The 53,065-nt window shown below is 32.4% G+C and overlaps 3 protein-coding genes and 5 long non-coding RNA genes across 8 annotated transcripts; 6 read left to right on the forward strand and 2 right to left on the reverse strand.

Moving 5' to 3' along the window:
- Positions 1-280: 280 nt before the first annotated feature.
- Positions 281-1,240, reverse strand: LOC135648531 (uncharacterized). Its single transcript, XR_010500985.1, has 3 exons — positions 1,113-1,240; positions 750-968; positions 281-635 (listed from the first exon to the last, which is right to left on the reverse strand). It is a non-coding gene; the product is annotated as an uncharacterized LOC135648531 (long non-coding RNA).
- Positions 1,241-4,665: 3,425 nt separating this feature from the next.
- On the forward strand, positions 4,666-5,642 carry LOC135648587 (uncharacterized). Its single transcript, XR_010501009.1, has 2 exons — positions 4,666-4,761; positions 4,907-5,642. It is a non-coding gene; the product is annotated as an uncharacterized LOC135648587 (long non-coding RNA).
- Positions 5,643-14,179: 8,537 nt separating this feature from the next.
- Positions 14,180-14,783, forward strand: LOC135649101 (jacalin-related lectin 3-like). Its single transcript, XM_065167211.1, has 2 exons — positions 14,180-14,410; positions 14,538-14,783. The coding sequence occupies exons 1-2, from the start codon at positions 14,180-14,182 to the stop codon at positions 14,781-14,783; spliced, it is 477 nt and encodes a 158-aa protein (XP_065023283.1).
- Positions 14,784-23,049: 8,266 nt separating this feature from the next.
- On the forward strand, positions 23,050-23,656 carry LOC135649102 (jacalin-related lectin 3-like). Its single transcript, XM_065167212.1, has 2 exons — positions 23,050-23,280; positions 23,411-23,656. Exons 1-2 carry the CDS (start codon positions 23,050-23,052, stop codon positions 23,654-23,656), a joined length of 477 nt encoding a protein of 158 aa, XP_065023284.1.
- A 6,438-nt stretch (positions 23,657-30,094) lies between these two features.
- LOC135648818 (uncharacterized) lies at positions 30,095-31,035 on the forward strand. Its single transcript, XR_010501102.1, has 2 exons — positions 30,095-30,190; positions 30,336-31,035. It is a non-coding gene; the product is annotated as an uncharacterized LOC135648818 (long non-coding RNA).
- Positions 31,036-38,244: 7,209 nt separating this feature from the next.
- On the reverse strand, positions 38,245-39,204 carry LOC135648538 (uncharacterized). Its single transcript, XR_010500988.1, has 3 exons — positions 39,077-39,204; positions 38,714-38,932; positions 38,245-38,599 (listed from the first exon to the last, which is right to left on the reverse strand). It is a non-coding gene; the product is annotated as an uncharacterized LOC135648538 (long non-coding RNA).
- A 2,893-nt stretch (positions 39,205-42,097) lies between these two features.
- LOC135648691 (uncharacterized) lies at positions 42,098-43,053 on the forward strand. Its single transcript, XR_010501040.1, has 2 exons — positions 42,098-42,168; positions 42,314-43,053. It is a non-coding gene; the product is annotated as an uncharacterized LOC135648691 (long non-coding RNA).
- Positions 43,054-51,574: 8,521 nt separating this feature from the next.
- On the forward strand, positions 51,575-52,181 carry LOC135649103 (jacalin-related lectin 3-like). The gene is made up of 2 exons (XM_065167213.1): positions 51,575-51,805; positions 51,936-52,181. The coding sequence occupies exons 1-2, from the start codon at positions 51,575-51,577 to the stop codon at positions 52,179-52,181; spliced, it is 477 nt and encodes a 158-aa protein (XP_065023285.1).
- Positions 52,182-53,065: the final 884 nt, after the last annotated feature.

A 53,065-nucleotide genomic window follows, 5' to 3' on the forward strand; every position in this document is an offset into this window, starting at 1 on the left:
TTTTTTGATGATTTTTTAAGATACAAATTGTACAAGCTGTGAAGTGTCTTGTTTGGTTGGTTGGAAGCATAGGGGTCGAAACAATCTATTTGCTCTATTATGGCACATATTTGCAGATATTAGATCATATAAGTTGGTGAAGCACAAGAATTTCCCTCTTGTTTATAATAGGGTGACTTAGAAGTTGGCATGTAGAGTTAGACTTATTATTATCGGATGGGCCTACGATGTGTTCAAAAGTCGAAAATGTTATCAATGAGACGCATCACATTATTAGTAGTGACAGAAGATAGACTTTATTTCACACTACTAAAACACACACCTAACTCAAACATAGATGCCAGTAACAGACATTGGCATCCTTATTCATCATGGCACACAAGGGTTGGCTAAGCCAGCATCACGTAGACTCCAAATGCAGTGAGATACTCTTCAGTTGCATGGCCAAAGAAGCCCTTAATCTCGTCATATTCTACATTGACTTCGAAAAAGGTTCCACCCCCACCTCCATATGGACCGTATGTCTTTGCAAGATTGGTGGTAAACGTGAGTTGAGATACACATGGAAATTCAGAACAGTCGTGTTTGACATACCCAGAAACGGAGGTGAGGTATTCATCTTGCATCAGACTAAACTGCGAGGCAATTAGAGCGATGATAGATTTAGCGACTTATATATTTCATAGCAGGTATTAGAAGGAGGGAGGGGAAGGCAAAAGAATAGATGCATGGAGGTCGGAGAGGCATGCCTGGAATAGTTCACCGCCGGGGCCTCCATATCTGGGAGTTACGCGAGTGGTTCCGTCGATGTCGAAGGTTATCTTAATGGAGTTTACGCATGAAGCAGCGCCAATGCTGATGCCAGTGATTTTGTCTGCAGGTTCCATGGCCCAACGAGACTCGTTGCCGCATGGACATTTGGGGACGCCCCCTCGGGCATGCGCGGCCGTCTTGATCAGGTTGGAAGCCTGCAACACCATGCATCATCCATCAGAAACCACATAGAGTAGAATAGAAACTGCAGTACTACATAATAGATAGGCCTCCCTCTAAAGGAAGCAAAGCTATATTATTTCGGTGGAGGCAGAGTATCTATATAGCGTCTCTCTCACCATCAGCGAGCTTATGAATGAAGGAACTCCTCGCACACCGGATGATATGCAAACACACTCGACTCGATGGGGAGAGAGAGGATGGATGGGGGGGTATTTATAGAACCAAAAGGTGCATCAAGTTGTCCGATATTTATGTATGAATGGAACTTGTAACAACAATACAGAAAGAAAGAAGCAGTAAGGGGACCGCTTCCAAGTCAATGTTTTACTTCAAACCGAGAGGATTGAGTTCTTTGCTGTTTTCTTCTTTTTAGTTAGGTTTATGTGTGGATAACATCATCGATAACATAAAAATTAAAGCTTTGGATTCATAATGACCATTTATAGTTTAGTCTGTTGTGGATTACTTAGAATATGACTTCCAAGTCAATAGAAATATTATCACTCCATGCTGGTCTTCGATTAATCCAAATCTCTCTTTCTCTTATCACTGTGGTTTTCCATGGTTTTGAGGAGAGAGAACTGGAAAGAGTTTTCCATGGTTTTAAAAATTTAAGAACCAATGTGGATTTCACTATTAATTCAAGCTGATCAGAAGACTCCCGGGAGTCTTTTACTATTTTATTTTTTATTAAAGAACTAGTAAGAACAATACTCTTCTAGTCTTTCATTATGAATTTATGTTTGTCATATTTAATTAAAAGATCAGAAAAGCAATACTATGAGCTTAATCTTCCAAGCCAAACTAGTGAAATTTGACATCGTAGATGATCCATTCCCATTCACCACATTAGTATTGTATCTGAAAATAATGAATCCTTCAAATGATCATACTATTATTTCATACTTTTTTAGCATACTTACTGTTGGAGAGTTCAAGTTTCAGAGTAGTAATGTAAGTTGAATTTAAACCGATTGTTACCGATCCTCGATGGAGATACATGATTATGCCAATAGTTTTACTATATTTGAATCAAGATTTTAGTTTATATTTTTTTGTATCTTCTTAAATATCGCAAAAACAGTATGAGAACAACAAAGAAAGATTTAAAAAAAAAAGTTTTATTTTTTTACCTATTATTTTTATATTTTTATCAATAAAATTGACAACATTAGGATAAATTGACTTAGATGTTTTACTTTTATAATTATAGGAATTTTAATATAAAATTTTGAAATCTAGATACCATATAATAAGAAGGTCTAACTACAAAGGTAATATATAATTAGTTTAAAAAAAAATTGATAGTCAATATTTAATTTAAATATACATCTATGTTTGAATGGCATCTTAATCTAAAAAACATTCAAACTTTCATAATAACCATTTAAGTGTTTGGAAGAATTCAATGCTAATCCTCAAAGTCATTATTTAAGACTTCAGACAAGAATAATACTCTTCTAGTCTTTTGCATTTATGTTTGTCTTCCTGATATTTGGGCTTTGGTCATATTTAATTAAAAGACCAGCAAAGTAATAAATACTGTGAGTTTAATCTTCCAAGCCAAACTAGTGAAATTGGACATATTATATGATCCATTCCCATCCACCAAACTATTACATCTATCTTGCACCTGAAAATAATGTATCCTTCAAATTGGACTGTTGGAAAGTCCAAGTTTGAGTAGTAATAAAAGTTGAATTTAAACTAATTATTACCAATTTACATAGAGATACATGATTATACCAATAGTTTTTCTATATTTAAATCAATATTTTAGTTTATATTTTTTTATCTTGTTAAATATCACAACAACAGTATGAGAATAATATTTTTTTTTTTTACTTGTTTACCTATTATTTTTATATTTTCGTTAGTAAAATCGATGATGTTATGGTAAATGGACCTAGATCTTTCACTTTCGAGATTTTAATATTAATCTATAATTATTTTGAAAAAAATTGATAGTCAATATTTAATTTAAATCGAGTGGATATTCAATAGATACATGGATGATATCTTAATATAAAAACCAAACTTTCCTACTGGGGTTATTAAAATTAACCATTTACTTTGTTGAAAGAATTATGCATCAAAATTCCATTCTAATCCTGCTGAGGTTATTCAATAGATACATAAGATAAACCATTTACTTTTTTTGAAAGAATTTCATACTAATCGTGCTAGGGTTATTAAAATTAATATGACATCAAAGTCATTATTTAATTATGCATAAAAGAATAATACTCTTCTAGTCTTTCATTATGCATTTATGTTTGTCTCCTACACCATTGGGCTTCGTTCATATTTAATTAAAAGACAGCAAAACAATACTATGAGCTTAATCTTCGACATTGAAGATGATCCATTCCCATCTACCACACTATTACATCTATCTGGTATATGAAAATAATATATCCTTCATTGGAAAGTTCAAGTTTTACGGATGTTATCGTTTATGGATGAAAATATAAAAATAATAGATAAAAAGATAAAAATTAAAAAATCTTTCTTTGTTGGTCTCATACTGTTGTTGCGATATTTAATAAGATACAAAAAAATATAAACTAAAAATTATCTTAATGTTATCGTTTTACGGATGAAAATTTAAATCAATTATCTTAATGTTATCGTTTTACGGATGAAAATATAAAAATAATAGATAAAAAGATAAAAATTAAAAAATCTTTCTTTGTTGTTCTCATACTGTTGTTGCGATATTTAATAAGATACAAAAAAATATAAACTAAAATCTTGATTCAAATATAGTAAAACTATTGGCATAATCATGTATCTCCATCGGATCAGCAACAATTGGTTTAAATTCAACTTCTATTACTACTGGAAACTTAAAATTTTCAACAGTAAGTCTGTTAAAAAAGTATGAAATAATGGATTCATTGTTTTTAGATACAAGATAGATATACTAATGTGTGGTGAATGGGAATGGATCATCCTAAACGTCAAATTTCAATAGTTTGGCTTGGAGTCTGTTAAAAAAGTATGAAATAATAGATTCATTATTTACAGATACAAGATAGATATACTAATGTGTGGTGAATGGAAATGGATCATCTACAATGTCAAATTTCACTAGTTTGGCTTGGAAGATTAAGCCCACAGTATTGCTATTATGGTATTTTAATTAAATATGACCGAAGCCCATTGGTCTACGAGACAAACATAAATTCATAATGAAAGACTAGAAGAGTATTATTCGTAAAAGTTCTTTAATCAAAATAAAATAGTAAAATACTCCCGGGAGTCTTCTGATCAGCATGCAGTGGAAAATGATCAGCCCTATTTGTTTTGTCCAGTTTGAATTCAAAGGTAAGAAGGCGGTGTTAAGATATCGCACAGTCATGTTTGAACCGAAAAGGAAGGAAAGAAAAAAAAGAAAAGAGAGACTGCTTGATGTTAATACACGTAGAAGATAGGATCATTCGTATAAAGATTTAATGCAAACCATTCGTATTATAAACGAAGATGAGCATGGAGTGATAATATTTCTACCGACTTTGGATTGAGATTGACTACTTGGAAGTCATATTTTAAGTAATCCAACCTATAATTGGTCAATATGAATCCAATGCTTTAAGTAATACAAGTTCCATTCATACATAAATATTGGACAACTTGATGCACCTTTTGGTTCTATAAATACCCCCCCATCCATCCATCCTCTCTCCCCCCATCGAGTCGACTGTGTTTGCATATCATCCGGTGTGAGAGGAGTTCCTTCCTTCCTTCATAAGCTCGCTGATGGTGAGAGAGACGCTATATAGATACTCTGCCTCCACCGAAAGAATATAGCTTTGCTTCCTTTAGATGGAGGCCTATCTATTCTGTAGTACTGCAGTTTCTATTCTAACTCTATGTGGTTTGTGATGGATGATGCATGGTGGTGCAGGCTTCAAACCATATCAAGACGGCCGCGCATGCCCGAGGGGGCGTCCGCAAATGTCCATGCGACAACGAGTCTCGTTGGGCCATGGAACCTGCAGACAAAATCACTGGCATCAGCATTGGCGCTGCTTCATGCGTAAACTCCATTAAGATAACCTTCGACATCGACGGAACCACTCGCGTAACTCCCAGATATGGAGGCCCCGGCGGTGAACTATTCCAGGCATGCCTCTCCGACCTCCATCCATCCATCCATGCATCTATTATTTTGCCTTCCCCTCCCTCCTACTAATACCTGCTATCAAATATATAAATCGCTAAATGTATCATCGCTCTAATTGCCTTGCAGTTTACTCTCATGCAAGATGAATACCTCACCTCCGTTTCTGGGTATGTCAAATACGACTGTTCTGAATTTCCATGCGTCTCTCAGCTCACGTTTACCACCAATCTTGGAAAGACATACGGCCCATATGGAGGTGGGGGTGGAACCTTTTTTGAAGTCAACGTAGAATATGACGAGATTAAGGGCTTCTTCGGACAAGCAACTACAGAGTATCTCACTGCATTTGGAGTCTACGTGATGCTGGCTTAGCCAACCCTTGTGGAGGGTGTTGACTATCTATCTCTATCTCTGTGTGCCATGATGAATAAGGATGCCAATGTCTGTTACTGGCATCTATGTTTGAGTTGGGTGTGTGTTTGAGTAGTGTGAAATAAAGTCTATCTTATTAATGCTATGATGTGTCTCATCGGTGACGTTTGTGACTTTTCAACACATTGTTGGCCCATTCGGTAATAATAAGTCGAACTTACCATGCTCACTTCTAAGTCATCCTACTATAAATTCACTGACTTATATGGTGTAACATCTCCATAGTCGTACCTTAATTGAGTATCATAAACACTCAATTGAAGTCGCCATGAGATTGTCACAAAAGTAAATTTGATAAATCAAGTTTAATAGGATTAATTAAGTTTATAATAAAAAGAGTCCCTCCCATCAATATCATATCTTAAGAAATCATATCATAATAAAACAAAGATTATTTAAAAATAATTTTATTAATTAGATTCTAAATCTTTGAAAAAAATATTTTACACGTGCACATAAATTTTATAAAATAGGTAAATAAGTCTAATAAACATAATAATACCACATTAAGTCTAATTGCTAATGTGAGTCATACCGATCGTTTGTCATAAATTTAATACTTTCTTCTATATACCATAACGCTATTAGTCCTTTCTATTATACTAAAAAATGTCTCTTATAATTTATCTATTTATCAAAATCCTATTATGCACATTCAATCATAATATGTACATGCATGAATATAAATAAGATAGCAAAAATAAATCATTTTAATTACATAAATAAAAAGATCAATTATAATATCTACTTAAACATATATCACCATATCTTTTATGGGTTATTCAAAAACCCAATCATAATAATATATTCTTTACAACTGCTTTAGACTATAAGTTTTAAGTGAATGAATTAGAAATCAATTATAATAGAACTCATGTTTTTAATTGATATTAATTATTTCTAAATTCTTTTCTTTAACCACCAAGTATTTTTTACCATAATGCATAGAATTGCTAGAGTACTTGTTATTCTTATATAAAAAACTACTATGATATTTCACAAATTATCTTCAATGACTTGACAATTAAGTCTGATCATATCAAGTCCTGAGATAAAATTTTATAATCATAAAGTTTGATTAGTAACCTCAAAGCATACCATAAAATCAGCTTTTATTATTAAAAATATAATAATATATTACTTAATAATAAAATATAAAGTAGACTTCTTATTATCGAGGTAATTTATAAAATCAACATTTGAAAATACTATTATTCCAAGCTAATCTATTTTCATATATGTGAGCATATAATCCTTCGTCTCTTCTATATATCATATTATTTTCTTCGTAACAGATAACTCTAATATATATTCAGTATTCTGACTACAAAATTGATATATGGTTTGATACAAGCTTGAGCATAATAGAATTTCAATTGCGCATACATAATAAATATTTTTTCTTTATCAGATTTTTTTATGTTATTTTAAAAACACTTTGTTTGATCAAAATTTTTAATCTAATCATTTGTTGAATAAAGTTGTATATTAAATCACACTATGACTAGATTAATAGATATTTTTTAAGATAACCCTAGCAATCTTTAATATCGATCACTAAATATCTCAATACTAATTACGTAAGATGCCTCATTCATATCAATTATCTTAAAATTCATTGTGAAATTTGTTTTTGGTTTGGTAGAATGAACCATGATCCCTATTAGTAAGAAAAATATTATCTACATATAGACTAATATAATAAATTAGCTCTTACTAATTATCATATCTAAATATTGATCAATAGTATTTTTTAAAATATGAATAAAGTAATAGTATAAAAAACTTTATACATGATTATGTAGAAGTTTGTTTAATATCATAATGGATTTTCTAAATTTGCATACCAAATTTTATTTTTTTTTATTTTCAATACGAATCGTTTAAGTTATATATATAAATCTAGATTTTCATAAAAAAATTTTATTTTTACATTCAAATAATGTAACTCAAATCATAATAAGCTACTATTGTCATGACAATTCTTAACAAGTTTATTTAAAAAACTAAAGAAAATATCTCGTTTTGATCGATGCTTTCCTTATGAGTAAAAATTTTGACCAAATATCTGATTTTTATATCATTCGTTATTACTCTTTGAGTCATGTTTATATAACAGACTCTTTTATAGTTATTAGGTAATTCGATGAGTTCTCATTTACTATTCTGGTTTATTGATTTCAACTCTTTTTTTCTGCACTATATCAATTTTCAAAATCACTATTTTTCATCACTTATGAAAATAATGAAATATCCATTTGATTAATATGTCATAATATGATTCCTATAGATATACCACATAATAATAAAAAAATAACAGATCTTTTTTTCTTTTGAGATATTCTCAAAACTACCTATTGTGTTTGTTCTATAAGATCATTAGCGACGATACCAACATCATGTGCAAATTCGTCAATGTTATTTTATTATTCAATCTCTTCAATTCTTTAAGTGATTTGAGGAATAACATTCTCTTGAAAATAATAAAAGAGTACTATCATATGAATATAAAAAATTAAATTATAAGATTTTCACTTTTACTATAAAATATGATGAGATTAAAAGTTTCTTTAGTCATCCAACTACTGAATATCCCAATGCTTTTGGAGTTTACGTGATGCTGGCTTAGCCAACCCTTGTAGAGGGTGTTTAATTTCTATCTCTATGTGTGCCACTCTTGCAGTGAGTGTTTATTATCTATCTCTTTGTGTGCCATGATGAATAAGGATGAAACTATTTGTTATTGGCATCTATGTTTAAGTTGGGTGTTTGTTTGAGTTGTGTGAAATAAAATCTATTTTTAATTATATGCCACTACTAATAATATGACGTGTCTCTTTGTTAACATTTGTGACTTTCAAACACACCGTGGGCCTATCCGGTAATAATAATAAGTCAAACTCAATATATCAATTAAAAACAATAAAGAAATACTTGTACTTCACTAACTTATATGATATAACATCGTCATAGTCATACCTTAATAGAGAAATATCGTAGATACTCAATTGAAGTCATGATGACATCATCATAAAAGTAAATTCGATAAATAATGTTGGACATGATTATTTAAAGTCATAACAAGCCTTTTATAATCAACAAATTCTTCTAAGTGGATGACCATTACAAGGAGGGTAGATATATACATTTATATACTCTTTAAAAGAGATCGAAATTGTGAAAAGAAGCATAGCATCATAAATTTCAAGTGCTAATATGGTATAAATTATAGCATATAAATATACGATCATAAAAATTATAATTTTACTATTTATTTTATCTCATCCATTTTTGAAGTCAAAATCTAAACTACATTATATTTGTTATGGACCGTAGCCTTGAATAAAACTATCGTATTTTGCGCTAAATTTGAGATACATGTAGGTGTGTCACTCACTTGAGAAAACCTTATATTTGTATCAAGCCAAATGTCATGATGTTAATAGATTGATTCGATGCTTTTATTTTTATCGTTTTATTGTATTGTATACATCATTTTAGGCTTAAGATGAAACTACTAATATTTGAATATATTGTCATTCAAAATAAAAATCCGATAGTCATGATGAAATTTCAAATAATGCATTTGGACGGGCTCTCAAGTCATATTTGAAAAGAGGTGGAGCATAAATAATTATAATAACAATAAATTATTATTATTATTATTATTATTATTATTATTATTATTATTAACCCAATAAATAATGTTAGTTTGGCTTGGAAGATCAAAATCATACTTTTTGCGTGTGTTTTAATTAAAATATGACCAAATGAAGTCAATAGTCGTGCATACTTCGACATAATTGAAAGGCTAGAATATGATTTCTGATATGTTATGTGATATGAGATGCATACATGCCAATCTATGTATTATGGATTCTAATCTTGGTGCATTCAATATGTCCCATGTTGGTTATATAGAGAGGATAATCGAGTTGGTGTACATGGGTGGAAGGATCGACTAAAGAACGATCGTGAAGTTTTAAATAATGACTTTGATGTTATATTAATTTTAATGACCCCCGGTAGGAGAAGTATTGAATTCTTTCAAACACTTAAATGGTCACTATGAAAGTTTGAATGTTTTTTAAGATTAAGATGTCATCTATATATGAATGTATCCATCGAATATCTACTCAATTTAAATTAAATATTGACTATTAATTTTTTTTAAAATTAATTAAATATTGCTCAATTAAGGTACGACTATGGAGATGTTACATCATATAAGTTAGTGAATTTATAATAGGACTTATAGATACATGATTATGCCAATAGTTTTCTTATATTTGAATTAATATTTTAGTCGATATTTTCTTTATCTTCGTAAATATCATTACAACAACAGTATGAGAATAACAAAGAAAAATAAAAAAATAAATTCTTTTTTTTAATTTCCTCTCTTTCTCTCTTGTAAGAAGACCTGGACAAGTTATTAGTATATGACAATTATGGAGTTTTAGTGACAATGTCTAGAAGAATTTGATAGAAATAAAATACAAATGAAAAGAATACATTGAGTTGAAACAATACAATACTCCTTATTTATACATGTTAGAAAGAGTTTTTCTCGACAGAGAAGGATTTTCCTCAATAGATTTACGATATCTCTTCAACATAGTTGAGGAGATCTCAATTCGATAGTCCAACTACGGCTCCTTTCAAGATAAATTCTCATACCAGTATTCTTCATCATTCTGAAAAGGCATATGAACCTTTGACTCAATTAAAAAGGATACAGATGAAGAATATGATGCATTCACCAAAACTCACACTTGGGATCCGATATACTTACCTTCAAGAGAATCTATAGGTGTTGTAAATAAGATCCAATCTGATGATGAAAACTGTCTTGTTGCAAAGAGGTTTGTTTCCTCATGAATTTGACACTTATTATTGGAAATACAATCAATAAAATAAGAGAATGAAAATGAAATTGTAAAGGAAAAAAGAAAAGCATATTTCAGTTAGTATCACATAAAGTCTATTTATACACGATGAAAGAGAAGATTTCTTTAACTGAGCAGAGAGATTTCCTCATGCAATTGAGGAAATCTCATCTGCTATGCAGTTGAGAAAATCTCTCTGTTATCATGCCCCCGGCAAAATCGAGCTCCCGTCAAGGAAAGATCGAGCTCCCGTCAAGGATATCGATCTTGGACCGATGCAACAAAAATAGTTTGCGGGCTTCGTGAGTGAGTCTGCTAGTTGAAAGTCGATGGTAATGTGTTTCATGCTTGAGTGAAACACTAGATTGACACATAAGTAGGTAGCTCCAACATTGTCATAATATATTATAAGAGTATGGGTAGAGCTGACTTTGAGTTCCTTGAGGAGAATTGTGACCCAATTGAGTTTAGCGACAGTGGTAGCAATAGCATGATAATCAGCTTCAGTTGTAGACCAGGCCACTATCTTTTGCTTCTTAGAACTTCAACTTATTGAATTAGATCCAAGAAAGATGACATACCCTGACGTGGAGGTTCTATCATCAAAGTTTCTCGCCCAATCATCATCAGCAAAGGTATGGAGATAAAGTGGAGTGGTTTTATAGAAAAAGAGACCATGATTAAGGGTGGCTTTAAGATACCACAAAATTCATTTAACCGCAGGCCAACGCATAGTAGAAGAAGGCTGGTGCATGTATTGAGATAATTTATTGACTGCAAATGAGATATCTGAACGGGTGAGAGCCAAGTACTGTAAGGAGCCAAGTACTTGTCAGTATTGAGTTGAGTCCGTGGTAGGGCTATTATCACATAATTTGAGTGATTCACTAGTAGAGAGAGGAGTAGCAACTTCTTTCGTATCCTGCATATTTGTCTTTTATAATAAGTTTTGAATATACTTTCTTTGTGAGAGAAGGAGACCTGAGGATGTAAATGTTGCTTCCATTCCCAAAAAGTAGCTCAAGGGTCTTTGAGAGAGAATCGATCAGCCAATTGCTTTAAAAATGTCTGAATCTCCAAGGGATCATTGCCTATAACAGTAATATCATCTATATATACTAGAAGATATATTGTATTTCCATGTTGTTATCGTAGGAATAAAGAGGTATCATACTTGGAGTTGATGAAGCCAGTTGATATTAGAAACGATCCAAGTTCAGTATACCAAGCTCTTGGAGCTTGACGGAGTCCATAAATGACTTTTTATAATTTACAGACATGTCTCGGATACTAGTGATGAACAAAGCCAGGGGGTTGCTACATAAAGATATCTTCAGTTAGAGTCCCCTATAAAAAGGCATTGTTAATATACAGTTGTCGTAAATGCCAGCCTTTGGAGATAGCCAAACTTAGAATAAGGCGAATTGTTGTGGGTTTAACTATAGGACTAAAAGTCTTTGTGAAGTCAACTCCAGATCATTGATGAAACCCTTTGACTACTAATCGTGCTTTATATCGAGCAATGGACCTGTTGGGGTTTCGTTTAATTCGGAAGACCCATTTACACCCGATAATGTTTTGTGTAGAATGAAAAGGTACAAGAGTCCATGTGGAGTTATGGAGTAGAGCATCATATTCTTCACACATGGCTTTACGCTAGTGAGGAGATTTTTGGACTTAAGTAATTGTGGTGGGTTCATTGGTCTCGGGAGAGGATTTGGTGATAGCATGCAGGTCGAGAACCTAACGTGGTTTAAAGATACCATATTTTGAGCATAGTGTCATTAGATGTCTAGGAACTGTAAGTTGTGTTATTGGTATGGGTGGTGGAGAGGCGTCAACAGGGGTCGAGATAGGCTGAAGTATATCAGTGGCAATAGATAAAGAAGTTTATTGTATTTCTGAGGATATTACTTCAGTAGTAGGGGAGGCTTGTTAAAAAGGAAGAGAAGGAATGAAGGGAGTGGGGAGCTGTTGAACCGGGAGAATAAAAGAGTGTGGATCTTGAAGAAAAGGACTGGATGGTGTGGGAAGAAGTTTGTTTGAGGGGATCGATATAATACTCCAGTGATGTATAGTTGTTAGAGTGGCCTGTATAGGAGAAGACTCATGGTTTTGAAATAGAAAGGCAGACTCCACAAAAACACCATAACGTGAAATAAAGACTTTTTGAGTTTTTGGTTCATAGCACCAAAATGTATTATGTTCAAGAGAATATCCTATGAAGATGCAAGGTTTATATCTTGGCACTATCTTGTGTGGGGCATAGGGACGTAGCCCACGAATAACATATTTAATTAAAAGACAACAAAGCAATAGTATGAGCTTAATCTTCGACATTGAGGATGATCCATTCGCATCTACCACACTATTACATCTATCTGGTATATGAAAATAATGTATCCTTCATTGGAAAGTTCAAGTTTCGAGTAATGGAAGTTCAATTTAAATCAATTATCTTAATGTTATCGATTTTACGGATGAAAATATAAAAATAATAGATAAAAAGATAAAAGTTAAAAAATCTTTCTTTGTTGTTCTCATACTGTTGTTGCGATATTTAATAAGATACAAAAAAATATAAACTAAAATCTTGATTCAAATATAGTAAAACTATTGGCATAATCATGTATCTCCATCGGATCAGCAACAATTGGTTTAAATTCAACTTCTATTACTACTGGAAACTTAAAATTTTCAACAGTAAGTCTGTTAAAAAAGTATGAAATAATGGATTCATTGTTTTTAGATACAAGATAGATATACTAATGTGTGGTGAATGGGAATGGATCATCCTAAACGTCAAATTTCAATAGTTTGGCTTGGAGTCTGTTAAAAAAGTATGAAATAATAGATTCATTATTTACAGATACAAGATAGATATACTAATGTGTGGTGAATGGAAATGGATCATCTACAATGTCAAATTTCACTAGTTTGGCTTGGAAGATTAAGCCCACAGTATTGCTATTATGGTATTTTAATTAAATATGACCGAAGCCCATTGGTCTACGAGACAAACATAAATTCATAATGAAAGACTAGAAGAGTATTATTCGTAAAAGTTCTTTAATCAAAATAAAATAGTAAAATACTCCCGGGAGTCTTCTGATCAGCATGCAGTGGAAAATGATCAGCCCTATTTGTTTTGTCCAGTTTGAATTCAAAGGTAAGAAGGCGGTGTTAAGATATCGCACAGTCATGTTTGAACCGAAAAGGAAGGAAAGAAAAAAAAGAAAACAGAGACTGCTTGATGTTAATACACGTAGAAGATAGGATCATTCGTATAAAGATTTAATGCAAACCATTCGTATTATAAACGAAGATGAGCATGGAGTGATAATAGTTCTACCGACTTTGGATTGAGATTGACTACTTGGAAGTCATATTTTAAGTAATCCAACCTATAATTGGTCAATATGAATCCAATGCTTTAAGTAATACAAGTTCCATTCATACATAAATATTGGACAACTTGATGCACCTTTTGGTTCTATAAATACCCCCCCATCCATCCATCCTCTCTCCCCCCATCGAGTCGACTGTGTTTGCATATCATCCGGTGTGAGAGGAGTTCCTTCCTTCATAAGCTCGCTGATGGTGAGAGAGACGCTATATAGATACTCTGCCTCCACCGAAAGAATATAGCTTTGCTTCCTTTAGATGGAGGCCTATCTATTCTGTAGTACTGCAGTTTCTATTCTAACTCTTTGTGGTTTGTGATGGATGATGCATGGTGGTGCAGGCTTCAAACCATATCAAGACGGCCGCGCATGCCCGAGGGGGCGTCCGCAAATGTCCATGCGACAACGAGTCTCGTTGGGCCATGGAACCTGCAGACAAAATCACTGGCATCAGCATTGGCGCTGCTTCATGCGTAAACTCCATTAAGATAACCTTCGACATCGACGGAACCACTCGCGTAACTCCCAGATATGGAGGCCCCGGCGGTGAACTATTCCAGGCATGCCTCTCCGACCATCCATCCATCCATCCATGCATCTATTATTTTGCCTTCCCCTCCCTCCTACTAATACCTGCTATCAAATATATAAATCGCTAAATGTATCATCGCTCTAATTGCCTTGCAGTTTACTCTCATGCAAGATGAATACCTCACCTCCGTTTCTGGGTATGTCAAATACGACTGTTCTGAATTTCCATGCGTCTCTCAGCTCACGTTTACCACCAATCTTGGAAAGACATACGGTCCATATGGAGGTGGGGGTGGAACCTTTTTTGAAGTCAACGTAGAATATGACGAGATTAAGGGCTTCTTCGGACAAGCAACTACAGAGTATCTCACTGCATTTGGAGTCTACGTGATGCTGGCTTAGCCAACCCTTGTGGAGGGTGTTGACTATCTATCTCTATCTCTGTGTGCCATGATGAATAAGGATGCCAATGTCTGTTACTGGCATCTATGTTTGAGTTGGGTGTGTGTTTGAGTAGTGTGAAATAAAGTCTATCTTATTAATGCTATGATGTGTCTCATTGGTGACGTTTGTGACTTTTCAACACATTGTTGGCCCATTCGGTAATAATAAGTCGAACTTACCATGCTCACTTCTAAGTCATCCTACTATAAATTCACTAACTTACATGGTGTAACATCTCCATAGTCGTACATTAATTGAGCAATATCATAAACACTCAATTGAAGTCGCCATGAGATTGTCACAAAAGTAAATTTGATAAATCAAGTTTAATAGGATTAATTAAGTTCATAATAAAAAGAGTCCCTCCAATCAATATCATATCTTAAGAAATCATATCATAATAAAACAAAGATTATTTAAAAATAATTTTATTAATTAGATTCTAAATCTTTGAAAAAAATATTTTACACGTGCACATAAATTTTATAAAATAGGTAAATAAGTCTAATAAACATAATAATACCACATTAAGTCTAATTGCTAATGTGAGTCATACCGATCGTTTGTCATAAATTTAATACTTTCTTCTATATACCATAACGCTATTAGTCCTTTCTATTATACTAAAAAATGTTTCTTATAATTTATCTATTTATCAAAATCCTATTATGCACATTCAATCATAATATGTACATGCATGAATATAAATAAGATAGCAAAAATAAATCATTTTAATTACATAAATAAAAAGATCAATTATAATATCTACTTAAACATATATCACCATATCTTTTATGGGTTATTCAAAAACCCAATCATAATAATATATTATTTACAACTGCTTTAGACTATAAGTTTTAAGTGAATGAATTAGAAATCAATTATAATAGAACTCATGTTTTTAATTGATATTAATTATTTCTAAACTCTTTTCTTTAACCACCAAGTATTTTTTACCATAATGCATAGAATTGCTAGAGTACTTACTATTCTTATATAAAAAACTACTATGATATGTCACAAATTATCTTCGATGACTTGACAATTAAGTCTGATTATATCAAGTCCTGAGATAAAATTTTACAATTATAAAGTTTGATTAGTAACCTCAAAGCATACCATAAAATCAGCTTTTATTATTAAAAATATAATAATATATTACTTAATAATAAAATATAAAGTGGACTTCTTATTATCGAGGTAATTTATAAAATCAACATTTGAAAATACTATTATTCCAAGCTAATCTATTTTCATATATGTGAGCATATATTCCTTCGTCTCTTCTATATATCATATTATTTTCTTCGTAACAGATAACTCTAATATATATTCAGTATTCTGACTACAAAATTGATATATGGTTTGATACAAGCTTGAGCATAATAGAATTTCAATTGTGCATACATAATAAATATTTTTTCTTTATCAGATTTTTTTATGTTATTTTAAAAACACTTGGTTTGATCAAAATTTTTAATCTAATCATTTGTTGAATAAAGTTGTATATTAAATCACACTATGACTAGATTAATAGATATTTTTTAAGATAACCCTAGCAATCCTTAATATCTATCACTAAATATCTCAATACTAATTACATAAGATGCCTCATTCATATCAATTATCTTAAAATTCATTGTGAAATTTTTTTTTGGTTTGGTACAATGAACCATGATCCCTATTAGTAAGAAAAATATTATCTACATATAGACTAATATAATAAATTAGCTCCTACTAATTATCATATCTAAATATTGATCAATAGTATTTTTTAAAATATGAATAAAGTAATAGTATAAAAAACTTTATACATGATTATGTAGAAGTTTGTTTAATATCATAATGGATTTTCTAAATTTGCATACCAAATTTTATTTTTTTTTATTTTCAATACGAATCGTTTAAGTTATCTATATAAATCTAGATTTTCATAAAAAAATTTTATTTTTACATTCAAATAATGTAACTCAAATCATAATAAGCTACTATTGTCATGACAATTCTTAACAAGTTTATTTAAAAAACTAAAGAAAATATCTCGTTTTGATCGATGCTTTCCTTATGAGTAAAAATTTTGACCAAATATCTGATTTTTATATCATTCGTTATTACTCTTTGAGTCATGTTTATATAACAGACTCTTTTATAGTTATTAGGTAATTCGATGAGTTCTCATTTACTATTCTGGTTTATTGATTTCAAATCTTTTTTTCTGCACTATATCAATTTTCAAAATCACTATTTTTCATCACTTATGAAAATAATGAAATATCCATTTGATTAATATGTCATAATATGATTCCTATAGATATACCACATAATAATAAAAAAATAACAAATCTTTTTTTCTTTTGAGATATTCTCAAAACTACCTATTGTGTTTGTTCTATAAGATCATTAGCGACGATACCAACATCATGTGGAAATTCGTCAATGTTATTTTATTATTCAATCTCTTCAATTCTTTAAGTGATTTGAGGAATAACATTCTCTTGAAAATAATAAAAGAGTACTATCATATGAATATCAAAAATTAAATTATAAGATTTTCACTTTTACTATAAAATATGATGAGATTAAAAGCTTCTTTAGTCATCCAACTACTGAATATCCCAATGCTTTTGGAGTTTACGTGATGCTGGCTTAGCCAACCCTTGTAGAGGGTGTTTAATTTCTATCTCTATGTGTGCCACTCTTGCGGTGGGTGTTTAATATCTATCTCTTTGTGTGCCATGATGAATAAGGATGAAACTATTTGTTATTGGCATCTATGTTTAAGTTGGGTGTTTGTTTGAGTTGTGTGAAATAAAATCTATTTTCAATTATATGCCACTACTAATAATATGACGTGTCTCTTTGTTAACATTTGTGACTTTCAAAGACACCGTGGGCCTATCCGGTAATAATAATAAGTCGAACTCAATTATCAATTAAAAACAATAAAGAAATACTTGTACTTCACTAACTTATATGATATAACATTGTCATAGTCATACCTTAATAGAGAAATATCGTAGATACTCAATTGAAGTCATGATGACATCGTCATAAAAGTAAATTCGATAAATAATGTTGGACATGATTATTTAAAGTCATAACAAGCCTTTTATAATCAACAAATTCTTCTAAGTGGATGACCAAGAGGGTAGATATATACATTTATATACTCTTTAAAAGAGATCGAAATTGTGAAAAGAAGCATAGCATCATAAATTTCAAGTGCTAATATGGTATAAATTATAGCATATAAATATACGATCATAAAAATTATAATTTTACTATTTATTTTATCTCATCCATTTTTGAAGTCAAAATCTAAACTACATTATATTTGTTATGGTCCGTAGCCTTGAATAAAACTATCGTATTTTGCGCTAAATTTGAGATACATGTAGGTGTGTCACTCACTTGAGAAAACCTTATATTTGTATCAAGCCAAATGTCATGATGTTAATAGATTGATTCGATGCTTTTATTTTTATCGTTTTATTGTATTGTATACATCATTTTAGGCTTAAGATGAAACTACTAATATTTGAATATATTGTCATTCAAAATAAAAATCCGATAGTCATGATGAAATTTCAAATAATGTATTTGGACGGGCTCTCAAGTCATATTTGAAAAGAGGAGGAGCATAAATAATTATAATAACAATAAATTATTATTATTATTATTATTATTATTATTATTATTAACCCAATAAATAATGTTAGTTTGGCTTGGAAGATCAAAATCATACTTTTTGCGTGTGTTTTAATTAAAATATGACCAAATGAAGTCAATAGTCGTGCATACTTCGACATAATTGAAAGGCTAGAATATGATTTCTGATATGTTATGTGATATGAGATGCATACATGCCAATCTATGTATTATGGATTCTAATCTTGGTGCATTCAATATGTCCCATGTTGGTTATATAGAGAGGATAATCGAGTTGGTGTACATGGGTGGAAGGATCGACTAAAGAACGATTGTGAAGTTTTAAATAATGACTTTGATGTTATATTAATTTTAATGACTCCCAGTAGGAGAAGTATTGAATTCTTTCAAACACTTAAATGGTCACTATGAAAGTTTGAATGTTTTTTAAGATTAAGATGTCATCTATATATGAATGTATCCATCGAATATCTACTCAATTTAAATTAAATATTGACTATTAATTTTTTTTAAAAATTAATTAAATATTGCTCAATTAAGGTACGACTATGGAGATGTTACATCATATAAGTTAGTGAATTTATAATAGGACTTATAGATACATGATTATGCCAATAGTTTTCTTATATTTGAATTAATATTTTAGTCGATATTTTCTTTATCTTTGTAAATATCATTACAACAACAGTATGAGAATAACAAAGAAAAATAAAAAAATAAATTCTTTTTTTTAATTTCCTCTCTTTCTCTCTTGTAAAAAGACCTGAACAAGTTATTAGTATATGACAATTATGGAGTTTTAGTGACAATGTCTAGAAGAATTTGATAGAAATAAAATACAAATGAAAAGAATACATTGAGTTGAAACAATACAATACTCCTTATTTATACATGTTAGAAAGAGTTTTTCTCGACAGAGAAGGATTTTCCTCAATAGATTTACGACATCTCTTCAACATAGTTGAGGAGATCTCAATTCGATAGTCCAACTACGGCTCCTTTCAAGATAAATTCTCATACCAGTATTCTTCATCATTCTGAAAAGGCATATGAACCTTTGACTCAATTAAAAAGGATACAGATGAAGAATATGATGCATTCACCAAAACTCACACTTGGGATCCGATAGACTTACCTTCAAGAGAATCTATAGGTGTTGTAAATAAGATCCAATCTGATGATGAAAACTGTCTTGTTGCAAAGAGGTTTGTTTCCTCATGAATTTGACACTTATTATTGGAAATACAATCAATAAAATAAGAGAATGAAAATGAAATTGTAAAGGAAAGAGAAAAGCATATTTCAGTTAGTATCACATAAAGTCTATTTATACACGATGAAAGAGAAGATTTCTTTAACTGTGCAGAGAGATTTTCTCATGCAATTGAGGAAATCTCATCTGCTATGCAGTTGAGAAAATCTCTCTGTTATCATGCCCCCGGCAAAATCGAGCTCCCGTCAAGGAAAGATCGAGCTCCCGTCAAGGATATCGATCTTGGACCGATGCAACAAAAATAGTTTGCGGGCTTCGTGAGTGAGTCTGCTAGTTGAAAGTCGATGGTAATGTGTTTCATGCTTGAGTGAAACACTAGATTGACACATAAGTAGGTAGCTCCAACATTGTCATAATATATTATAAGAGTATGGGTAGAGCTGACTTTGAGTTCCTTGAGGAGAATTGTGACCCAATTGAGTTTAGCGACAGTGGTAGCAATAGCATGATAATCAGCTTCAGTTGTAGACCAGGCCACTATCTTTTATTTCTTAGAACTTCAACTTATTGGATTAGATCCAAGAAAGATGACATACCCTGACGTGGAGGTTCTATCATCAAAGTTTCTCGCCCAATCATCATCAGCAAAGGTATGGAGATAAAGTGGGGTGGTTTTATAGAAAAAGAGACCATGATTAAGGGTGGCTTTAAGATACCACAAAATTCATTTAACCGCAGGCCAACGCATAGTAGAAGAAGGCTGGTGCATGTATTGAGATAATTTATTGACTGCAAATGAGATATCTGAACGGGTGAGAGCCAAGTACTGTAAGGAGCCAAGTACTTGTCAGTATTGAGTTGAGTCCGTGGTAGGGCTATCATCACATAATTTGAGTGATTCACTAGTAGAGAGAGGAGTAGCAACTTCTTTCGTATCCTGCATATTTGTCTTTTATAATAAGTTTTGAATATACTTTCTTTGTGAGAGAAGGAGACCTGAGGATGTAAATGTTGCTTCCATTCCCAAAAAGTAGCTCAAGGGTCTTTGAGAGAGAATCGATCAGCCAATTGCTTTAAAAATGTCTGAATCTCCAAGGGATCATTGCCTATAACAGTAATATCATCTATATATACTAGAAGATATATTGTATTTCCATGTTGTTATCGTAGGAATAAAGAGGTATCATACTTGGAGTTGATGAAGCCAGTTGATATTAGAAACGATCCAAGTTCAGTATACCAAGCTCTTGGAGCTTGACGGAGTCCATAAATGACTTTTTATAATTTACAAACATGTCTCAGATACTAGTGATGAACAAAGCCAGGGGGTTGCTACATAACGATATCTTCAGTTAGAGTCCCCTATAAAAAGGCATTGTTAATATCCAGTTGTCGTAAATGCCAGCCTTTGGAGATAGCCAAACTTAGAATAAGGCGAATTGTTGTGGGTTTAACTATAGGACTAAAAGTCTTTGTGAAGTCAACTCCAGATCATTGATGAAACCCTTTGACTACTAATCGTGCTTTATATCGAGCAATGGACCTGTTGGGGTTCCGTTTAATTCGGAAGACCCATTTACACCCGATAATGTTTTGTGTAGAATGAAAAGGTACAAGAGTCCATGTGGAGTTATGGAGTAGAGCATCATATTCTTCACACATGGCTTTACGCTAGTGAGGAGATTTTTGGACTTAAGTAATTGTGGTGGGTTCATTGGTCTCGGGAGAGGATTTGGTGATAGCATGCAGGTCGAGAACCTAACGTGGTTTAAAGATACCATATTTTGAGCATGGTGTCATTAGATGTCTAGGAACTGTAAGTTGTGTTATTGGTATGGGTGGTGGAGAGGCGTCAACAGGGGTCGGGATAGGCTGAAGTATATCAGTGGCAATAGATAAAGAAGGTTATTATATTTCTGAGGATATTACTTCAGTAGTAGGGGAGGCTTGTGAAAAAGGAAGAGAAGGAATGAAGGGAGTGGGGAGCTGTTGAACCGAGAGAATAAAAGAGTGTGGATCTTGAAGAAAAGGACTGGATGGTGTGGGAAGAAGTTTGTTTGAGGGGATCGATAGAATACTCCAGTGATGTATAGTTGTTAGAGTGGCCTGTATAGGAGAAGACTCATGGTTTTGAAATAGAAAGGCAGACTCCACAAAAACACCATAACGTGAAATAAAGACTTTTTGAGTTTTTGGTTCATAGCACCAAAAGGTATTATGTTCAAGAGAATATCCTATGAAGATGCAAGGTTTATATCTTGGCACTATCTTGTGTGTGGCATAGGGACGTAGCCCACGAATAACATATTTAATTAAAAGACAACAAAGCATTACTATGAGCTTAATCTTCGACATTGAAGATGATCCATTCGCATCTACCACACTATTACATCTATCTGGTATATGAAAATAATGTATCCTTCATTGGAAAGTTCAAGTTTCGAGTAATGGAAGTTCAATTTAAATCAATTATCTTAATGTTATCGATTTTACGGATGAAAATATAAAAATAATAGATAAAAAGATAAAAGTTAAAAAATCTTTCTTTGTTGTTCTCATACTGTTGTTGCGATATTTAATAAGATACAAAAAAATATAAACTAAAATCTTGATTCAAATATAGTAAAACTATTGGCATAATCATGTATCTCCATCGGATCAGCAACAATTGGTTTAAATTCAACTTCTATTACTACTGGAAACTTAAAATTTTCAACAGTAAGTCTGTTAAAAAAGTATGAAATAATGGATTCATTGTTTTTAGATACAAGATAGATATACTAATGTGTGGTGAATGGGAATGGATCATCTACAATGTCAAATTTCAATAGTTTGGCTTGGAGTCTGTTAAAAAAGTATGAAATAATAGATTCATTATTTACAGATACAAGATAGATAAAGATTTAATGCAAACCATTCGTATTATAAACGAAGATGAGCATGGAGTGATAATAGTTCTACCGACTTTGGATTGAGATTGACTACTTGGAAGTCATATTTTAAGTAATCCAACCTATAATTGGTCAATATGAATCCAATGCTTTAAGTAATACAAGTTCCATTCATACATAAATATTGGACAACTTGATGCACCTTTTGGTTCTATAAATACCCCCCCATCCATCCATCCTCTCTCCCCCCATCGAGTCGACTGGGTTTGCATATCATCCGGTGTGAGAGGAGTTCCTTCCTTCATAAGCTCGCTGATGGTGAGAGAGACGCTATATAGATACTCTGCCTCCACCGAAAGAATATAGCTTTGCTTCCTTTAGATGGAGGCCTATCTATTCTGTAGTACTGCAGTTTCTATTCTAACTCTATGTGGTTTGTGATGGATGATGCATGGTGGTGCAGGCTTCAAACCATATCAAGACGGCCGCGCATGCCCGAGGGGGCGTCCGCAAATGTCCATGCGACAACGAGTCTCGTTGGGCCATGGAACCTGCAGACAAAATCACTGGCATCAGCATTGGCGCTGCTTCATGCGTAAACTCCATTAAGATAACCTTCGACATCGACGGAACCACTCGCGTAACTCCCAGATATGGAGGCCCCGGCGGTGAACTATTCCAGGCATGCCTCTCCGACCTCCATCCATCCATCCATCCATGCATCTATTATTTTGCCTTCCCCTCCCTCCTACTAATACCTGCTATCAAATATATAAATCGCTAAATGTATCATCGCTCTAATTGCCTTGCAGTTTACTCTCATGCAAGATGAATACCTCACCTCCGTTTCTGGGTATGTCAAATACGACTGTTCTGAATTTCCATGCGTCTCTCAGCTCACGTTTACCACCAATCTTGGAAAGACATACGGTCCATATGGAGGTGGGGGTGGAACCTTTTTTGAAGTCAACGTAGAATATGACGAGATTAAGGGCTTCTTCGGACAAGCAACTACAGAGTATCTCACTGCATTTGGAGTCTACGTGATGCTGGCTTAACCAACCATTGTGTGCCATGATGAATAAGGATGCCACTGTCTGTTACTGGCATCTATGTTTGAGTTGGGTGTGTGTTTGAGTAGTGTGAAACAAAGTCTATCTTATTAATGCTATGATGTGTCTCATTGGTGACGTTTGTGACTTTTCAACACATTGTTGGCCCATTCGGTAATAATAAGTCGAACTTACCATGCTCACTTCTAAGTCATCCTACTATAAATTCACTAACTTACATGGTGTAACATCTCCATAGTCGTACCTTAATTGAGCAATATCATAAACACTCAATTGAAGTCGCCATGAGATTGTCACAAAAGTAAATTTGATAAATCAAGTTTGATAGGATTAATTAAGTTTATAATAAAAAGAGTCCCTCCCATCAATATCATATCTTAAGAAATCATATCATAATAAAACAAAGATTATTTAAAAATAATTTTATTAATTAGATTCTAAATCTTTGAAAAAATATTTTACACAAGCACATAAATTTTATAAAATAGGTAAATAAGTCTAATAAACATAATAATACCACATTAAGTCTAATTGCTAATGTGAGTCATACCGATCGTTTGTCATAAATTTAATACTTTCTTCTATATACCATAACGCTATTAGTCCTTCCTATTATAGTAAAAAATGTCTCTTATAATTTATCTATTTATCAAAATCCTATTATGCACATTCAATCATAATATGTACATGCATGAATATAAATAAGATAGCAGAAATAAATAATTTTAATTACATAAATAAAAAGATCAATTATAATATCTACTTAAACATATATCACCATATCTTTTATGGGTTATTCAAAAACCCAATCATAATAATATATTCTTTACAATTGCTTTAGACTATAAGTTTTAAGTGAATGAATTAGAAATCAATTATAATAGAACTCATGTTTTTAATTGATATTAATTATTTCTAAACTCTTTTCTTTAACCACCAAGTATTTTTTACCATAATGCATAGAATTGCTAGAGTACTTGCTATTCTTATATAAAAAACTACTATGATATGTCACAAATTATCTTCAATGACTTGACAATTAAGTCTGATCATATCAAGTCCTGAGATAAAATTTTACAATCATAAAGTTTGATTGGTAACCTCAAAGCATACCATAAAATCAGCTTTTATTATTAAAAATATAATAATATATTACTTAATAATAAAATATAAAGTGAACTTCTTATTATCGAGGTAATTTATAAAATCAACATTTGAAAATACTATTATTCCAAGCTAATCTATTCTCATATATGTGAGCATATAATCCTTCATCTCTTCTATATATCATATTATTTTCTTTGTAACAGATAACTCTAATATATATTCAGTATTCTGACTACAAAATTGATATATGGTTTGATACAAGCCTGAGCATAATAGAATTTCAATTGCGCATACATAATAAATATTTTTTCTTTATCAAATTTTTTTATGTTATTTTAAAAACACTTGGTTTGATCAAAATTTTTAATCTAATCATTTGTTGAATAAAGTTGTATATTAAATCACACTATGACTAGATTAATAGATATTTTTTAAGATAACCCTAGCAATCCTTAATATCTATCACTAAATATCTCAATACTAATTACGTAAGATGCCTCATTCATATCAATTATCTTAAAATTCATTGTGAAATTTTTTTTTTGGTTTGGTACAATGAACCATGATCCCTATTAGTAAGAAAAATATTATCTACATATAGACCAATATAATAAATTAGCTCCTACTAATTATCATATCTAAATATTGATCAATAGTATTTTTTAAAATTTGAATAAAGTAATAGTATAAAAAAACTTTATACATGATTATGTAGAAGTTTGTTTAATATCATAATGGATTTTCTAAATTTGCATACCAAATTTTATTTTTTTTAATTTTCTATACGAATCGTTTAAGTTATCTATATAAATCTAGATTTTCATAAAAAAATTTTATTTTTACATTCAAATAATGTAACTCAAATCATAATAAGTTACTAATGTCATGACAATTCTTAACAAGTTTATTTAAAAAACTAAAGAAAATATCTCGTTTTGATCGATGCTTTCCTTATGAGTAAAAATTTTGACCAAATATTTGATTTTTATATCATTCGTTATTACTCTTTGAGTCATGTTTATATAACAGACTCTTTTATAGTTATTAGGTAATTCGATGAGTTCTCATTTACTATTCTGGTTTATTGATTTCAACTCTTTTTTTCTGCACTATATCAATTTTCAAAATCACTATTTTTCATCACTTATGAAAATAATGAAATATCCATTTGATTAATATGTCATAATATGATTCCTATAGATATACCACATAATAATAAAAAAATAACAGATCTTTTTTTCTTTTGAGATATTCTCAAAACTACCTATTGTGTTTGTTCTATAAGATCATTAGCGACGATACCAACATCATGTGGAAATTCATCAATGTTATTTTATTATTCAATCTCTTCAATTATTTAAGTGATTTGAGGAATAACATTCTCTTGAAAATAATAAAAGAGTACTATCATATGAATATCAAAAATTAAATTATAAGATTTTCACTTTTACTATAAAATATGATGAGATTAAAAGCTTCTTTAGTCATCCAACTACTGAATATCCCAATGCTTTTTGAGTTTACGTGATGCTGGCTTAGCCAACCCTTGTAGAGGGTGTTTAATTTCTATCTCTATGTGTGCCACTCTTGCAGTGGGTGTTTAATATCTATCTCTTTGTGTGCCATGATGAATAAGGATGAAACTATTTGTTATTGGCATCTATGTTTAAGTTGGGTGTTTGTTTGAGTTGTGTGAAATAAAATCTATTTTCAATTATATGCCACTACTAATAATATGACGTGTCTCTTTGTTAACATTTGTGAATTTCAAACACACCGTGGGCCTATCCGGTAATAATAATAAGTCGAACTCAATATATCAATTAAAAACAATAAAGAAATACTTGTACTTCACTAACTTATATGATATAACATCGTCATAGTCATACCTTAATAGAGAAATATCGTAGATACTCAATTGAAGTCATGATGACATCGTCATAAAAGTAAATTCGATAAATAATGTTGGACATGATTATTTAAAGTCATAACAAGCCTTTTATAATCAACAAATTCTTCTAAGTGGATGACCATTACAAGGAGGGTAGATATATACATTTATATACTCTTTAAAAGAGATCGAAATTGTGAAAAGAAGCATAGCATCATAAATTTCAAGTGCTAATATGGTATAAATTATAGCATATAAATATACGATCATAAAAATTATAATTTTACTATTTATTTTATCTCATCCATTTTTGAAGTCAAAATCTAAACTACATTATATTTGTTATGGACCGTAGCCTTGAACAAAACTATCATATTTTGCGCTAAATTTGAGATACATGTAGGTGTGTCACTCACTTGAGAAAACCTTATATTTGTATCAAGCCAAATGTCATGATGTTAATAGATTGATTCGATGCTTTTATTTTTATCGTTTTATTGTATTGTATACATCATTTTAGGCTTAAGATGAAACTACTAATATTTGAATATATTGTCATTCAAAATAAAAATCCGATAGTCATGATGAAATTTCAAATAATGAATTTGGACGGGTTCTCAAGTCATATTTGAAAAGAGGATGAGCATAAATAATTATAATAACAATAAATTATTATTATTATTATTATTATTATTATTATTATTATTATTAACCCAATAAATAATGTTAGTTTGGCTTGGAAGATCAAAGTCATACTTTTTGCGTGTGTTTTATTTAAAATATGACCAAATGAAGTCAATAGTCGTGCATACTTCGACATAATTGAAAGGCTAGAATATGATTTTTGATATGTTATGTGATATGAGATGTATACATGCCAATCTGATATGTTATGTTATGTGATATGTTACCGATCCTCGATGGAGATACATGATTATGCCAATAGTTTTACTATATTTGAATCAAGATTTTAGTTTATATTTTTTTGTATCTTCTTAAATATCGCAAAAACAGTATGAGAACAACAAAGAAAGATTTTAAAAAAAAGTTTTATTTTTTTACCTATTATTTTTATATTTTTATCAATAAAATTGACAACATTAGGATAAATTGTCTTAGATGTTTTACTTTTATAATTATAGGAATTTTAATATAAAATTTTGAAATCTAGATACCATATAATAAGAAGGTCTAACTACAAAGGTAATATATAATTAGTTTAAAAAAAAATTGATAGTCAATATTTAATTTAAATATACATCTATGTTTGAATGGCATCTTAATCTAAAAAACATTCAAACTTTCATAATAACCATTTACGTGTTTGGAAGAATTCAATGCTAATCCTCAAAGTCATTATTTAAGACTTCAGACAAGAATAATACTCTTCTAGTCTTTTGCATTTATGTTTGTCTTCCTGATATTTGGGCTTTGGTCATATTTAATTAAAAGACCAGCAAAGCAATAAATACTGTGAGTTTAATCTTCCAAGCCAAACTAGTGAAATTGGACATATTATATGATCCATTCCCATCCACCAAACTATTACATCTATCTTGCACCTGAAAATAATGTATCCTTCAAATTGGACTGTTGGAAAGTCCAAGTTTGAGTAGTAATAAAAGTTGAATTTAAACTAATTATTACCAATTTACATGGAGATGCATGATTATATCAATAGTTTTGCTATATTTAAATCAATATTTTAGTTTATATTTTTTTATCTTGTTAAATATCACAACAACAGTATGAGAATAATAATTTTTTTTTATTTTTACTTGTTTACCTATTATTTTTATATTTTCGTTAGTAAAATCGATAATGTTATGGTAAATGAACCTAGATCTTTCACTTTCGAGATTTTAATATTAATCTATAATTATTTTGAAAAAAATTGATAGTCAATATTTAATTTAAATCGAGTGGATATTCAATAGATACATGGATGATATCTTAATATAAAAACCAAACTTTCCTACTGGGGTTATTAAAATTAACCATTTACTTTGTTGAAAGAATTATGCATCAAAATTCCATTCTAATCCTGCTGAGGTTATTCAATAGATACATAAGATAAACCATTTACTTTTTTTGAAAGAATTTCATACTAATCCTGCTGGGGTTATTAAAATTAATATGACATCAAAGTCATTATTTAATTATGCATAAAAGAATAATACTCTTCTAGTCTTTCATTATGCATTTATGTTTGTCTCCTACACCATTGGGCTTCGTTCATATTTAATTAAAAGACAGCAAAGCAATACTATGAGCTTAATCTTCGACATTGAAGATGATCCATTCCCATCTACCACACTATTACATCTATCTGGTATATGAAAATAATATATCCTTCATCGGAAAGTTCAAGTTTCGAGTAATGGAAGTTAAATTTAAATCAATTATCTTAATGTTATCGTTTTACGGATGAAAATATAAAAATAATAGATAAAATGATAAAAGTTAAAAAATCTTTCTTTGTTGTTCTCATACTGTTGTTGCGATATTTAATAAGATACAAAAAAATATAAACTAAAATCTTGATTCAAATATAGTAAAACTATTGGCATAATCATGTATCTCCATCGGATCAGCAACAATTGGTTTAAATTCAACTTCTATTACTACTGAAAACTTAAAATTTTCAACAGTAAGTCTGTTAAAAAAGTATGAAATAATGGATTCATTGTTTTTAGATACAAGATAGATATACTAATGTGTGGTGAATGGGAATGGATCATCTACAATGTCAAATTTCAATAGTTTGGCTTGGAGTCTGTTAAAAAAGTATGAAATAATAGATTCATTATTTACAGATACAAGATAGATATTCTAATGTGTGGTGAATGGAAATGGATCATCTACAATGTCAAATTTCACTATTACTATTATGGTATTTTAATTAAATATGACCGAAGCTCATTGGTCTACGAGACAAACATAAATTCATAATGAAAGACTAGAAGAGTATTATTCGTAAAAGTTCTTTAATCAAAATAAAATAGTAAAATACTCCCGGGAGTCTTCTGATCAGCATGCAGTGGAAAATGATCAGCCCTATTTGTTTTGTCCAGTTTGAATTCAAAGGTAAGAAGGCGATGTTAAGATATCGCACAGTCATGTTTGAACCGAAAAGGAAGGAAGGAAAAAAAAGAAAAGAGAGACTGCTTGATGTTAATACACGTAGAAGATAGGATCATTCGTATAAAGATTTAATGCAAACCATTCGTATTATAAACGAAGATGAGCATGGAGTGATAATAGTTCTACCGACTTTGGATTAGATTGACTACTTGGAAGTCATATTTTAAGTAATCCAACCTATAATTGGTCAATATGAATCCAATACTTTAAGTAATACAAGTTCCATTCATACATAAATATTGGACAACTTGATGCACCTTTTGGTTCTATAAATACCCCCCCATCCATCCATCCTCTCTCCCCCCATCGAGTCGACTGTGTTTGCATATCATCCGGTGTGAGAGGAGTTCCTTCCTTCCTTCATAAGCTCGCTGATGGTGAGAGAGACGCTATATAGATACTCTGCCTCCACCGAAAGAATATAGCTTTGCTTCCTTTAGATGGAGGCCTATCTATTCTGTAGTACTGCAGTTTCTATTCTAACTCTATGTGGTTTGTGATGGATGATGCATGGTGGTGCAGGCTTCAAACCATATCAAGACGGCCGCGCATGCCCGAGGGGGCGTCCGCAAATGTCCATGCGACAACGAGTCTCGTTGGGCCATGGAACCTGCAGACAAAATCACTGGCATCAGCATTGGCGCTGCTTCATGCGTAAACTCCATTAAGATAACCTTCGACATCGACGGAACCACTCGCGTAACTCCCAGATATGGAGGCCCCGGCGGTGAACTATTCCAGGCATGCCTCTCCGACCTCCATCCATCCATCCATGCATCTATTATTTTGCCTTCCCCTCCCTCCTACTAATACCTGCTATCAAATATATAAATCGCTAAATGTATCATCGCTCTAATTGCCTTGCAGTTTACTCTCATGCAAGATGAATACCTCACCTCCGTTTCTGGGTATGTCAAATACGACTGTTCTGAATTTCCATGCGTCTCTCAGCTCACGTTTACCACCAATCTTGGAAAGACATACGGTCCATATGGAGGTGGGGGTGGAACCTTTTTTGAAGTCAACGTAGAATATGACGAGATTAAGGGCTTCTTTGGCCATGCAACTGAAGAGTATCTCACTGCATTTGGAGTCTACGTGATGCTGGCTTAGCCAACCCTTGTGTGCCATGATGAATAAGGATGCCAATGTCTGTTACTGGCATCTATGTTTGAGTTAGGTGTGTGTTTTAGTAGTGTGAAATAAAGTCTATCTTCTGTCACTACTAATAATGTGATGCGTCTCATTGATAACATTTTCGACTTTTGAACACATCGTAGGCCCATCCGATAATAATAAGTCTAACTCTACATGCCAACTTCTAAGTCACCCTATTATAAACAAGAGGGAAATTCTTGTGCTTCACCAACTTATATGATCTAATATCTGCAAATATGTGCCATAATAGAGCAAATAGATTGTTTCGACCCCTATGCTTCCAACCAACCAAACAAGACACTTCACAGCTTGTACAATTTGTATCTTAAAAAATCATCAAAAAAACATCGATAAACATAATCTAAGAGGGTCATGGACGTGCATCAACAATCCCTTAACACGACAATGAAACCTTCAATAACTCAACTAAAGCTCTAATAACTCAACCAATCCTTTTAACATGCCAATTCGTAAATCTAGTATTGCGATTTTATGCCACTCCCTCCGAGTCCACTTGATTGTTATTATTCACGATGTAATTTCACATCAAATTTAAATAATAATTTTGGACAGGCTCTTATGAAATTTTAAATAATGACTTTAGACCGGCTCTCAAGTCAGATTAAAGGACCATGGATCATAATTATTAATGTTGTTATTCACATTTCCCAAAACTACATGAAGATATATTTAGTTATCAGTAATTCTATGTTCAAAAACAAAGAAGGAGAAACAAAGTGGACTTATGTGAGATATTAATGTGGTGGATGTGATATTAATGTGGACTGATCATCTGCACAGTCAAATTTCAGCTTGGCTCGGAAGATTAAACTCATAGTTTTGTTGGTCTTACAATTGAATATGACCCGAGCCCGATGGTCATGAAGATAAAACAAGAGGGAAGTACTATTGCTGATTATCTACAGAATATAAAGATTATCATTGATAACTTAGCCTTGATAGGTCATTCCCTTAGTGATAAAGAAGTTGCAGTCCATATCCTCAATGGCCTAGAAGACGAGTACAAGGAATTGGCAGCAGCAATATGGGCATGTGATTCACCAGTGTCCTTCGAAGAACTCTACGACAAGCTGACTTACTTTGAGATATATCTAAAGTGCGACGACAAACTACCAGGACCATCCATCACTGCTTAAGTCAATCACAAATCTATGAGGAGGGGCAATCCATATAATAAGATTGTCAACAAAGGTTTTACCAAGATGCCTTTTGAACCTATGAGCTTCAACCAAAACATCCCTCCTCTTCATCAACATTCCAATCACAACAACCAAGGTGGCTACTTCAATCATCAGCAGTCCTAGCACCCTCAACACACAAACCAACAAAGAGTTATTTGCCAACTATGTGATAAAGTAGGTCACTCTACAAAGGCCTATCGATCTCGACCCAGACTTCTTGCTCAATCACATTGGCCTCAAGCAAATCTCATGACTACTCCAAACACTAATGATCATAATTGGATCATGGACTCTAACGCATCCCACAACATCACCTCTGATCTCCAGAACTTGTCAATCCACAACAACTATTGTGGAAATGAGGACATCATCATCGATGATGGTAAAAGAATTTCTATTACTCATACTGGTTCCACATTGCTTAATTCACTTACCACAACTTTTACACTCGATGATGTTTTGTGTGCACCTTACATTAAACAAAATCTTATTTCTGTTTCTCAATTTTGCAAACAAAAAAATACCTCCATTGAATTCTTTCATAACTCTTTTCTTGTCAAGGATTTGAGCACGGGGGTATCCTTGATCTAAGGTCAGAATAAAGATAATGTTTATGAATGACTGTTAGTTCCACAAAAAAAATTGCCCATTGCTTACTCCTCAGTTGCAGCTCCAATTGATGTGTGGCATCGTCATCTCGATCATCCTCTCTCTCTATCCAAAATAAATTACTCTCTTGTTATTCTCTTCCTACTCTTACAAATAATAGCATTCTCACTTATTGTGATACGTGTCTCAGTAATAAAAGTCCGACTTCCTTTTGATACTTCCTCCATATCATGTTCTAAACCATTTGAAATTATTTATACTGATGTTTGGGGCCCTGCTCCCGTCACTTCTTTTGATAAATTTAGATTTTATGTTATTTTTATAGACTATTTTACTAAGTACACATAGATATACCCTCTTCATCATAAATCAGAAGTTTCAACAATCTTCACCAACTTTAAAAAGCTGGTTGCAAACTTCTTTCAGTCTACAATTAAAACAGTCTACTCTACAATTAAAACAGTATACTCTGATGGTGGAGGTGAATATCAAGCCCTCACATCCTATCTCTATGCCTGTGGCATCCAACACCTTAAGTCACCTCTACACACTCCTCAACTAGTTGGCTCTGCTGAACGCAAACATCGATATATCGTAGAAACTGGTCTCACACTTCTACATCAAGCCTCCATGCCAACAACCTTTTGGTCTGTCACCTTTCAAGCTGCCGTCTATCTTATTAATAGTCTGTTCACTCCAGTTCTCCAATACCAGTCTCCATTTGAAAAATTATTTTTTAAATCTCCAAACCTTCAAAAACTCAAAATATTTAGTTGTTTATGTTATCCGTGGGCTACGTCCCTATGCCCCACACAAGATAGCGCCAAGATATAAACCTTGCATCTTCATAGGATATTCTCTTGAACATAATGCCTTTTGGTGCTACGAACCAAAAACTCAAAAAGTCTTTATTTCACGTTATGGTGTTTTTGTGGAGTCTGCCTTTCTATTTCAAAACCATAAGTCTTCTCCCATACAGGCCACTCTAACAACTATACATCACTGGAGTATTCTATCGATCCCCTCAAACAAACTTCTTCCCACACCATCCAGTCCTTTTCTTCAAGATCCACACTCTTTTATTCTCCCGGTTCAACAGCTCCCCACTCCCTTCATTCCTTCTCTTCCTTCTTCACAAGCCTCCCCTACTACTGAAGTAATATCCTCAGAAATACAATAACCTTCTTTATCTAGTGCCACTAATATACTTCAGCCTATCCCGACCCCTGTTGACGCCTCTCCACCACCCATACCAATAACACAACTTACAGTTCCTAGACATCTAATGACACCACGCTCAAAAAGTGGTATCTTTAAACCACGTTAGGTTCTCGACCTGCATGCTATCACCAAATCCTCTCCCGAGACCAATGAACCCACCACAATTACTTAAGTCCAAAAATCTCCTCACTAGCGTAAAGCCATGTGTGAAGAATATGATGCTCTACTCCATAACTCCACATGGACTCTTGTACCTTTTCATCCTACACAAAACATCATCGGGTGTAAATGGGTCTTCCAAATTAAACGGAACCCCAACAGGTCCATTGCTCGATATAAAGCACGATTAGTAGTCAAAGGGTTTCATCAATGATCTGGAGTTGACTTCACAATGACTTTTAGTCCTATAGTTAAACCCACAACAATTTGCCTTATTCTAAGTTTGGCTATCTCCAAAGGCTGGCATTTACGACAACTGGATATTAACAATGCCTTTTTATAGGGGACTCTAACTGAAGATGTCTTTATGCAGCAACCCCTTAGCTTTGTTCATCACCAGTATCCGAGACATGTCTGCAAATTACAAAAAGTCATTTATGGACTCCATCAAGCTCCAAGAGCTTGGTATATTGAACTGGCTTCATCAACTCCAAGTCTGATATCTCTTTATTCCTACGACAATAACATGGAAATACAATATATCTTCTAGTATATGTAGATGATATTATTGTTATAGGCAATGATCCCTTGGAGATTCAAACATTTTTAAAGCAATTGGTTGATCGATTCTCCCTCAAAGATTTAGGACCCTTGAGCTACTTTCTGGGAGTGGAAGCAACATTTACATCCTCAGATCTCCTCCTCTCATAGAGAAAGTATATTCATGAGAGAAAGTATATTCAAGATTTATTATAAAAGACAAATATGCAGGATGCAAAAGAAGTTACTACTCCTCTCTCTACTAATGAATCACTCAAATTATATGTGATGGCAGCCCTACCACGGACTCAACTCAATTCAATACCGACAGGTACTTGGCTCCTTACAGTACTTGTCTCTCACCCGTTCAGATATCTCATTTGCAGTCAATAAATTATCTCAATATATGCACCATCCTTCTGCTATGCGTTGGTCTGCGGTTAAATGAATTTTGTGGTATCTTAAAGACACCCTTAATCATGGTCTCTTTTTCTACAAAACCACTCCACTTTATCTCCATGCCTTTGCTGATGCTGATTGGGCGGGACACTTTGATGATAGAACCACCACGTTAGGGTATATCGTCTTTCTTGGGTCTAATCCAATCAGTTGGAGTTCTAAGAAGCAAAAGATAGTGGCTCGGTCTACAACTAAAACTAAATATCATTCTATTGCTACCGCTGCTGCTAAACTCAATTGGGTCACAAATCTCCTCAAGGAACTCAAAGTCAGCTCTACCCATACTCCTACAATATATTATGACAATGTTGAAGCTACCTACTTATGTGTCAATCCAGTGTTCTACTCACGCATGAAACATATTACCATCGACTTTCACTTCGTGCAAAATCAAGTTGTCAGACATCAATTTCGTGTCTCTCATGTCCATACGGCTAATCAACTAGTAGACTCACTCACGAAGCCTCTAGCCCGCAAACTATTTTTGTTGCATCGGTCCAAAATCGATATTAGCTCGATCTTGCCGGGGGCATGATAATAGAGAGATTTTCTCAACTGCATGAGGAAATCTCTCTTTCATCATGTATAAATAGACTTCATATAATACTAATTGAAATGTGCTTTTCTTTTTTCCTTTATAATTTCATTCTTCATTCTTTTATTTTATTGATTGTATTTCCAATAATAAGTGTCAAATTCATGAGGAAACAAACCTCTTTGCAACAAGACAGTTTTCATCATCAGATTGGATCTTACTTACAACCCCTATAGATTCTCTTGAAGGTAAGTCTATCGGATCCGAAGTGTGAGTTTTGGTGAATGCATCATGTTCTTCATCTGTATCCTTTTTAATTGAGTCAAAGGTTCATATGCCTTTTCAGAATGATGAAGAATACTGGTATGAGAATTTATCTTGAAAGGAGCCGTAGTTGGACTATCGAATTGAGATCTCCTCAACAATGTTGAAGAGATGTCGTAAATCTATTGAGGAAAATCCTTCTCTGTTGAGAAAAACTCTTTCTAACATGTATAAATAGGGAGTATTGTATTGTTTCAACTCAATGTATTCTTCTCATTTGTATTTTATTTCTATCAAATTCTTCTAGACATTGTCACTAAAACTCCATAATTGTCATATACTAATAACTTATTCAGGTCTTCTTACAAGAGAGAAAGAGAGGAAATTAAAAAAAAGAATTTATTTTTGTATTTTTCTTTGTTATTCTCATACTGTTGTTGTAATGATATTTACGAAGATAAAGAAAATATCGACTAAAATATTAATTCAAATATAAGAAAACTATTGGCATAATCATGTATCTAAAAGTCCATGTAACAATTGGCTTAAATTCAAACTTTGATTAGATTACTATTCGAACCTAGAACTTTCCAACAGTCAAGTCTGTCGAAAAATTGTGGATGTGGGAATGTATCATCTACAAAGTCAAATTTCACAAGCTTGGCTTGGAAGATTAAGCTCATCGTATTGCTTGCTGGTCTTGGGATACAAACATAAATGCATAATGAAAGAGTAGAAGAGTATTATTCTCACTAGTTCTTTAATAAAAATAAAATAGTAAAAGACTCCCGGGAGTCTTCTGATCAGCTTGAATTCATAATGAAATCCACATTGGTTCTTATATATTAATGCCTCTCATCCACTTCTCTCTCTTTCCAGTTCTCTCTCTTCAAAACCATGGAAAACCACAGTGATAAGAGAAAGAGAGATTTGGATTAATCGAAGACCGGCATGGAGTGATAATATTTCTATTGACTTGGAAGTCATATTTTAATAATCCAACAGACTTAACTATAAATGGTCAATATGAATCCAATGCTTAAATTTTTAGGATGAGATAGAGTTTTCATTGTAAAAATAAAAATCCTGATTATTCTACTGTTCTATGAAAAATTTTAATGTTCAAAATTAAAATTAAATAATGATAGATTAAATATACGATGCATACTTGTCAATGTCATTCAGAATATCTTTATCTGGGTTGTAGGTGTGTCATCGTTGAATCCGAAAAATATAATGATGCTAATTTATAAGAAGAACTAGATCATCTTCTTCTTTCTTCTCATCTTTCATAAAATCACTATAAACAATGAATTATGAATGAAACAAAGATGACTCCGGGGAACCTTTTACTTTTTCTTATTTTTATTAAAGGACCAGTAAGAATAATATTCTAATCTTCCAGAACAAAATGTTCATTATGCATTTAATTAAAAGACCATCGGGCTCGGGTCATATTCAATTGTAAGACCAGCAAACGTATGAGTTTAATCTTCCCAGCCAAGCTGAAATTTGACTGTGCCGATGATCAGTCCACATTAATATCACATCCACCACATTAATATCTCACATCAGTCCACTTTGTTTCTCCTTCTTTGTTTTGGAACTTAGAATTACTGATAACTAAATATATCACCCTTATTCACATCTTCATGTAGTTTTAGAAGATGTGAATAATAACAATAATAGTTATGCTCCATGGTCCTTTAATCTGACTTGAGAGCCTGTCTAAAGTCAATATTTGAAATTTCATGAGAACCTATCCAAAATCATTATTTAAATCTGACATGAAATTTCATCGTGAATAATAACAATCAATCGATTAAACAATCAAGTGGACTCGGAGGGAGTGGCATAAAATCGCAATACTAGATTTACGAATTGGCATGTTAAAAGGATTGGTTGAGTTATTAGAGCTTTAGTTGAGTTATTGAAGGTTTCATTGTCGTGTTAAGGGATTGTTGATGCACGTCCATGACCCTCTTAGATTATGTTTATCGATGTTTTTTTGATGATTTTTTAAGATACAAATTGTACAAGCTGTGAAGTGTCTTGTTTGGTTGGTTGGAAGCATAGGGGTCGAAACAATCTATTTGCTCTATTATGGCACATATTTGCAGATATTAGATCATATAAGTTGGTGAAGCACAAGAATTTCCCTCTTGTTTATAATAGGGTGACTTAGAAGTTGGCATGTAGAGTTAGACTTATTATTATCGGATGGGCCTACGATGTGTTCAAAAGTCGAAAATGTTATCAATGAGACGCATCACATTATTAGTAGTGACAGAAGATAGACTTTATTTCACACTACTAAAACACACACCTAACTCAAACATAGATGCCAGTAACAGACATTGGCATCCTTATTCATCATGGCACACAAGGGTTGGCTAAGCCAGCATCACGTAGACTCCAAATGCAGTGAGATACTCTTCAGTTGCATGGCCAAAGAAGCCCTTAATCTCGTCATATTCTACATTGACTTCGAAAAAGGTTCCACCCCCACCTCCATATGGACCGTATGTCTTTGCAAGATTGGTGGTAAACGTGAGTTGAGATACACATGGAAATTCAGAACAGTCGTGTTTGACATACCCAGAAACGGAGGTGAGGTATTCATCTTGCATCAGACTAAACTGCGAGGCAATTAGAGCGATGATAGATTTAGCGACTTATATATTTCATAGCAGGTATTAGAAGGAGGGAGGGGAAGGCAAAAGAATAGATGCATGGAGGTTGGAGAGGCATGCCTGGAATAGTTCACCGCCGGGGCCTCCATATCTGGGAGTTACGCGAGTGGTTCCGTCGATGTCGAAGGTTATCTTAATGGAGTTTACGCATGAAGCAGCGCCAATGCTGATGCCAGTGATTTTGTCTGCAGGTTCCATGGCCCAACGAGACTCGTTGCCGCATGGACATTTGGGGACGCCCCCTCGGGCATGCGCGGCCGTCTTGATCAGGTTGGAAGCCTGCAACACCATGCATCATCCATCAGAAACCACATAGAGTAGAATAGAAACTGCAGTACTACATAATAGATAGGCCTCCCTCTAAAGGAAGCAAAGCTATATTATTTCGGTGGAGGCAGAGTATCTATATAGCGTCTCTCTCACCATCAGCGAGCTTATGAATGAAGGAACTCCTCGCACACCGGATGATATGCAAACACACTCGACTCGATGGGGAGAGAGAGGATGGATGGGGGGGTATTTATAGAACCAAAAGGTGCATCAAGTTGTCCGATATTTATGTATGAATGGAACTTGTAACAACAATACAGAAAGAAAGAAGCAGTAAGGGGACCGCTTCCAAGTCAATGTTTTACTTCAAACCGAGAGGATTGAGTTCTTTGCTGTTTTCTTCTCTTTAGTTAGGTTTATGTGTGGATAACATCATCGATAACATAAAAATTAAAGCTTTGGATTCATAATGACCATTTATAGTTTAGTCTGTTGGATTACTTAGAATATGACTTCCAAGTCAATAGAAATATTATCACTCCATGCTGGTCTTCGATTAATCCAAATCTCTCTTTCTCTTATCACTGTGGTTTTCCATTGGTTTTGAGGAGAGAGAACTGGAAAGAGTTTTCCATGGTTTTAAAAATTTAAGAACCAATGTGGATTTCACTATTAATTCAAGCTGATCAGAAGACTCCCGGGAGTCTTTTACTATTTTATTTTTTATTAAAGAACTAGTAAGAACAATACTCTTCTAGTCTTTCATTATGAATTTATGTTTGTCATATTTAATTAAAAGATCAGAAAAGCAATACTATGAGCTTAATCTTCCAAGCCAAACTAGTGAAATTTGCCATCGTAGATGATCCATTCCCATTCACCACATTAGTATTGTATCTGAAAATAATGAATCCTTCAAATGATCATACTATTATTTCATACTTTTTTAGCATACTTACTGTTGGAAAGTTCAAGTTTCAGAGTAGTAATGTAAGTTGAATTTAAACCGATTGTTACCGATCCTCGATGGAGATACATGATTATGCCAATAGTTTTACTATATTTGAATCAAGATTTTAGTTTATATTTTTTTGTATCTTCTTAAATATCGCAAAAACAGTATGAGAACAACAAAGAAAGATTTTTAAAAAAAAAGTTTTATTTTTTTACCTATTATTTTTATATTTTTATCAATAAAATTGACAACATTAGGATAAATTGACTTAGATGTTTTACTTTTATAATTATAGGAATTTTAATATAAAATTTTGAAATCTAGATACCATATAATAAGAAGGTCTAACTACAAAGGTAATATATAATTAGTTTAAAAAAAAATTGATAGTCAATATTTAATTTAAATATACATCTATGTTTGAATGGCATCTTAATCTAAAAAACATTCAAACTTTCATAATAACCATTTACGTGTTTGGAAGAATTCAATGCTAATCCTCAAAGTCATTATTTAAGACTTCAGACAAGAATAATACTCTTCTAGTCTTTTGCATTTATGTTTGTCTTCCTGATATTTGGGCTTTGGTCATATTTAATTAAAAGACCAGCAAAGCAATAAATACTGTGAGTTTAATCTTCCAAGCCAAACTAGTGAAATTGGACATATTATATGATCCATTCCCATCCACCAAACTATTACATCTATCTTGCACCTGAAAATAATGTATCCTTCAAATTGGACTGTTGGAAAGTCCAAGTTTGAGTAGAAATAAAAGTTGAATTTAAACTAATTATTACCAATTTACATGGAGATACATGATTATACCAATAGTTTTGCTATATTTAAATCAATATTTTAGTTTATATTTTTTTATCTTGTTAAATATCACAACAACAGTATGAGAATAATATTTTTTTTTTTTACTTGTTTACCTATTATTTTTATATTTTCGTTAGTAAAATCGATGATGTTACGGTAAATGGACCTAGATCTTTCACTTTCGAGATTTTAATATTAATCTATAATTATTTTGAAAAAAATTGATAGTCAATATTTAATTTAAATCGAGTGGATATTCAATAGATACATGGATGATATCTTAATATAAAAACCAAACTTTCCTACTGGAGTTATTAAAATTAACCATTTACTTTGTTGAAAGAATTATGCATCAAAATTCCATTCTAATCCTGCTGAGGTTATTCAATAGATACATAAGATAAACCATTTACTTTTTTTGAAAGAATTTCATACTAATCCTGCTGGGGTTATTAAAATTAATATGACATCAAAGTCATTATTTAATTATGCATAAAAGAATAATACTCTTCTAGTCTTTCATTATGCATTTATGTTTGTCTCCTACACCATTGGGCTTCGTTCATATTTAATTAAAAGACAGCAAAACAATACTATGAGCTTAATCTTCGACATTGAAGATGATCCATTCCCATCTATCACACTATTACATCTATCTGGTATATGAAAATAATATATCCTTCATTGGAAAGTTCAAGTTTCGAGTAATGGAAGTTAAATTTAAATCAATTATCTTAATGTTATCGTTTTACGGATGAAAATATAAAAATAATAGATAAAAAGATAAAAATTAAAAAATCTTTCTTTGTTGTTCTCATACTGTTGTTGCGATATTTAATAAGATACAAAAAAATATAAACTAAAATCTTGATTCAAATATAGTAAAACTATTGGCATAATCATGTATCTCCATCGGATCAGCAACAATTGGTTTAAATTCAACTTCTATTACTACTGGAAACTTAAAATTTTCAACAGTAAGTCTGTTAAAAAAGTATGAAATAATGGATTCATTGTTTTTAGATACAAGATAGATATACTAATGTGTGGTGAATGGGAATGGATCATCCTAAACGTCAAATTTCAATAGTTTGGCTTGGAGTCTGTTAAAAAAGTATGAAATAATAGATTCATTATTTACAGATACAAGATAGATAAAGATTTAATGCAAACCATTCGTATTATAAACGAAGATGAGCATGGAGTGATAATAGTTCTACCGACTTTGGATTGAGATTGACTACTTGGAAGTCATATTTTAAGTAATCCAACCTATAATTGGTCAATATGAATCCAATGCTTTAAGTAATACAAGTTCCATTCATACATAAATATTGGACAACTTGATGCACCTTTTGGTTCTATAAATACCCCCCCATCCATCCATCCTCTCTCCCCCCATCGAGTCGACTGTGTTTGCATATCATCCGGTGTGAGAGGAGTTCCTTCCTTCATAAGCTCGCTGATGGTGAGAGAGACGCTATATAGATACTCTGCCTCCACCGAAAGAATATAGCTTTGCTTCCTTTAGATGGAGGCCTATCTATTCTGTAGTACTGCAGTTTCTATTCTAACTCTTTGTGGTTTGTGATGGATGATGCATGGTGGTGCAGGCTTCAAACCATATCAAGACGGCCGCGCATGCCCGAGGGGGCGTCCGCAAATGTCCATGCGACAACGAGTCTCGTTGGGCCATGGAACCTGCAGACAAAATCACTGGCATCAGCATTGGCGCTGCTTCATGCGTAAACTCCATTAAGATAACCTTCGACATCGACGGAACCACTCGCGTAACTCCCAGATATGGAGGCCCCGGCGGTGAACTATTCCAGGCATGCCTCTCCGACCTCCATCCATCCATCCATCCATGCATCTATTATTTTGCCTTCCCCTCCCTCCTACTAATACCTGCTATCAAATATATAAATCGCTAAATGTATCATCGCTCTAATTGCCTTGCAGTTTACTCTCATGCAAGATGAATACCTCACCTCCGTTTCTGGGTATGTCAAATACGACTGTTCTGAATTTCCATGCGTCTCTCAGCTCACGTTTACCACCAATCTTGGAAAGACATACGGTCCATATGGAGGTGGGGGTGGAACCTTTTTTGAAGTCAACGTAGAATATGACGAGATTAAGGGCTTCTTCGGACAAGCAACTACAGAGTATCTCACTGCATTTGGAGTCTACGTGATGCTGGCTTAGCCAACCCTTGTGGAGGGTGTTGACTATCTATCTCTATCTCTGTGTGCCATGATGAATAAGGATGCCAATGTCTGTTACTGGCATCTATGTTTGAGTTGGGTGTGTGTTTGAGTAGTGTGAAATAAAGTCTATCTTATTAATGCTATGATGTGTCTCATTGGTGACGTTTGTGACTTTTCAACACATTGTTGGCCCATTCGGTAATAATAAGTCGAACTTACCATGCTCACTTCTAAGTCATCCTACTATAAATTCACTAACTTACATGGTGTAACATCTCCATAGTCGTACATTAATTGAGCAATATCATAAACACTCAATTGAAGTCGCCATGAGATTGTCACAAAAGTAAATTTGATAAATCAAGTTTAATAGGATTAATTAAGTTCATAATAAAAAGAGTCCCTCCAATCAATATCATATCTTAAGAAATCATATCATAATAAAACAAAGATTATTTAAAAATAATTTTATTAATTAGATTCTAAATCTTTGAAAAAAATATTTTACACGTGCACATAAATTTTATAAAATAGGTAAATAAGTCTAATAAACATAATAATACCACATTAAGTCTAATTGCTAATGTGAGTCATACCGATCGTTTGTCATAAATTTAATACTTTCTTCTATATACCATAACGCTATTAGTCCTTTCTATTATACTAAAAAATGTTTCTTATAATTTATCTATTTATCAAAATCCTATTATGCACATTCAATCATAATATGTACATGCATGAATATAAATAAGATAGCAAAAATAAATCATTTTAATTACATAAATAAAAAGATCAATTATAATATCTACTTAAACATATATCACCATATCTTTTATGGGTTATTCAAAAACCCAATCATAATAATATATTCTTTACAACTGCTTTAGACTATAAGTTTTAAGTGAATGAATTAGAAATCAATTATAATAGAACTCATGTTTTTAATTGATATTAATTATTTCTAAACTCTTTTCTTTAACCACCAAGTATTTTTTACCATAATGCATAGAATTGCTAGAGTACTTGCTATTCTTATATAAAAAACTACTATGATATTTCACAAATTATCTTCAATGACTTGACAATTAAGTCTGATCATATCAAGTCCTGAGATAAAATTTTACAATCATAAAGTTTGATTAGTAACCTCAAAGCATACCATAAAATCAGCTTTTATTATTAAAAATATAATAATATATTACTTAATAATAAAATATAAAGTGGACTTCTTATTATCGAGGTAATTTATAAAATCAACATTTGAAAATACTATTATTCCAAGCTAATCTATTTTCATATATGTGAGCATATAATCCTTCGTCTCTTCTATATATCATATTATTTTCTTCGTAACAGATAACTCTAATATATATTCAGTATTCTGACTACAAAATTGATATATGGTTTGATACAAGCTTGAGCATAATAGAATTTCAATTGCGTATACATAATAAATATTTTTTCTTTATCAGATTTTTTTATGTTATTTTAAAAACACTTTGTTTGATCAAAATTTTTAATCTAATCATTTGTTGAATAAAGTTGTATATTAAATCACACTATGACTAGATTAATAGATAGTTTTTAAGATAACCCTAGCAATCTTTAATATCTATCACTAAATATCTCAATACTAATTACGTAAGATGCCTCATTCATATCAATTATCTTAAAATTCATTGTGAAATTTGTTTTTGGTTTGGTAGAATGAACCATGATCCCTATTAGTAAGAAAAATATTATCTACATATAGACTAATATAATAAATTAGCTCCTACTAATTATCATATCTAAATATTGATCAATAGTATTTTTTAAAATATGAATAAAGTAATAGTATAAAAAACTTTATACATGATTATGTAGAAGTTTGTTTAATATCATAATGGATTTTCTAAATTTGCATACCAAATTTTATTTTTTTTTATTTTCAATACGAATCGTTTAAGTTATCTATATAAATCTAGATTTTCATAAAAAAATTTTATTTTTACATTCAAATAATGTAACTCAAATCATAATAAGCTACTATTGTCATGACAATTCTTAACAAGTTTATTTAAAAAACTAAAGAAAATATCTCGTTTTGATCGATGCTTTCCTTATGAGTAAAAATTTTGACCAAATATCTGATTTTTATATCATTCGTTATTACTCTTTGAGTCATGTTTATATAACAGACTCTTTTATAGTTATTAGGTAATTCGATGAGTTCTCATTTACTATTCTGGTTTATTGATTTCAAATCTTTTTTTCTGCACTATATCAATTTTCAAAATCACTATTTTTCATCACTTATGAAAATAATGAAATATCCATTTGATTAATATGTCATAATATGATTCCTATAGATATACCACATAATAATAAAAAAATAACAAATCTTTTTTTCTTTTGAGATATTCTCAAAACTACCTATTGTGTTTGTTCTATAAGATCATTAGCGACGATACCAACATCATGTGGAAATTCGTCAATGTTATTTTATTATTCAATCTCTTCAATTCTTTAAGTGATTTGAGGAATAACATTCTCTTGAAAATAATAAAAGAGTACTATCATATGAATATCAAAAATTAAATTATAAGATTTTCACTTTTACTATAAAATATGATGAGATTAAAAGCTTCTTTAGTCATCCAACTACTGAATATCCCAATGCTTTTGGAGTTTACGTGATGCTGGCTTAGCCAACCCTTGTAGAGGGTGTTTAATTTCTATCTCTATGTGTGCCACTCTTGCGGTGGGTGTTTAATATCTATCTCTTTGTGTGCCATGATGAATAAGGATGAAACTATTTGTTATTGGCATCTATGTTTAAGTTGGGTGTTTGTTTGAGTTGTGTGAAATAAAATCTATTTTCAATTATATGCCACTACTAATAATATGACGTGTCTCTTTGTTAACATTTGTGACTTTCAAAGACACCGTGGGCCTATCCGGTAATAATAATAAGTCGAACTCAATTATCAATTAAAAACAATAAAGAAATACTTGTACTTCACTAACTTATATGATATAACATTGTCATAGTCATACCTTAATAGAGAAATATCGTAGATACTCAATTGAAGTCATGATGACATCATCGTAAAAGTAAATTCGATAAATAATGTTGGACATGATTATTTAAAGTCATAACAAGCCTTTTATAATCAACAAATTCTTCTAAGTGGATGACCAAGAGGGTAGATATATACATTTATATACTCTTTAAAAGAGATCGAAATTGTGAAAAGAAGCATAGCATCATAAATTTCAAGTGCTAATATGGTATAAATTATAGCATATAAATATACGATCATAAAAATTATAATTTTACTATTTATTTTATCTCATCCATTTTTGAAGTCAAAATCTAAACTACATTATATTTGTTATGGTCCGTAGCCTTGAATAAAACTATCGTATTTTGCGCTAAATTTGAGATACATGTAGGTGTGTCACTCACTTGAGAAAACCTTATATTTGTATCAAGCCAAATGTCATGATGTTAATAGATTGATTCGATGCTTTTATTTTTATCGTTTTATTGTATTGTATACATCATTTTAGGCTTAAGATGAAACTACTAATATTTGAATATATTGTCATTCAAAATAAAAATCCGATAGTCATGATGAAATTTCAAATAATGCATTTGGACGGGCTCTCAAGTCATATTTGAAAAGAGGAGGAGCATAAATAATTATAATAACAATAAATTATTATTATTATTATTATTATTATTATTAACCCAATAAATAATGTTAGTTTGGCTTGGAAGATCAAAATCATACTTTTTGCGTGTGTTTTAATTAAAATATGACCAAATGAAGTCAATAGTCGTGCATACTTCGACATAATTGAAAGGCTAGAATATGATTTCTGATATGTTATGTGATATGAGATGCATACATGCCAATCTATGTATTATGGATTCTAATCTTGGTGCATTCAATATGTCCCATGTTGGTTATATAGAGAGGATAATCGAGTTGGTGTACATGGGTGGAAAGATCAACTAAAGAACGATTGTGAAGTTTTAAATAATGACTTTGATGTTATATTAATTTTAATGACTCCCAGTAGGAGAAGTATTGAATTCTTTCAAACACTTAAATGGTCACTATGAAAGTTTGAATGTTTTTTAAGATTAAGATGTCATCTATATATGAATGTATCCATCGAATATCTACTCAATTTAAATTAAATATTGACTATTAATTTTTTTTTAAAATTAATTAAATATTGCTCAATTAAGGTACGACTATGGAGATGTTACATCATATAAGTTAGTGAATTTATAATAGGACTTATAGATACATGATTATGCCAATAGTTTTCTTATATTTGAATTAATATTTTAGTCGATATTTTCTTTATCTTTGTAAATATCATTACAACAACAGTATGAGAATAACAAAGAAAAATAAAAAAATAAATTCTTTTTTTTAATTTCCTCTCTTTCTCTCTTGTAAAAAGACCTGAACAAGTTATTAGTATATGACAATTATGGAGTTTTAGTGACAATGTCTAGAAGAATTTGATAGAAATAAAATACAAATGAAAAGAATACATTGAGTTGAAACAATACAATACTCCTTATTTATACATGTTAGAAAGAGTTTTTCTGACAGAGAAGGATTTTCCTCAATAGATTTACGACATCTCTTCAACATAGTTGAGGAGATCTCAATTCGATAGTCCAACTACGGCTCCTTTCAAGATAAATTCTCATACCAGTATTCTTCATCATTCTGAAAAGGCATATGAACCTTTGACTCAATTAAAAAGGATACAGATGAAGAATATGATGCATTCACCAAAACTCACACTTGGGATCCGATAGACTTACCTTCAAGAGAATCTATAGGTGTTGTAAATAAGATCCAATCTGATGATGAAAACTGTCTTGTTGCAAAGAGGTTTGTTTCCTCATGAATTTGACACTTATTATTGGAAATACAATCAATAAAATAAGAGAATGAAAATGAAATTGTAAAGGAAAAGAGAAAAGCATATTTCAGTTAGTATCACATAAAGTCTATTTATACACGATGAAAGAGAAGATTTCTTTAACTGTGCAGAGAGATTTCCTCATGCAATTGAGGAAATCTCATCTGCTATGCAGTTGAGAAAATCTCTCTGTTATCATGCCCCCGGCAAAATCGAGCTCCCGTCAAGGAAAGATCGAGCTCCCGTCAAGGATATCGATCTTGGACCGATGCAACAAAAATAGTTTGCGGGCTTCGTGAGTGAGTCTGCTAGTTGAAAGTCGATGGTAATGTGTTTCATGCTTGAGTGAAACACTAGATTGACACATAAGTAGGTAGCTCCAACATTGTCATAATATATTATAAGAGTATGGGTAGAGCTGACTTTGAGTTCCTTGAGGAGAATTGTGACCCAATTGAGTTTAGCGACAGTGGTAGCAATAGCATGATAATCAGCTTCAGTTGTAGACCAGGCCACTATCTTTTGCTTCTTAGAACTTCAACTTATTGGATTAGATCCAAGAAAGATGACATACCCTGACGTGGAGGTTCTATCATCAAAGTTTCTCGCCCAATCATCATCAGCAAAGGTATGGAGATAAAGTGGAGTGGTTTTATAGAAAAAGAGACCATGATTAAGGGTGGCTTTAAGATACCACAAAATTCATTTAACCGCAGGCCAACGCATAGTAGAAGAAGGCTGGTGCATGTATTGAGATAATTTATTGACTGCAAATGAGATATCTGAACGGGTGAGAGCCAAGTACTGTAAGGAGCCAAGTACTTGTCAGTATTGAGTTGAGTCCGTGGTAGGGCTATCATCACATAATTTGAGTGATTCACTAGTAGAGAGAGGAGTAGCAACTTCTTTCGTATCCTGCATATTTGTCTTTTATAATAAGTTTTGAATATACTTTCTTTGTGAGAGAAGGAGACCTGAGGATGTAAATGTTGCTTCCATTCCCAGAAAGTAGCTCAAGGGTCTTTGAGAGAGAATCGATCAGCCAATTGCTTTAAAAATGTCTGAATCTCCAAGGGATCATTGCCTATAACAGTAATATCATCTATATATACTAGAAGATATATTGTATTTCCATGTTGTTATCGTAGGAATAAAGAGGTATCATACTTGGAGTTGATGAAGCCAGTTGATATTAGAAACGATCCAAGTTCAGTATACCAAGCTCTTGGAGCTTGACGGAGTCCATAAATGACTTTTTATAATTTACAGACATGTCTCGGATACTAGTGATGAACAAAGCCAGGGGGTTGCTACATAACGATATCTTCAGTTAGAGTCCCCTATAAAAAGGCATTGTTAATATCCAGTTGTCGTAAATGCCAGCCTTTGGAGATAGCCAAACTTAGAATAAGGCGAATTGTTGTGGGTTTAACTATAGGACTAAAAGTCTTTGTGAAGTCAACTCCAGATCATTGATGAAACCCTTTGACTACTAATCGTGCTTTATATCGAGCAATGGACCTGTTGGGGTTCCGTTTAATTCGGAAGACCCATTTACACCCGATAATGTTTTGTGTAGAATGAAAAGGTACAAGAGTCCATGTGGAGTTATGGAGTAGAGCATCATATTCTTCACACATGGCTTTACGCTAGTGAGGAGATTTTTGGACTTAAGTAATTGTGGTGGGTTCATTGGTCTCGGGAGAGGATTTGGTGATAGCATGCAGGTCGAGAACCTAACGTGGTTTAAAGATACCATATTTTGAGCATGGTGTCATTAGATGTCTAGGAACTGTAAGTTGTGTTATTGGTATGGGTGGTGGAGAGGCGTCAACAGGGGTCGGGATAGGCTGAAGTATATCAGTGGCAATAGATAAAGAAGGTTATTATATTTCTGAGGATATTACTTCAGTAGTAGGGGAGGCTTGTGAAAAAGGAAGAGAAGGAATGAAGGGAGTGGGGAGCTGTTGAACCGAGAGAATAAAAGAGTGTGGATCTTGAAGAAAAGGACTGGATGGTGTGGGAAGAAGTTTGTTTGAGGGGATCGATATAATACTCCAGTGATGTATAGTTGTTAGAGTGGCCTGTATAGGAGAAGACTCATGGTTTTGAAATAGAAAGGCAGACTCCACAAAAACACCATAACGTGAAATAAAGACTTTTTGAGTTTTTGGTTCATAGCACCAAAAGGTATTATGTTCAAGAGAATATCCTATGAAGATGCAAGGTTTATATCTTGGCACTATCTTGTGTGTGGCATAGGGACGTAGCCCACGAATAACATATTTAATTAAAAGACAACAAAGCATTACTATGAGCTTAATCTTCGACATTGAAGATGATCCATTCGCATCTACCACACTATTACATCTATCTGGTATATGAAAATAATGTATCCTTCATTGGAAAGTTCAAGTTTCGAGTAATGGAAGTTCAATTTAAATCAATTATCTTAATGTTATCGATTTTACGGATGAAAATATAAAAATAATAGATAAAAAGATAAAAGTTAAAAAATCTTTCTTTGTTGTTCTCATACTGTTGTTGCGATATTTAATAAGATACAAAAAAATATAAACTAAAATCTTGATTCAAATATAGTAAAACTATTGGCATAATCATGTATCTCCATCGGATCAGCAACAATTGGTTTAAATTCAACTTCTATTACTACTGGAAACTTAAAATTTTCAACAGTAAGTCTGTTAAAAAAGTATGAAATAATGGATTCATTGTTTTTAGATACAAGATAGATATACTAATGTGTGGTGAATGGGAATGGATCATCCTAAACGTCAAATTTCAATAGTTTGGCTTGGAGTCTGTTAAAAAAGTATGAAATAATAGATTCATTATTTACAGATACAAGATAGATATACTAATGTGTGGTGAATGGAAATGGATCATCTACAATGTCAAATTTCACTAGTTTGGCTTGGAAGATTAAGCCCACAGTATTGCTATTATGGTATTTTAATTAAATATGACCGAAGCCCATTGGTCTACGAGACAAACATAAATTCATAATGAAAGACTAGAAGAGTATTATTCGTAAAAGTTCTTTAATCAAAATAAAATAGTAAAATACTCCCGGGAGTCTTCTGATCAGCATGCAGTGGAAAATGATCAGCCCTATTTGTTTTGTCCAGTTTGAATTCAAAGGTAAGAAGGCGGTGTTAAGATATCGCACAGTCATGTTTGAACCGAAAAGGAAGGAAAGAAAAAAAAGAAAAGAGAGACTGCTTGATGTTAATACACGTAGAAGATAGGATCATTCGTATAAAGATTTAATGCAAACCATTCGTATTATAAACGAAGATGAGCATGGAGTGATAATAGTTCTACCGACTTTGGATTGAGATTGACTACTTGGAAGTCATATTTTAAGTAATCCAACCTATAATTGGTCAATATGAATCCAATGCTTTAAGTAATACAAGTTCCATTCATACATAAATATTGGACAACTTGATGCACCTTTTGGTTCTATAAATACCCCCCCATCCATCCATCCTCTCTCCCCCCATCGAGTCGACTGTGTTTGCATATCATCCGGTGTGAGAGGAGTTCCTTCCTTCATAAGCTCGCTGATGGTGAGAGAGACGCTATATAGATACTCTGCCTCCACCGAAAGAATATAGCTTTGCTTCCTTTAGATGGAGGCCTATCTATTCTGTAGTACTGCAGTTTCTATTCTAACTCTTTGTGGTTTGTGATGGATGATGCATGGTGGTGCAGGCTTCAAACCATATCAAGACGGCCGCGCATGCCCGAGGGGGCGTCCGCAAATGTCCATGCGACAACGAGTCTCGTTGGGCCATGGAACCTGCAGACAAAATCACTGGCATCAGCATTGGCGCTGCTTCATGCGTAAACTCCATTAAGATAACCTTCGACATCGACGGAACCACTCGCGTAACTCCCAGATATGGAGGCCCCGGCGGTGAACTATTCCAGGCATGCCTCTCCGACCTCCATCCATCCATCCATCCATGCATCTATTATTTTGCCTTCCCCTCCCTCCTACTAATACCTGCTATCAAATATATAAATCGCTAAATGTATCATCGCTCTAATTGCCTTGCAGTTTACTCTCATGCAAGATGAATACCTCACCTCCGTTTCTGGGTATGTCAAATACGACTGTTCTGAATTTCCATGCGTCTCTCAGCTCACGTTTACCACCAATCTTGGAAAGACATACGGTCCATATGGAGGTGGGGGTGGAACCTTTTTTGAAGTCAACGTAGAATATGACGAGATTAAGGGCTTCTTCGGACAAGCAACTACAGAGTATCTCACTGCATTTGGAGTCTACGTGATGCTGGCTTAACCAACCATTGTGTGCCATGATGAATAAGGATGCCACTGTCTGTTACTGGCATCTATGTTTGAGTTGGGTGTGTGTTTGAGTAGTGTGAAACAAAGTCTATCTTATTAATGCTATGATGTGTCTCATTGGTGACGTTTGTGACTTTTCAACACATTGTTGGCCCATTCGGTAATAATAAGTCGAACTTACCATGCTCACTTCTAAGTCATCCTACTATAAATTCACTAACTTACATGGTGTAACATCTCCATAGTCGTACCTTAATTGAGCAATATCATAAACACTCAATTGAAGTCGCCATGAGATTGTCACAAAAGTAAATTTGATAAATCAAGTTTGATAGGATTAATTAAGTTTATAATAAAAAGAGTCCCTCCCATCAATATCATATCTTAAGAAATCATATCATAATAAAACAAAGATTATTTAAAAATAATTTTATTAATTAGATTCTAAATCTTTGAAAAAATATTTTACACAAGCACATAAATTTTATAAAATAGGTAAATAAGTCTAATAAACATAATAATACCACATTAAGTCTAATTGCTAATGTGAGTCATACCGATCGTTTGTCATAAATTTAATACTTTCTTCTATATACCATAACGCTATTAGTCCTTCCTATTATAGTAAAAAATGTCTCTTATAATTTATCTATTTATCAAAATCCTATTATGCACATTCAATCATAATATGTACATGCATGAATATAAATAAGATAGCAGAAATAAATAATTTTAATTACATAAATAAAAAGATCAATTATAATATCTACTTAAACATATATCACCATATCTTTTATGGGTTATTCAAAAACCCAATCATAATAATATATTCTTTACAACTGCTTTAGACTATAAGTTTTAAGTGAATGAATTAGA

This window comes from Musa acuminata, chromosome BXJ3-9 (genome assembly GCF_036884655.1).
Source record: "Musa acuminata AAA Group cultivar baxijiao chromosome BXJ3-9, Cavendish_Baxijiao_AAA, whole genome shotgun sequence".
NCBI lineage: Eukaryota > Viridiplantae > Streptophyta > Magnoliopsida > Zingiberales > Musaceae > Musa > Musa acuminata.

Excerpts from the sequence above, each read along its gene's own strand:
- LOC135649103 (XM_065167213.1), top strand. The coding sequence starts at position 51,575 with ATGGTGGTGCAGGCTTCAAACCATATCAAGACGGCCGCGCATGCCCGA. Across the intron at positions 51,806-51,935 it reads CCGGCGGTGAACTATTCCAG|TTTACTCTCATGCAAGATGA; the intron begins GCATGCCTCTCC and ends ATTGCCTTGCAG.
- LOC135649101 (XM_065167211.1), top strand. The coding sequence starts at position 14,180 with ATGGTGGTGCAGGCTTCAAACCATATCAAGACGGCCGCGCATGCCCGA. Across the intron at positions 14,411-14,537 it reads CCGGCGGTGAACTATTCCAG|TTTACTCTCATGCAAGATGA; the intron begins GCATGCCTCTCC and ends ATTGCCTTGCAG.
- LOC135649102 (XM_065167212.1), top strand. The coding sequence starts at position 23,050 with ATGGTGGTGCAGGCTTCAAACCATATCAAGACGGCCGCGCATGCCCGA. Across the intron at positions 23,281-23,410 it reads CCGGCGGTGAACTATTCCAG|TTTACTCTCATGCAAGATGA; the intron begins GCATGCCTCTCC and ends ATTGCCTTGCAG.